This window comes from Passer domesticus, unplaced genomic scaffold (genome assembly GCF_036417665.1).
Source record: "Passer domesticus isolate bPasDom1 unplaced genomic scaffold, bPasDom1.hap1 HAP1_SCAFFOLD_84, whole genome shotgun sequence".
Taxonomy (NCBI): Eukaryota; Metazoa; Chordata; class Aves; order Passeriformes; family Passeridae; genus Passer; species Passer domesticus.
Genome location: NW_026990181.1, coordinates 78,726 through 148,799, shown reverse-complemented (window position 1 = coordinate 148,799; position 70,074 = coordinate 78,726). Strand labels below are relative to the sequence as shown.

The window sequence follows — 70,074 nt, the reverse complement described above, 5'->3', positions numbered from 1 at the left end:
CCATCCTAGGGGTGAATGGTAACACCTGGGACCATTCTGGGATCATTCTGGGAGTGACTGGGATCATACTGGGATTGTAATGAATGCAACTGAAAGTTACTGGGATCATACTGGGTGTGACTGGGAGCCGCAGAGCCCATGCTGGGAGTGACCTGGGCACCCCTGGGGGAACTGGGGCAACTGGCCCAGCTGGGGCTCAGGGTTGTTCTCCCCCAGGGCTGCCCCGGGTCCTGCTGCCACCTCCGACCCCACAGAGCCAAGGGACAGGGGACAGGGACAGGGGAGAGCTGAGGGACAAGGACAGGAGACAGGGACAGGGACAGGAGAGGGACAGGGGACAGGGCAGAGCCAGGGAACACGGCCTGGCCGAGGGACACTGAGCTCCAGCACTTGGGGCTGTTGCCCTTGGGCTCCCAGCACAGCCCAGGGGCAGAATCCCCTCCAGAAACTGTTGTTTGCTTTCAGCTTTGCTCTGGAACATTCCCCAGGAGCCCCTGCAGCGGCTGCAGCCCGGCCGGGTGCCCGGGGCCACCAAAGCTGCTCTGGCAGTGCCCTCCTGCCCCGGGCAGGGCACACAACAGCCAAGGAAAGGCTCCTGCTGGGCTCAGGGCAGGCACAGGGCACTCCCCTGGCGCTGCCACGGGCACAGCAGAGCCGGCCTGGGCACAGCAGAGCCGGCCTGGGCACAGCATTGGCACCCATGTCCCATGCCATCCCAGCAGGGATTATGGCTCATTGTGTTATAAATGAGAAGCTTGACTAGGCCAATGTTCAGGCAGCAATCAATATATTAATTAATATGGTAAAGAATGAGCAATACAGCACTTGGTAACAGTGGGGGAAATTTTCCCTGCAACTGCACACTGATAGTTGAGGCTTACAGTATTTATAGGGGTACTCATAAGTTTTCTCAGCAGTTTCCATTCCCAATTTTTACGTCACAATTCTATACACTATTATGATTTAGTTTTTCTCAGGATGTATCCCAGAAAGGAGTATCCCCAGATGGTGGTGTCTGTCTTCTGAAAGAAGGAAGAAATCTGTCAGCTGGTGAGGTCCAGATTCCAGATGGGTTCACCTTTTAATTGCAAATCTCATAACAGTGATATCCAGCTTCCCTTGGTGGAAACTATCAATCCTTGAGTAGATGTTCATCTTCCTTTGTTAAGCTGCTTTTCACTGTTTTGTTAATGCGTTGAGATAAGCATGTTTCCTTTTGATATATTCTAAAGCTATAGTTTCAAAGATCCTTACTACAAACAATATTCTAAAATGATACTTCAAAAGGTTATTATTGCAAAACTCTTTTTAGCTCAAAGCAGAAAGTTCCTGTCAAACAGCAACATCCTTAAAGCTTTAATTCAAATGCTCCTAAATCAAGATTTATAAAGATTAATTGTGAACAAAGGAGAGGTTCAAAGGCCTTCTTCCATGCTTTCCTTCCTCAGTTATTTATTAGAATTGTCTTTATAACTGTCCCACAGTCAGTTTCCACACATATCACAATCACAGATATACACGTTGCCTGTATGTACCTGACATGAAACTTTGTATTTCACATTAACTACCTTTTTTCTTTTTGTTACTTTTAATAACATTTTCTTTATAACCTTTTAAAATTTTAAGCCTGCTTGACTTTTCTCCTAATCCTATCTCACAACAAAATAAATATATAAATATTCAAGTGACAATAAAACCCACCACACTCATGAATACATTAATTAAGAAATCTCAAAATTAGAAAAATCTTAAATTAACAAACTATAACACTACAATGTCACAATAAACCTTTTGCCAAAATTTCTCTAATTTTCTAAAGTTCCCAGTAAAGGCTGTTTGGAGCCTCTGGGAATCTTTTGTTGGTATTTCTCCAGGGAGGCCAACTCAAAGGACAAAATAATAGTAAGTCCTTCTAAAGGTCTTCTTGAGAGAGTTGTTTGGAGGAAACAGCTGCAAGAGGAAATCTGGGAGAAGGGGAAGGGCATAGATCCAGCTGCTCCAATTGAAGAGATGTCCTTAGACATGGCCATTTAACCAGGAGAGCTGGAAACACCGGAAGGAGGGGTCATGAAATATTAGACTGAATGTTGGTGGCTCAAATAGAGGGGAAGATCAGTATTTCTTCTCCTGACATCAGTAGAAGAATCCATGAGATCCAGGAAATAATTTCCTGTTCCCGATGGGATAACTTTGCCATTTCTTAATGTACTCAAGTGACCCAGGTAATAAAGGTTTGCTTGTATATGATGAAATATGCAAGTATTAAAACCTGTGCCCCTTTCCAGGCAGACATCAGCTGTGTGCCCATGAACAGGCAGTGCCACTTGTGCCCTGAGGTGCCCAGCTGGGATTGGATCTCTCCGAGAGCACCTGAGGGAGAGCAGAGCACCTTGCAAGCTGCAGGTCCCTGACAGCCCCGCAGGGCTCCTGTCCCATCAACATCTGCTCTGCTCCAGTCTGAAACAGGGCCCAGGATGGTGCCGGGATCATCAGAGAGCTGAGGTGTGTGCTGGAATTCAATGCCCTCCCCATCCCGCAGCAGCCCTGCATTTCCCTGCTCCAGCCTTGGTCTCAGCACAGCCATGGAGGCTCTTTGGGCTCCTGACTGTTCCTGCAGCCCCCAAGGGCAGCTGAGCTCTGCCTGTGGCAGTGGGGTTTTTTGAGGTTGTTTGGTCTCCTCTTGCACTGGGTTTGAGTATGTTTGGTCTTTCCCCGTCTGGTTGGGATAGCAATTTGAAGATGTTTAGTCTATGTTTGCCTCCTGTCTAGCCAGGGCACTTGCAGTGGTTTTTTCCCCATGCCTGGTAAGTTCCCTGTCAGTTCCGGGTTTCTCTCTTTGCTACGGGTTTATGCCTTTCCCATCTTAGCTTCTGACCTAACCCCCACCCCCGATTTCCCGCTCTCTCTTACGCAAAAGCCGCTGTTTTCTCTGCCTCCCCGCTCTGTGCCACTGTCTGCCCTTCCAGCTGCACGGCTCCCGCGCTCTGCCGGATCCCGTGCCCCGCCGGCTCCCCCTCCGCAGCCGGCACCCCTCTCTGCCCGGGAAAGGAGGTCACCCCGCGGGGCATCGGCCGCCTGGCTCCTGCCCGCGCCGCCGGCACCGCTGAGCCTCCCGTGAGCCACGGCTCCTGGCGAGAGGGGATCGCCCACACGAGCACCGCTGCTGCCAGCGCCGTGAGGACAGAGACTGTCCCCGCCGTGAGGAGAGAGACTGTCCCCGCCGCCAGGACAGAGACTGTCCCCGCTGCCAGGACAGAGACTGTCCCCGCCGTGAGGAGAGAGACTGTCCCCGCCGCCAGGACAGAGACTGTCACCGCCGTGAGGAGAGAGACTGTCCCCTCCGCCAGGACAGAGACTGTCCCTGCCGTGAGGACAGAGACTGTCCCCGCCGCGCTGCCGCTGCCTGCGAGTGCTGCGCCATCTTCTCACGCCGGCGCTGCTGCCACCGCGGCAAAGAACAGCTCCTGTGCCACGCTGCCGATTCCAAGCAGCGCCATCCTGGCGCGGGACAGAAATAAAGCGGCTCGGAGAAGCCAGCACTGGGTCGTTCCTTATTTCCTTTACAATGAATCTCAGAGGCTGAGCCCGCGTTTCAGCAGCCGAACCGTGACCCTGCCGGCCGGCGGCAGAGGTCGGGCACGGCCGCTCCTGGGCCTGCCCCGATCGCCTGCAGGGATTGGGGCACGCTGGTGCACACCTCAGCTGTCTGCAGGGCGCACGGACGCTGCTGCCAAGTGAAGTTCGTGCTCCGTCAAGCGCTGCCGGTGAATTCGCACACTTTCTGCTTGCTGCAGCTCCCGGGAAAGTCAACCCCCTCCATTCCAGACGTGAGAGGAGTTTTCCCCTGGTTCAAGGACTACCTCCGAGATTTTAGTTTCCAAGAATCTTGGGTTTCATGAGTGTTCCGGTGGCTGGGACGGACCGGACTGGGGTACCTTAAAATTGGGTGGGGGTGACTCCCGGGGATTAGGGGAGGCACAGTGCACAACATTAAAAACTCCTCTGGCTGGTGATTCTTGGGTGTTTTTGTTTGACCTGGGAGATGGATGGAAAAGAACCTAGCAAATAGTCTCAGTCTAAGTTTTCTCGTGGCCAGGACAGACCCGACCGGGGTGCAATGGGGTACAGCGAGACTGTCTGCTAGGGAGAAGGAAGTTTATAACCAAATTGTGGATTCCTTGGTGGGGGAGGGTTTTGTTTATCACAGGTGTTATAAATGCTAAGTTTGACTAGGCCAATATTGAAGCAGCAATCAATTTATTAATGAATATGGTAAGGTATGAGCAATACAGCGCTGGGTAGAGTGGGGGAAATTTTCCCTCCAACTGCGCGCTCATAGTTGGGGCTTACAGATATTTATAGGGGCACTCATAAGCTTTCTCAGCAGTTTCTATTCTCAATTTTTACGTCACAGTTCTGTACACTAGTATGATTTAGTTTTTCTCAGGATGTATCCCAGAAAGGAGTATCCCCAGATAGTGGGGGTGCAGCTTCCGAAAGAAGTCTCCCAGCTGGTGAGGTCCAGATTCCAGATGTGGGTTCACCTTTTAATTGCAAGGACTATAAATCTCATACCAGCGATGTCCAGCTTCCCTTGGTTGAAATGATCAGTCCTTGAGTTGATCCTCCTTTCTCAAGCTGCTTTTCACTGTTTTGTTAAGGCGTCGAGATAAGCATGTTTCCTTTTGATATATTCTAAAGCTATAGTTTCAAAGATCCTTACTATAAGCAATATTCTAAAGTGATACTTCAAAAGGTGATTATTGCAAAACTCTTTTTAGCTCAAAGCAGAAAGTTCCTGTCAACCAGCAACATCCCTAAAGCTTTAATTCAAATGCTCCTAAATCAAGATTTATAAAGGTTAATTGTGAACAAACGAGACGTTCAAAGGCTTCTTCCATGCTTTCCTTCCTCAGTTATTTATTAGAATTGTCTTTATAACTGTCCCACAGTCAGTTTCCACACATATCACAATCACAGATACACACGTTGCTTGTATGTACCTGACACAAAACACAGCTTTGTATTTCTCACTATGATGTAGATAAGTCTTTATTAGACAACTGAGTCTTCTGACCTAAGGAAGGCTGAGATAATTCTGGAAAGATTGTAATATATACCAGTTAAAGTTATAACAGGGAACTTCAAGTGACTTTCAGATTAATTAGTGACAAAGGAAGTTCATATTTTTTCCTTCTGCTGTTAGGAGAAGAAGAGGTTTTGTTCTTGACTGAAACAGTTATGACAGAAGAAAGCCCCGATAATGTCCCTTCCACGGTGACTTGAGCAGCTCAGTTTGCTCCTGGGGAGTGATTATAATATAGTCACTGTTTGTGTGGCTACTTCCAAACAAATATCCTTCTCACCAAGGCATAGTGAAAAACGGAAGGACCAACAGGAAAACCAGAGTGCAAAATCAAAACTACTTTGTGTTACCATACCACATTTTAATTAATCCTTATTCCACCTGGCACCAGAAATGTATATAGTGTATGAAACTGGTTCCATCTCAATTGAAAAATAAATCATTTTGTCTTTAAATTAATGTTCATTTCAACTCCTTTTTAGGAAAAAAAAATACATGTTTTGATGGATTTAAACTGATTTTGAAGTTTGGATTTTCTTTCATTTTTATTGTAATTTTAATATAAAATTCTTTTGTTAAATTAAAGCAAAGCTAAGAGCTTCTATTTAGACTACAAGGTCCTGGTCTAAAGAATCACACAAACCTTAAAAACTTAGATTTCTTCTGTCAACTTCAGAGTTTTGTGCAAGCCTACAGACAAGAAAGGAAATTCTGGGCATGTGATTCATTCTGTTTTTGTGTAATTGCACTGGTGCCATACCTTAAAAGGAAAAAAATAAGGGTTTTTTTCCACAGGGAAAAATAGTTGATTCACAGAAAGGTAGCAAAAGCAGTATTAGGTGAGTTTTGTGCTTTTTACGTGGGAAAATTCCATCTGAAATGAAATTTGGTCCTTGATTTCAATGAGACCTTTAGCTTCAGTGAACCCAGATTTCATTTCAAGCTCCTAAAGCAGTATGTGTTCATTTCAGTATGCTGGATTTGCTCATCTATTGGCCCAGTAGCCCATGAATTGGATCTCCAGCTATGGAATGTGGTCTCAATGGTTTTAATCAGCCAAAGAGGCAATCAGGGTTGATGCATAAGCGACCCATTCTGGAGATGGACAGCCACCATTTATCTCTAGTCAGGGAACCTCCAGGAAGGCCTAGTTTAAATTCCCTGCTCCTTGAGTCCTAATCTTCCTAAATTAGTGCTCCCTGCTGTTAGAGGAGAGGAAGTGGTCCCATTGCTGCTCCTTTGGTCTGAGGTAACCTTGAAAGATCTGTCCAAAAAGGGGGTTACTAATATTGTACTTTATTTTGAGATGATATTTTGCTTGTTAATGTTTGGTGTGAGGTATCCCACAGCTACTGGCCCCAGGATAAGCAACTTGTTCCAGGAATTCCTCTGAAATGTGGATTTACAGGTGATGGACTAATATGGACCTCAATCTGTGCAAAAGGTTAACAGCCCATCACAAAGTCTGATCAGGACCAGAGGTGGCTCTTAGCTTTGTGAAATTAAAGCATGCTGAGATTGCAGTGACTAATAGTTGTGGACATTTATAGCCAGTAAACAGAAGCTCTGAAAAAAACCTGGAGCTGAGCATCAGGCAGCGTCAGCTGTTACAAACACAAATTTCTGTTGCTCATTCTGAAACACAAATTTCTATTGCTCATTCTGAAATAGTAGGTTTCTGCTTCCTCTTCCCATAAGACTTTGACAAAGCAGTTGCCTCTCTATGCAACATAAATCGAGATGGATCTGTAAGGGATCCTAGTTCAATAATGCCAAGGTTCAGCAGTTAAAAGACAGCATAAATCTGATGAAAATTAAGGCAAGAGAGATTGTAGCCTTCACCCACTGTAAAACTCAATTTGATGTGGGTCAGATTGCAGCTGAGTCTTTTCTTCTTCAGTAAACTGGGCATGGTGGGGTGTCTTTTCAGAGCCTTTGAACCCTCTGTGCAAAAGCTATTTCCAGCTGTCTTTCATATTTAAAAAGTATCACTTAGCAAATTGGTCATGGATTATTTAATAATCCTTCTTGGTCAAGCCTTTGGTTGAATAACTTATTCAAAAGTTGGATTAATATAAGCATGCTTTAGTTTTGTCTTTGATATTTTATGAATTGGACTTCCATTCTTGGAGTTCTATTCACCAGTGAGTCTTTGAGAGGATAACTCCTGAGAAGTAGTAGTTTCACTTACTTTCCTTCCATTATTTTATTGATTCCTTATTTGTACATAGGCTTCAAAATGTTACTTCATTACCATACTTCTGGCTTTTCCAGACTAGCTCATGCATGGAGAGACACATTCTGGAATGAAAGCATTTTATCACGTTTTTGAACAGGAAACTACCTTCCAGTTATACAAATTGCCCAAATCAAGTAGATAAATGCAAGTGTTAGCAAGAAGGAAGAATTATTTGGAACTCATTTGTATTCAGGTTATCACATTCATCATCCTCAGTCTTAGTCTGTGATCCATTGGAGCTCCTATTTCCTTCATTTTCTGTTTCCTGTTATTTGACTCATCTTTGTTACTTTCACTCACCCTGACGATAATGTATATAAAATCATTAAACAAACCAATAGTTGTAAGGCCATCTCTTGGCTGATAACTAGCAAAAAGAGGTTGTCTCGTTTTAAAATGTATGGTTTTGCTGAGAGTAAAATTCACTGTAACTGCACAGTTTCCAGCTAGGAGAAAAATTGAGAAAGAATGGCTGAGGCAGGAGAGGGGTTTGTTTATGTCAGACTGGTGGAAGGTTTTTCCTGACTCTTATCAGGGCCATGGCATGCCAGTTTATGCCAGGATTCAGGTATTCCCAGCAGAGCTGTGGGACTGTGGTGTCACGTGTAACTTCAGTAGGGGCCTGGGGCAGCACAATTCTTCATTCTGAAAGTCAAAAATGAGTCTAGAAATATCACAATAGAAGCTGAAATTAGTTCATCACGACCAGCTTCTGTTTGTGTACTCATGTTTTTAAGCAACTGAGAAAAAAATCTATTGGATAATCCTACAGCTGCCACAGTGAAGATGCATATTCCCAGTCAGACACATGCAGCCACTTCAAGGCCCACATGTCCTTCAAACTGAAAGGATTCTTTGGAAAAAGCCACCTGGGCACTGTCACCTTTTTAACAATGTGCAGTGACTCCATAAACTGAGACGTGTTAGCAAACAGAGAGTTCATGCAATGTCTGTAGAAATTACTGCTTTGGATCATTACATCTGTCAAAGATTTTAAGAAACCCCAAATTGCTTTGAAACACAAAATGCAATAAGCTTGCCCAAGGTAACCTCTTAGTGCACTATCATTCACAGAGTTGCATGGGCCAGGTTTGAAAAACAGCAAATGGCTGAAGAATGTGCAATTTGTGCTGAGCAGACACAGAAAGAAGCTGAATAATCACAGCCAGAACGACCCTCAGACTGTGAGCCCTAAAGCACTGTGGCTGCCCGTGCCCACACTTCAAGCTGTGAATGTGTGGGGCTTGAAGGATGCGCATGCATTCACCTCCTGCTGCTGAATTTACCACTGAATTCACGGGAGGATTAGGACACTGTAACTAAAAAACCTCCTCCACCCTCAGAAGTCACCCACATATACCAGGAGAGGAGGCTTTAAGAGACAGTGCACCCAAGTTTTAGGTGACAAAGCTCTCTTTTAGCAGCAGCAGCAAAGGCACCCCTCAGTCAGAGAGGAAATCCCAATTGTGTGGTATTTCCTGCAAGTGTGAGTTACCATGTCCCCAGCCCCTGGGTTCAAGAGCCTCCAGTGTGGAAATGAGTGCACAGGGGAAGGGAGCTGAGGTACAAAGGGGTGTGGGCAGAAATGAGCCTGAGCTTGAGAGCTTAGGAGTCATCTTGGGTCACTTGAGCCTTTTGTAACTGGGGATCCTCTGAGTAAAAACTGACCAAGAGTGTCAGCTGATGTACCAAACCTTCTGTGGAAACCATTCTCTTCACTTCAAGTTCTCATCTTTTCCCTTTATACTGTGTAAATAAAAAAGGGCAAATTTAATCTCCTATTTTAGTAATTCTGCAAGACTTAAGACTTGAACAGACATCCATGCCTGTGAATATGCCATAAACATTCTTCTTAGCTCTCAAAAACCTCTTTTTAGAGGCCAGCGTTGGAAAAAGGCTTTAAAACTGTTGTGTCTCCAGCTGCCTCCAGATCAGATCCATGAAGTCTGATTTCTCTCTGCTTACAGAGGGAGAAAACTTATGTTCAGTTTTAGCAAATTAATTGATCCATGTTTTGGGGTTTTTTTAAGGTTGAATTAAATAAACAATGTATTAAATGTAGGGGGGACATAATTTTTAAAGGGAATTGAGGATCATAGCTGCACAGCAGTGAGCCAGGGATTGTTGCTGTTGTTTTCACCAGGAAACAACTGCATTCAGTGTGTAAGAGTCTAAGCAGATACTGGCTGTAGTGGACTGTAGTTACTGAGGGATAAACCTTGTGGTTACCATAGAGAGCCCTTGGCTGCAGTGAATTAACATTGCCTAAGTCAGGAGTGCATCACAGAGTCTGTTAAGACCAGTGCTGCTATGCTTCCTTTCCTGTGTTATAATTTCTTAGATGAATCAGTGGGCAGGCAAAGTTCAAGGCTCACAGGAGAGCTGAGCAGTTGCACCAAGTCACCACATTAATTCCCAGTATTCTGCTCAGCAGCACTCTCCATGTGTGCTTCAGCCTTTAACTGGTACCTCAGGTGATGCTGGTGCTGGGGTTTTGTTACTCTGGGGTGAGCAGGCAACACAATAAAACCTGCTGGAAGAAACCTGTAAACTGAATTTATGAAATAACAATCCAGCTGCTTCCATGGAATCAGTAAATCAATCTGACAGAAATCACTATGCACAATGCACTCAGAACTAGGGACACCTTCCCACAAAAGTATTTAAGTCTGATTCATGACATTGGTCTTATGAGGGATGGCTTTGGTCTGTAAATTCACCCTATTTGTGCTTGATGCTGTACATGGAGTGAAAAAAACCCAGCAGAGATTTTAGGAACACAGAACTGAGCTTCAGCATTAAAACAATATTAATAAAGCCACGTGCACTTTAAATAATAAATTTTATGAAAAGGAGAAATTAATTTACAATTAAGATTGTCAGAAGATCCTCTCCACCTGAAAAGAAAAACACCCAAAGTGAAAAAAAACACACAAAAGACCCAGAAGAAAATAATACTTTTTTTGGAATAACCCATGTGAGCAACTGGTGCAGTTATTATGTCAGGCCACGTAAAAAAATATTTCAGAGAGTGTAAACATAGGCTCATATGCATCACAGCTCGGGGTTTGTTACTGCAGTGTGTAACATGAAAAGGTGAAACACACACTCAGGAGACAAATGTGATAAGTGTTATGGTTTTCCCAGCATGCAGAGCTGAGAAAATATGTCAAGATTGCTAAATTCTGCACTTTCTGCCTGGCTTCTGTTTTACAATGCCCCCTTACACTGGCTGGGATGGGATAATGAACGCAGTACATTTAGACTACTTTAAAAATTTGGATTTATTTTTTTCTGTTCAGTTTCTTGCACAGGTACAGGTACATGTCTGTTCCTCTTCTGCTGTGAATGCACAATGAACCCCCTGGGAACAGACATGGAGCAGAGTTAGTGTTGAATGTACAAAGTCACCTCCTGTACCAGGAGATCTTTCCTTCAGCATTGTTTGCACCTACCTCACACAGGTGTAAATAGCTACAAAATGCATGGGAACGTTGCAGAACAGCAGAGATCAGAAGGAGGAATAAGTCTGGGGAGGAAAATACTTGGAGAAAAAAAGGAGATGCAGGCAAGCCATGGTATTGGAAGGTGGTGAGGAGATTGAGCTGTGACACTGCACTGTTCTCTACTTTGCTGGCAAGGAACCATTTTTTCTGAGGATGAGGAGTATTTTTTTTGAACCAGGTTTGTTCCCAAGCTGTGGTGACACATTGTCACTTGGTTACTCTGCTGCACTTTCTGTCCAGGAGATACTGGATGTGCACAGCTGCCAGCTTTAGGTAGCAGTAGTGGTTTGTAACCAAAAATACAACAAACACTTGGAAAATTTGAAATAAGAAATAAGAAATAAGAAGGCACTCTGAAAAGTCTGCCCAGGACTGTCTCCTTGGTCCCCAGGCAAGCAGGGAGGCTGGGTGGACTATGGGATCCTCAAGAGTACATGCAAGTAGGGCCATAATTTTATAATCCATGTTTTGAAACTGGGTCCTTTAAAGCAGTGCCTCTGTTGCTATTTTTTTTCTACCATGTACTAAAATTTAAATACTTCAACACTCTTTAACAAAAAAATTTAATATAAAAATAAATATCAATAATATTAATAGAAATGTTTGAATGTTGCAGTGTAGGTCAGAAGAACAAATTGATTCCAGTTCAGAAATAATCTTTGATTTCTTTCCCTCCTTTCAGAAAAAGAGAAATATTTATGTTTCCACTGAATGTGTTCACTAAACAGTTAGATGATAACCATGTAAATCCATTGTGTACTTTAAGAAGGGGGGAATTAATTATTTTGTTGCCTTTTCAACCAGAAGCAGCATTTTTCTGCAATATCTGCCTAAGAGAGCAGTGAATTTGAGTCTGAATTGACACATGTACGTCTTGAAAAAGTTATGGTGGTCTTTAAGTTAAATGATTGCAATGCTTTTGTCCTCAGAAGAAATTCCGTGCCATTGGACTACTGCAAATTTTGTAGTGGCTCCAGAGTTTTTGGTGACTATTTCCTGCTGACAATTTCTGTCTGATTTTACCCTAAGAATGGCTCTTAGTGGCACATACCTGGTCAGCTGCTCTTTCTGTCTGTGTGTAATGCTGGCGCTTGGAAATTCAGGTGCTGCTTTGGAAACACAGCACTTTCAGCATCTGCTCCTCAGGGACTCAGAAAGAGCACTGACAACAGCTGGCCTTGGAGATTTTGCCTTTTTGCTTCAAAGAAAACTGCTGCAGTAGATGCAGCACAAGGAGAAGGAAGAGTTCAGTCTGCCCCTGAGCTTTGCAGCTTTATTTAATCAGGGTATGCCACGCTCTTCAGTTCCTTCCATTGAGAGGGTTGGATGGGGAGACACAGATTAACATGGCTGCTTATTTTAATGTCTATTTACTTGTAGATTTTCCTACAGAGAGGGTAGGGATAGTAGCCTACAGCAAACTCTGTTCTCATGAAACAGATATTATTCAACCTGAGCAGCAGGGGGGCAAATTCCAGCTATCAGTAGCACGGGATTTTTATTTTAGTTTTGTCAGGGAGAATGGGAAATTAAAAACACTTTTTCTTCCTTAGATGCTAATGTATCTTTTACTAGTTTTTCTAGGCTGTAGGATAATGAGAAATGCAGAACAATGTTCTTTTATGGAGCCTTATCTCCTTGTAACATTTCAGTTAAATGCAAGTTGATGTTTGGCTTCTCCTTCTTCAACTTTTTGGCTAAATGTTTCCTAAACCTCCAGTGGCTTTCTCAGCACCACACTGCCTGTATATCTGTAAAACCAGCTCATAAAGAGGAGGAGCATCCCAAAAGAGATTGTTTGGCTCATTTTAGTCTGTTTCTGTTTGGAATACGTAAAGTTCAGTTGTGTAATTCACAGTGATTCAAAAATGAATGAGGGAAATATCATTTGCATTTTCCCCATGTGTATGTCCAGTAGAAAGCAGCCTCTGCAAAAAACACAATACTGCTTTTATTCCTCCACAATGTATCAAAACAAAATTGGTTAAAAGGGGAGATGTGAAAAAGTTAATATTGGCAATGTGCTATTGGTACCTAGTTTGGGTTTTACTTTTTGGTAATTTAAAACCTGATCCTTCACATTCCTACTGGAGACCTTTAAGTTCTAGGCATGGATTAAGTGCTTCTGAAAACCAAAATTTTGATGAAATGTTTACAGCCAGTGAATTGGGTTTTGTAATTGTATTTTCAAAACATGAATATAGAAATAAGCCTGCAAACACCAGCAAAATTAAAAACTACTTGGTTTGGCCAATGAAGCACAAGCAACCAAATGTGTTCAAACTTGTAGAGAATTCTTTGTTTTCATTTTCACAAGTTTCACTTGATTTCATGGAGGATCAAAGTGAACTAACAAAAAATAACTGCTCCCACAATAAACAGGAACAAAAGAAGAACAAATCCTTCCTCAACATAAAACACAGCTCCCCCTCCTCTGTCTATTGACTCTGACACACCTCAATATTTTGTTTCAACCAGTGCATAAAACGCCTTCTGAGTATGTTTGTTGTACTTATATAGAGTGTCTGTGTGTGCAATTATATTTATACAAACACATGTTATTAGTTGTACATGTAGGCATGAGAATGTAGATAAATCTAACAATTTAGCATTACTAACAACCTGACTGGGTGTTAGTTTCAGTAGTAGGCAGCTTAATAGCTGAGAGTGTTGAGAGGTAACGTTTTTCACTTTTTTTCCCTGTCATTATTTTGCCCTGATTTACTGGGCAGGTTGCAAGAGTGGTGAAGTAGGTCATGGGGATTTATTGTTTGAAAATAAAAGTTCAATGGGTCAGAGATTGGATTCAGGCATGGATTGAACCCAAAACATCCTGAAAGGTGATGATTCAGAATTCTGTCCTGGTCTTGATTCCTTCTGTCTGAAACTCAGGAGACAAGTCTGCCTGACCTCTAGCAGCTTCAGCCTCACACATATTTCTCATAACTGTGTTTGTAATGGACCGAAAACTCCTGTGTGGCAAGGGAAAGTTTCCAAAATCCCAGAATAGACAAAACTGTTACTGCAGTGTATCCCATATTTTTATTTCTTTTCCCTTCTGACCTTGCCCACAGCCATGCCTGGCTCCATGCTGTGTGTACCAGTGTTCTTTTCCAGCCAGGCCACCTCTCATCTCCCTCTGCCCTCACGCCTCACCTAGGTCAGCCTAAGCCCAAGTTTTAGGTCAGATCTAAGCCCCGGCTTATCTCTTGCTCCACTGCAAAAACAAGACAAGAACTGTGTGGGAAATGGACTCGTAAAGAATTCTCAAAACCTGGCAGAAAGCTCACACAGTCTTGTACATCTGTGTGCAAACACTGAGTTAAGGTGTGATGACTTAGGAAGCCGTATTTCATCAATTAAAATGCTTATAAACACTTTTCAGCCTATTAGCTTTTACCACACAATGCCACTATTACTTCTAACACCAATCACCTATATTTTTACCCCAGGTGATCCTACTACAATCCATCTTTCACAGTTCTAATTCTCCAGAGTATCTAGTCTTTTCACAAGGGCATATTTTGAAACTTATTAAACATGAAGAAACTGATTTTTAACAAGTACTTCAGGGATTCCAGATGTCACTTGACAAGTTGAGCAAAAGTGCTAGCTCTTCCATCAGTCTGTAACAAGTAATCATCTAACAGTTGCAAGATTACTCAAATGGCTCTAAGATTATTTTTGCAGCAAATTTCAGTCCATGGAATTGTAGAAATAGTCCCCCAGGCATGTGAGAACTTTTGTGGTTGTTATCTATCTAGAGGAATATGTAAAGAAATTACAGCAAATCTATAAGTAGTATTGATTAGAAATATCTCTGTGGGGAAAAAAATAACCGCCACAAAAAAAAAAAAACCACCTCCAAACCAAAACTATTGCATCTAAAAACCTGGCTGGTTTTGGTTTGGTTTGGTTTTTGGGTTTTTTTCCCCACTGTACTTATTTAAATTATGTCAACTTTACTTAGAAGTAAACCTTTGCTCTGTGCAGCCTGCCTTAACACAGCATCAGGCCCTGTCTTCTCATGAATGGATGATAAACGAAAGAAATTGGTGAGAAAGTGTCAAATAGAATCAAAAATATTTCTCACCTACTCCATTTCACTTAGGGGCATAAACTCTTTGGGATAGATTTCTGTGCTCCTCTGCTTCTCTTTTCTATTTCTGAATGCAGAGATTTCAAAATATTTTTTTTTCTCAGAGGAAAAGACTACTAAAATGCTAAGCTGTGTGACCTAAGTGACAGCCTAAACTGTGTGCCATAAAGCATGAAAATGGTGCCTTCCCTGGCATCTCAGGATGTCAAACAACAAATCCCCAGAGCTCCTCTTTTCACACAAAAACAGCGTAGAAAAGACAAAAAACTCCACCTTTTTGTGTCTTCTGATGGTGTCAACTAACAGAGCTACAAAGCCTCCTGCTAGCTGAGGGCCAAGCCCTCTGTGGGCAGGGTGAGAGCAGGAGCTAAGAACAAATATTTGCAGGCAGGAAAAGCCACCAAGGCCTTAAGAAGGGTTGTCTTTTGTTTAAATGGTGGATTTTTTAAGCTGTCCAAAAGTGAAAAAATACACATTTATTGTAAATGCAGGGCCACCGACAAGGGAAGGAATGATGAGGAGGACTCCTTATCAGAAGGCTAATTTATTACTTTGATACTATTTTATATTAAAGAATACCATACCATACTAAAGAGTACAGAAAGGATACTTACTGAATGCTAAAAAGATAATAATGAAAACTCATGGCTCTTTCCAGAGTCCCGACACAGCTTGGCACTGATGGGCCAAAGAGTCAAAACAACTCACACCAGAATCCAGCCAGGCAATCACCTGTGGTAAACAATCTCCAAACACATTCCACACGTGAGTACAGCACAGGAGAAGCCAATGAGATAAGAATTGTTTTTCTTTTTTTCTGAGGCCTCTCGCTGCCTTTCAGCTCCCCAGGAGAAAATCCTGGGCGAAGGAATCCCGTTCAGAGCATGAGAATGGCACAGGCATTCATTCAGGGCACAAGAATATGGACAGAGATGACACAAGTGCCCTTGGAGGGCTGCAGCTGGCTCCTGGGTTTGGGGACACCTGGGTGTGAAGCTCCAGTATGTCCCAGTCTGAAATAAACACAGAGTTTATCAAAAGTCCCACCATTCCACAATGATCGTTTGCAACCTGAAGCCCAAAGACTGCTTCCTAGTTTTTTTCTGACTATTTAAAACATCTTGGAGGGATGGAGGGATGTCAGCCATTAAAATTATTTTCATTTTAGCTTGACTGTCAAATGAACATAGGTCCACTCATGACAGAAAGTGTTTAAGGGTAGAAAAATGAGAATGGAAGGATTGCGTGGTTGCTGAACAAGCTGCTTGGTTTTATTTTTTACGACAGAAACTCTAAAAGTGCTTGAAAACCAAATTTTTCCAAAGTTAGAAGTGTTCACATGTGTAAGAATTGTCATTAATGGAGGGGTCCTTTTAGAAAAAGTTATTGTAGTTCTGAAACTACAACCCTCAGAGCTCAAAATTTCATTAGGTGTCTGAAATCTTATTTCCGTTCTAGAACACACTTAAGCTTGAAAATCAAATTTCTCCTATAATCTAGTTCTCTGTCTTTCCACAGCAATTAAAATAATTACACTCTGTCAAGCTACATCTTTTCATCCTGATTAAAGACAGAGCTGTATTGAGCAAACACATCAACTTGTCTGCTGACAGGTGAAAGAAGAATGCAGAGCTTGTCTGAAACCATACTGATAACTTCACATTGAGTAGCACACAGGCTAAGAATTCATCCTGTATGCTTCTTCTAGAAAATAAACACTTTATTAAGAAAATGATTTATTCTGTATATCCTTAAACCCAGATAGTTTTACTTATAAATCAAAGCTAATGATTTGGATCCTGTCTCAAAATTAATTACTGGTGCATTCTCTTAAACCTGGTTGTATTTGCAAGTAAGTACCTAAAATCAAAGGGAATTAAATTAGATGAAAGAACATCTTTGATCATTAAAAGCATATACAGTTATGTTTAAGTTATTAGTGCAGATGATTTGACTGTTTACAACATAATTACTGATTCGACTATAAAAAAAAAGAATTGCAGATTGTTTCACGTCAATTAACAGTAAATAAATTATTCCAGTGTGCATAAATTTTTTACTGTTGAAAACGAGCACATAACTTTTTATGGTGCTCTTAAAACAGGTCTAATGCAATGCCAATAACACCCAGAAACCCCCCTGCCTGCTGGAGAGGGGGAGGAAGTTATCTTCCACAAGGAGAACAAGAAATGGAATTGCACCAGAACCTGCTCAGAGACTAACAATTGCAAATAATATGAGCAGTGAAACATTGCAAAACTGCACAGTATTACAATGCAGCAACAGAGATAAAAGAGAATGAGAACTATTATACAGTGAAAAAAAACCCCAGAAAATGGTGGCATTTTAAAATTTCTATTAAATTTTAAAATTTTATTTAAATTAAAAACAAAAAAAAAGTAAGAATAATAGTCAAGGAACACTCACTAGCAATAGTTAATTTTTATTATTAAAATATAAGAAATACTATTTTAGAAAGATCAGGAAATATTTAATTGAAGTGTGAAATCAGTGCCATCCAAACAACTCAACTGAGTTTGACCAAGAGCTACCTTTGATTTGCAGGCAATTGGAAAATACATGGGTTTATTTCTCAGTCTCTCTTCAATGACAAGCTGAGACTCACAAGCTGTCATCCCAAACAAGCAACTACTTCTGAAAGAATACTTCCACATATTTTAACCATTTTCATCAGTGACATTAAGTATAAAGGTTGTTCTTTGTTTGCCACATTGATCTTGGAACAGAAAGATCAGGACACTTCCTTAACCTTGATTAAATAATTTTTGCATTCCTGTCATAAATTCAGACCTGGAATTTCAAAATTCAGAACAGCTGTTTAGGAAAAAAAGAAAGAAAAAAAATAAAGCAACACCCTGAATATTGCTCTAAGTGTCAGTGAAAGGGAAGACAAAAATATTAGGATGTAGCAAAAAAGGAACCAGATGTATGTATGATGCCAGTGATGAAGATGGCTGAACTTTTCTTAGGATGACACACAGATTTCTGAGCTACCAGTTTCAAGGACAGGACAGAGGCAGTGAGATTAAAAAAATGATGTTAACAAATACTCAATTCGTGGTGAGTTTGGGGCTATTTTAAGCATAGCAGAAGGGAAATGCTGAGATATATGTAAGAATTGCATATTGTAGAGCATCTATACTTCTATATAAATTTTACTACAACAGAAGAAGAAGAGGGTATTCACAAATATTTAAATACAACAGATTTAAAATGTATGAAGACATTCTTACAAAACTTTTCATTAACCTTTGGAACTTGTTGCCATGTGGTATCGCTGGGTCAAGAGTGCAGCAGGATTTAGAAAGAGAGGACATTTTTATGTACAATCAGAAGTTCCCTCGTTACATTAGAGAGAATAAAGTGCTTTTACAGAGGACACAAAGTGCAATGCTTGGGGCCATGAGGCAGACAGTAACTCAGGGGTGAGGAGGGGTGTTTTCAGCTGGCAGCTTGCTCTGTCCTGGCCCCTGCAGGCTCCTTGGAGCTGCTGCCGTGCTGTGGCTGCAGTCAGGGGCAGGTGAGGCTGCTGCCAGCCCATCGTGGCATCACAGCTCTGCCTGCTTCATCTCTGCTCCTACTGCTGCCCTCGGTTTTGTTCATTTATTCCTTTGCAGTGCTGCTTTGCTAGCTGTTTGTGTTACAGGCAAAGCCAGCCTGGCAATCCTGTGTACGCTTTGCTCAGTAAAGAGAAATGGCTGTGATTTCCTATGCAACACATCTGCTGAATGCTCCTCTTTTTGAGGCAGACAAGCTGCTAATCCAAGGCAGATGTTGCAGCATTTGTTTCACTCTTCGCCAAAGAAGCCAGCAGATCTCCTTTCAGGGAAATGCTTTCAATTCAAGTCACTCTTCTATTAATTCATGGTAACCGATTGTAAGAACTGTGTTAGTAAAATTGATATTTCAGAGCTGCCCTGCAAGGGATATTTTTAACACGCAGCAGCACAGCCCCTGTCTCTCGTCACTCATGTCATGCTGTCACCGTGTGTGCCTTCAGACACAGGCAGACTGCTGCTAATGAGCTCACCACTCCATGTTCCTCTAACATGGAGTTCACTACTAATGAGAAAAATCCCCAGACTGTACTCACACTCTAAATCAACTTGGCAAGATTGATCAAAATATTCATTAAAACAGTTTGTTCTTCAGCTCAGCCTGAGCCCTGCAGGCATAACTCTCCTGCTTCTGGGAGGGTTGGTGTGTGTGCCTGCGTGCACACATGTGAGTGTGTGAAATTAAAACAAGGGGCTTGCTTTTCCTCCTCACAGTGTTCAAGCAGCACTTTCAGAAGGGAAAAAAAGAAATGAAAAAGAATAGCTGAATTGTCATTACTCTTTCCTTCTTGAAAAGTGCCCAGGAGTCCAGAGAGGCTAACAAAAATATTCTGCACTCCTCTTCTCATGTGCCTGTCATCAGGAGGCCTGAGAATGACCAAAATGAAGAAGCAAATTGTCGTCAAAAGGGCATCAAGCAAAATAAGAAATGGAGATCTGTCAGAGAAAGAGAGACATCACTGGCCACACAACCCTGGGAATTTAATGTATCTTCTGCCTGTCATCTGCATGCTAAATTTCCATGTCCTCCTTCAACAGAATTTCCTCTTGCTTTGTCAGCCTTGAGAAGTATAGGTTAGCTCACACTGTCTCCTTTTTCACATGCATTTCAAGATAAAATACAGCCCAGAGAGCCAGGAATGACAGTAACTGACTAATGCTCAGTGAGCTGGACTCTGCTCAGAAGGCTCTAGACAGAAAACCAGAGCAGCACAAATTGCAGGGAGAGATGAGCAGGGGATAGATTTAAAAATCTCAGCTATGATGTTATCTATCCCCCCAAAGGGACAAGAATAATTCTTGTTGGTACCAGTTTGAAAGCCAGACACCTTGACTAGTCATATATTATATACTTCTGGTTCATTTCAGCAATAGAGACGGTTGCTCTTGGTCATCTGACTTCACTATTCATTGCCTAGACATCAGGAGCTTTTTCCAAAGGACTGAGAGAAAACTTAAACCAGACATGGTTTTAAAATCCATCATGTGGTACTGTTCACAACATTGCAAACCCCTTTAGTTTAAAATGTTAATGAATTCCCAACAGCCCATTTCTTAGATCTATTATGTGCTATAAAATGAGCTCCTCTGTTCCAAGAAGACTGCACTGGGGTTCTGAATCCAGTCACTCAGAAACTCCAGAGCCAGCTGCACAGGCAGTGTCCTGCTGAGCTGGAGCAGCAGCTGCTGGTGGGGCTCCTGCAGTGGGGCATCAGGAGGCACTCTGCCTTGGCTCAGAGCACAGAGCCTCAGCAGCTCAAACTGCAGCAGGCAGAAGGATTCCTCCAAAAACTGCCAGTGGCACACAAAGGCTGTGATCCAGATGTCGTTGTTATGTCATTTCCACAGCTTTGTATTCCAAAGGTGCCAAATTGAAAGTGGCTGCACAACTGACTGGGACATGGACAGCTCTTTCACCATGTGCACTGTGGTATGAGATTTTCTTCCCATTTAAACACTGCTGGCTGTTCAGAAACCTTTGCTGTGGCCTGCCTGCATGCTGAGCACCCCGAGTTCCCAGAGCAGTGTACCAGCAGCCAGCGAGGCTCCAGGCAGCAGGTGCCCATCCAGGCTGGTTGAGTCTGCCTGGAGGAGCAAGAGCTCCTGCAGTGCAAACGCTCACAAATGAAACCACTGCTTCAATGCAATGATGCCAGCCTTCTTCACAAGAGCAGTCCAGGCTCTGCCAATGCAGAAAGCTGTTTCTTTTTCGTTTAACACAGAAAATAATGCTACTACAAAGAAAAAAAAAAAAGAAAAAAAAAAAAGAAAAAATAAAAAAACTAAACCTGCAATCATATTGTCCAGACAGGTTCTCTGGAGATCAGGTGCTATTAATAAATGCTCATTTACAAGAATATTATCTGCCATAGAAAGTGAGGACCAGCTCTTATCACTTTCCTTTCACAGTGCAAGATGCTGCTTCTAATGTGCTTCCTGCTTGCCCACTTTTATCTGGCTGGTGAGGTTTATTTCTCTTGACAGAAGCTGTCCCCAGGCATCTATTTCCACAAATGGAGGGAAAAGCAGATACTGGAACTGCTTGACTCTGTTCTGTGGATAGACTCTACTGAAGACCGTTGAAATTTTCATTAAAAGAGAAGTTTTAGGGAGCCCAAATACTAACATACTTTTAAAATATTTTTTGTCTATTTATGCAAGACAATAGCTTTTAGGAATGAGTTAGAATTTTGTTTATTCAGTTATTGAAACTATTTCTGCTATAATTTTAAGTCAAAAGTTTAAAAAAATTTAAAAATTCAAAACACGGTGTTGTCTAATAATAGAATATTGTCTACTAATTCAAAACATAGTGTTTCTAAAGGTGTGTGTCTCAAGTAGGTTTTGTGAAGATTTTGTTTTCTGCACTGGATTAAAAACTGAGTAGATAGCAGAGAAAATTAAGCACACAGTTCCTCCTTTCCCTTCTTTGACCTTAATAGGCTGATTCATTCATTTTAAAATAATGCAGGGAAAATATTAATGAAAGTCATCTATTCAGAAGAGTGAGATCTTTGATTTACAAGAGACTTCTGAATCACTCCATATTCCTTGTATATCTTGTTTTAAATTGTCATGTTTCTTTTTCTGTAGCTTTGAAGCATCTCAGACATTTTCATCATCAGCTGGAGATCACTTTGCTTAGCACAGTTTTTTATTCATACATTTTTTCCCTCAGAATCTTAGGCAGTAGGTAGAGAAGGAGGCAGAGAACTTTGGTTCAGTGGCAGAAAATGCCTTGGCTTACTCTCTTGTGATATTCTCTCTGATTTTGCCCCTCACTTCCCACCAGTGCCAGAGTGTTCAAGGAGAGCTGCCACAGCCCATGGCTGAAGGGAAATGTCTCACCTCCTCCCGAAAGGAAGGAAGGGCGCCCAAGGGCGCTGGGGCGGCATCGCCGGCTTTTGGCTCCGCCTGGCCCGGCCCCGGCCCCGGCCCCGGCTCCTCCCGGGGCCCGCGGAGGACACAGGCGGTGCGGCCGCTCCCGCCGCCTCCGCTGAGGCTTCCCCGGCCCGAGCTCCGCCGCTCGGCAGCGCGGCCCCCGGCCCCGAGCCTCCCGTGTCGCGTTCCAAAGAGCGAACGCCGGGGGATGGCCGGGCCGGGGCGGGTGAGGGGCGCTCGGGGGCCGTTGCTGGCCCCGGGCCGAGCGCTGACAGCCGCGTCCCGCCCGCAGGGAAGGAGCAGGAGGCCCTGCAGGAGCGGTACCGCCTGGGTTCCCTGCTGGGGCGCGGCGGCTTCGGCAGCGTCTGCTCGGGGACACGGCTCTCGGACGGCGCCCCGGTGAGCGGCGGGGCCGGCGGCGGGCGGAGGAGGAGGGGGCGGAGGAGGAGGAGGAGGAGGAGGAGGATGGGGCTGGGCAGGGCAGGCGGCGAGCTCAGCCCGCTGCTCCGCTTGGCTTGCAGGTGGCCATCAAAAGGGTGCCACGGAACCGCATCCCGCACTGGAGCGAGCTGGTGAGTGAGCAGGGACAGCGGGAGAAGCTGGGCCGTGCCGAGCAGGGATGAGCCGAGCCCCGGCTGGGTGGGAGCCGCCAGGACGTCCCGAGGGCGAGCAGGCGTGGGGCCAGCGCAGGGCGCAGAGCATCCCGGGCTGGCTGAGGGGTTGCCCAGCCCTGGCCCGGCATTGGCGCCACTGACGGCATCGTGCTCCTCCCACAGCCCGACGGCACCAGCGCTCCCCTGGAGGTTGTGCTGCAGGACAAGGTGTCCACTGGCTTCCCCGGTGTCATCCAGCTGCTGGAGTGGCTTGAGCTCCCCAGTGACATTGTGATGGTGCTGGAGCGGCCAGAGCAGTCTCAGGACCTCCTGCATTTCATTCAAGCACGGGGGTTCCTGCACGAGGAGGTGGCGCGGCAGCTGTTCCGCCAGGTGCTGGAGGCCGTGCGGCACTGCACCAGCTGCGGGGTCCTGCACCACGATATCAAACCAGAGAACATCCTGGTTGACCTGGCCACCGGGCAGGCCAAATTGATTGACTTTGGCTGTGGCACCTACCTGCAAGACACAGCCTACACTCACTTTGCAGGTGAGCCTACACAGGGCTGTGCTCCCGCTCCTGGCATCTCATGGCCCAACATGTCACAGCCCAAGCTGGGTGTGGCAGGGGGATTCTCCCTTTTGCTGCCACTCAGGGGACTGAATCTGCAGCTGAGTTGCTTTACAGCAGGGCTGGGTGGGGAGCCATCTTCCAGCCCCGCTGGCAGGCTTTGCCCACCACTCTGCCCAGGACTGGGGCTGGGCTAGGGCAGCCAGCCTGACAAAAACAGCCATTGGTGGGGGTAGCAGAGAGGGAGGCCAGAACCTGTGCCCCAGCCAGTTTGGTGTGCAGGCAAGAGGAAGGTTTTGGACTGTTCCACTGGCCCTGTTTGTCTTGGCTTTATAATATGTTTGGGGCAATGCAGGCAGGGAGAATGAGGGCATGGTTTTTCCCCATCACGCAGTGGGTTTTTCCTTTGCGTGTCATGGTCAGGCCTAGCCAGGGCTTCCACTGCCCTCTTCCAACACCAGTGGCTTCTTTTCCAACCCAGAGTTTGTACACCAGTCCCAGGTGCTGGTGAGAGGACAGTGGTCACCCTGTGTGCCACTGATGCAGCCCCTGCATGCCCAGGGATGCTGGGGCCAGGCTCTGGGAGCAGCAGCATCCCCCTGATGAACTCCATCTGTATTCCACAGGAACACCATCATACAGCCCCCCGGAATGGACCCGCTTTGGCTGGTACCATGGCGAGCCAGCTACCATCCGGTCCCTGGGCATCCTGCTGCACCAGATGGTCTGTGGGAAGATGCCTTTCAGGAGGGGCTGGAACTTCAGCTGGGGCCAGCTCTCGCTGCCACAACGGCTCTCTCCAGGTGGATCCTCTTCTCTGGGCCTGGGTGCAATACCAGTGCTGGGAGACAGCAGCGGGTTCGGGAGCATCCCGCTCTGGCAGCTGCTGAGGAGGTGGCACATGTCCTGCTCTCCCCCAAAACCAAGAATTGATGGGAAAGTTCAGGCCCAGCTCTGAGCACATCCAGCATGGCCTGGGCAGGGAATAGTGGAGCAAAGCAGACAGGAGCCTTCTCCAGCTGACGGGCAGTTTCTGGTTTCTCTCCCCAGAGTGCCAAAATCTGATCGGGTGGTGTTTATCTATGCACTCCTTGGACAGACCCTCATTAGAAGAGGTGTTCTGTCATCCTTGGATGCAGGATATTCATCTGCCCTAGAAGAAGAGAGAGAGCCAGAGGCACACTTTGATCCAGGGCCCTGGTAAGTTACAGCTGCACACATGCCTTGGCAATGAGAAGCAAAGGAACCCAGCCCGTGTCACTGCACCAGGGTCATGGGATGGGAACATGCAGCCCTTGTGCTGGAGCTGAGCTGCTCTGCCCAGCCCTGGTGGCTGTCATCCAAGCAGGTTTTGCTTGTCCTGGTTCCCTGACAGCTGGGGCCCTGGGCAGAGCCCTGACAGCCTGGTCTGATCCTAGGGAAGGAGAAGGAGCTCCCAGAGAAGCTGTACCAGGTGGGGCTGCTGCTGCTGGAGACAGCGAGGATGACATCAAGGATGACAACCTCTTCCTCAACCTGGCCACCAGCAGTTGAAGGTGATGCACTTTGATTGTGGCACCTTCTTCAAAGCCAAACTCCACAGGGAATTTGCAGATGAGTCCACACGTGGGGAAATGCTCCCAGATTTGGGCATTGCCCAGCCTGGCTGGGAAGCAAAGGTTCCCCCTTGGCTGGGGCAGATGCAACTAATTCTTCAGTCAGCTTTTTGGCAGGGCTGGTGGAATGGGCTGGGGTGGGTACAAAATGGGAGTGGGCTCCTGGCCCTGACAACAGCCCCCAGCACCCACCGTGCCCTGGGCTGGGGCTGGGGCTGGGGCAGCCAGCCCGACACAAACAAACCCCTGTGGTGGGAGCAGGGGTGGGACTCCAGAACCTGTGCTGGGGCTGCTTTGCTGTGCAGGCAAGGAAGGCCTTGGGCTGCTCCACTGCCCTTGTTTTGCTTTGGGATCACCGTTATTTTGGGGGGACAATGCAGGGGGAAGGGAGAAAGTGTGGACTTCCCTCACCCATGGGTGTGTTTTTCCCTGGCATGCAGGGGTTGGGCCTTCCTCAAGGCCCTGACAGAGCTAAGAGTTTTGACCTTTCTTCTTCTTTTCCCTTTTTGTCTCTAACCTCTTTTCAATAATTTGTTGTTTGTTTTCCTAGAGGAAGCATTCTGGTTAGTCCAGTCTGGATTGGGAAGTGCTTGGAGCAGCTGTGGCATGGATGGGCCGTGCCCTTGGAGCAGGCTGAGGACATCGTTTGGGACCAGCTTTTCTTCCAGCTGTGGATGGCATGAGGTGGGTGCCTGTCTGCTTGGCAGGGTGGGATCAGAGATTTTGGGAGATGGCAGCGAGCACAGGAGCATCCTGCTATGGGCAGGTGCTGAGGGCTGCATGTGCCATGGCTGGCTGCAGGCTGGGCACATGTCCTGCCCTCCTGCCCTGCTCCCAAAGGCAGCACTGATGGGCAGCTCTGGGCACAGCTCTGGGCACAGCCAGCATGGCCTGGGCACCGTGGGCAGCTGGGACAAGGGGACAGGAGCCTTCAGCTGACGAGCAGTTTCTGCTTTCTCTCCTTGCAGCCAGGCTCTGCAGGTGCTGAGGCTGCTCTGGGCTCTGCCAGGGCTCTGTTGCGCTCAGCCCTGGGCACAGCTGGGCTGGCTCTGCCCTCACGTTGCTCTGACAGCTTTGCATCAGATGAGCCTGTTCTGAGCACAGCACCTGAGCTTTCTGATTTGGCAGGTGAGTGAGACTCTCCTGTAAGCCAAGAGATTGCAGTTGGGGACACACATCCAATTGGCAAGGACCCAAACTCTCCACAGTCCCAGCTGAACGCCTGGATGTCCACAGGATGTTTCATCTGTCCCACTCTTCATTCCTTTTTGACTTTTTCCTCATCCTCTAGAAGTGCCACAAGTGGGCCAAACGTGGCAAGTGGGCCGTGTTCCTGAGGCAGTGCAGTCTGGAGCTGCTGGATGGAGAATTGCCCTGCTGCACTTCCAAACCAGAGCAAAGAGCTGTAAGTGGGACTTTGTGTCTTTAAGAAATCCCTGACAGTTTCAAAGGGAATGTGCAGCTCATTAACAGAGGGAGAAGGAAGGTCATCTTCTAAAGGATTTGGGGTGTGACACAGTTTTTATTCCCAGTCCTCCTTGGAGCTGGAAAGGCACACAGCAAATTTCCTCTTGCTTTGACCACAATTTAAAATAACGATATCGGGAACAAAGCCCAAAATCTTTTAAAAGGCTGCTGAGGTCAGTAAGATGGATCCATGCCATCAGCACATTCACAAAGCAAATAACTGAGATCTCTTTTTAAATAGATCCTTTACGTCTTAATGCAAAGTTACAGAAGTTTTTTCACTAACACTTGGATTTTATTTTTATCTTTTAGAATTTTACCAATCTTTTTTTTTTCTTTCTCTTTTTTTTCTTTTAAATAGAAAACATGTCCTGTAAAAGAAGTGTCCTTTTCTCCTGGTTCCCATGTGGAGCACCTCCGTTCCTGCTGGCTGAGCTGCTCAGGCAGAGCCCAGCAGCTCCTGGCCCTGCAGGGCTGAGGCTTTTCCCCGTTGCTGGGCACAGACTGATGGAGCAGCACTGCTGAACATTGGGGCACACCCAGAGGGACCAGGAGCAGCTGCCTTTGGCCACCTGAGGCTCCAAGGCCCAAACTCTGAGCAGCCAGGGCTGGAAGAGACTCGCAGGTTCCCTGGTGGCTGTGCTGCCCCACTTGTGTCCAGCCCAGCTTTGCCTGGGGCAGAGGGAGAACAAGGGGCAGCTCCCTCCCAGCCCAGCCCAGGGACCCCTCCAGCCCCAGGGCTTGGGGCACTGTCAGCACCTGCTGCTCCAGCCACCGCTCCTGCTGGCCCTGACAGCAACACCCAAACTGGGGCTGATCCCGAGGGAGCAGCAGCAGGGCCTGGATCTGATCCCTGACTCTGGGGCCGGGCTGGAAAATGGCCCCACAGCAGCAGCAGCAGCAGCACATGGAGCTGACTTTCATCACAGCCCCTGCCCCTCTTCCCTGGCGTGTGCAGCGGTGTCACAGCAGCCTGAGGCACCTGGGAGCCCCCAGTGCCAGCAGGGACTTGAGATGGCAGCCCTGGGCTCCTGGAGGTCATGCAAGGAACGGAGCTGGAGACTCCCTGTCCATGGGGAGCTTCCAGATGGAAAAGGCTGCTGTGTCCAGGCAGCTCCAAGGCCACAGCAAGGAGGGTCTCAACCACTGGATCAGTGCCAGTCCTACAGTCCTGGGCAGCAGCCACTGAGCCTGGGAGAACAGAGGGCACAGCAAGAGGGACAAAGCCAAGCAAGGTCAGAGACTGGAGAGAGCCAGAGCCGGGAGCAGGAACAGCTGCTCCATTGCACTCTTGGAAAAAGCTCTTGGCTGGTTCAAAGCACTGAAAGGCATGAAGGACAGAGAGGAGGCCACACCAAACAATGCTCCTGTTTCCATACCCTCTCCTCTCTGTCCCAGAAAAAATTGCATGGACTGTACTCATCTCTCCGAGTCATCTCGTTCAGCATGAGCAGCTTAGCACCAGGAGCTGAAGGAGCTGCCACCATAGGCCACAGGAGCTGGGCAAGGGGGAACTTTTGGAGCAAAGTAATGCTGCTCAAATAGACCTAGCTGAATGCAGCAGATATAATAATGGAATCACAGCATCCTTTCTGTTGGAAAAGACCTCTGAGCTCATCCAGTCCAGCCGGTCACCCAGCAGTGCCAAGCCCAGCACTAAACCCTGTCCCTGAAGTGCCAAGGCCTGAACAGCAGGCCCTGAGACAAAGGTGACTTCTGGATGAGCCTTCCAACCAAAGGTTATCTCTGTATGTGCTCACTGATGAAATATGCATGGTCATTAGCACTGTGATAGATGTAGCCACTCCTTAGTGACACATGTATTGATCTTTTTATATTTGCAAGCCAGACAAGGCCATGAAATCTGACATCTGGCCTTGTTTGGGGCTGAAGGATCAAAGTCACCTCCCTTGGTTCCTCCTTGAGCCCTGGCCAGGCTTTGGGAGGGATCCAAGAGGAGGATGAAACCAGATGTTCCCGCACTAGAAGTGCTGTCAGTTTGTTCATCCAGCACTGTCAGAGCTGGGCCCTCTCACAGCGAGGTTGGAGCCTCACCTGTGGCTGGAGGCACCTGCAGGAATTCCCAGTGTCCAGGAGTGGCTCTGCAGCCCTTGGCTGGGACAGCTTCCCCTGCTGCTGTGTGGATCTGGGGGATGGTGAAGTCTGAGGGTAAATGATGCTGGATCTTTCTTATTCACTGCTGCAATCTTTGGTGGTGATGATTGGGTGCATTGCTGAGCTGCACCTTTTGTGATCCTTTGCTGCTTTGAGCTGCAGTAAATGACACTGATTCCTTCAGTTGGAGTCTGTGCCTTTGGTGCTGACCCTGCCCACTGGTAAAACAAAACTGGCAGAGTCTGGCCAGATCACAGCAAAATGTCACTTGTTAAATGTAAATGTGAGGAATCAGTGGCATCAGAAATTCCCAGATGGGAAGCCCTTCCCTGGAGTTGGCTGGCTCTGGAGTGGGCTGAGGTCGCAGCACTGTGTGAGCAGTGGGGCAGTTGGTTAAAAGAAGCTGAACCCCTGGATGTCTTAAAAGTTATCAAAAAATTGCATATGGGAAAGGAAAAGAACTTGTGGGTTTGGGCAGACAAAGATGAATTTGTTAACAGTACATTGGAAATAGCACCTTCAGAAGGAACGATTATTGTTGGAATGCTCCCACATGGAGCAACAGAAGAAGGTTTTAATCTTGAGCTCCCATGCATTTGTGCAAGTGAAATATTAATATCATAAATAACTATGTACATACTTATAGTATAATAAGGCCTTAATATATATATTTATATATATATATTTATATGTATGTCTATACCTATCTAGCTATATCTATATTTCTATATCAATATCTATATCTACGTATAAAATAGTAATAATGTGAAATAGTGCTGACAATACTAATTTGGTAGCTTTGGCTGCTCAGGGATGTAACATCAAACACTCTACAGAAAAGGATTGGCCTGGACCCTAATGTCAGAGGTAAACTTTGTGAGATTGTATACAATGAAAAAAGGAGGAGGGGATAAAATTGTCTATTTTACAGGGTTTGCTGATACTGTGATGCAGAATGCTTTGTCTGTTACTGTGAAAAATACTGTGATGAAGACTGCAGGGTTTTTCATGAACCAGACTATCCACAAGCTGCAGGATTTGTTGAACGGGTGAAGGGGTTGTTAAAAGAGCAGTGGAAAAATTAGGAGATGGGAACCTGTCCCCATGGAGAACCCATCTCCCAGATGTGCTCCATGTCCTTAACAATGGCCCACTAGGGAAATGGAAACCCCTGGCTGTGCATAACTGCACCCAATTTGCAACTACAACCATGGGCAGTGAGACTTGGACTGCCTGGGAAATTGTTGTGGGTGTGATGGCCCCTGGCAGGGCCAGCCCAGAGGCTGCAGGGCTGGACCTTCATGCATTGGAATTAATGAGGATAAATCCAAAGCAAACGAAAGCTGTCAGTACTGAGACAGGAATTCAGATTCCTCCAGGACACTTTGGTTTGGTAACTGCTCGGTGGGGGTTGGCCTTGCAAAATGTTCATGTCATGGCAGGAGGAAAGGAGGAATTGATGCTGAATATAAAGGAGAAATTACAGTAATTCTGTTAAATAATTGTCAGTAAGATTGGGTTATTCAACCCCATGACAGGGTAGCACAATTATTGATATTGCAATTTTAAGCACGATTATGAATAATGGAGATGCACCTCCAGTCATTACCATTTGTGGAGATAAAGGGTTTGGATCCAGCAGTCCTAACAATGGAGCCAGAGTGAGGGCCCGGAGACCAAAAGGGCCTCCTGAGGCAGCTGAAGGAGCAGCTCCTAGGAAAGACAGCATTGAATCCTGAAACCTGGGCAGGAACAATGGGAATATGTCCCTGCAGCCAAGTGTTCTGTTTGAGAACAAGTAGATAATACAGGATGCTGTTTTACACATCCTGCCAGACCAAATCTTGTTTGCCCCAGTGGCCCCTTTGGAAAATGCTCTGATCCACAGGGCTCCCTGTGAAGGCTGCTGTGACACTGAGGGACTTGCACACAAATTCCATCCAGGAGCCTGGGTGCCCCTCAGGGACTGGGCCCCAGCCCCCTTCCAGCCAAAGGGGAAAGGGCCCCACCAAGCCTTGTTAGCCACAGACAACATGGTAAAGCTGAACAGCAAAGGACCTTGGAGGCATTCTTCTGGAATTAAAAAGGCTCCAGCTCCATGGACAACAGAATTATTGTTCCTTACTCAAATGAGATTGAGCGAAAAGAACGAAGAACAGTGTCACTAAAGTACTATTGGTGTCTGTATGTTGTACCTTGATAAGTCAGCCAGAATCTTTGTTTGCCACAAACACCTCCGGTGTTTCACCAAGGGATTAGTCATCAAAATTTAATGATTGGTTCTGAAAATTTCAAGATCAGGGTAGCCGAAGTACTCCATGTCACTAATTTCTGTGTTTGTTCTCAGCTGAAGTTGGGAGGAATGGGGTTCCCTTGGAGGGCCCACCCTGTGGGCTGGCCAGAACTCAGTCCATGGGCTCTGTCTCGTAACTGTCAATGAAGGGACAGTTCAAGAAAACACAGGAATACAATGATCCATTTGACAGGATTCACTAAGATTTCCCTTCAGGAGAAACCGAAGCCTGTTCTAATTACAGAGGCCACAGTGTGAGAGGATTTCTGTGCCTTACCATCACTCCCAATGCCAGTAGAACTTGGGCTGCTGGAGCTTGGTCAGTGTCAGTGTCAGTGTTACCCCACTCCTGGCTGCAGGGCCACCATTTAGGGTCCTTCAGCAACAACCACAAGGAAGACCTGGAGCCCAGAGAACATTTTCCCCCCAAGGAGTGCCTTGGGTTTCAGAAAGCAAAAGATTCTGGTTCATCCTGTGCCCCATGTGTGCTGCCCCGTACCGTGGAGTTGACTGGATGGATTATTAGAAGAAGTAGCAAATGATGCTGTTAAAATGTCCGGTAGCACATCCTATGGGCTCCAACAAACGCAAATGGGGACTCTACAGAACCACATGGCCTTGGATTATCTGCTTGCTGGCCAAGGAGGAGCCTGGGCTGTCATGGGACAGGAATGTTGCACTGCTGTCAGTGATGGGTTTGAAGGCCAACAGTCAGCAATCACCTTGACAGAAAGAGCAGGAGAAGAGTGGCAGAAAGAAGAAAATTATTCTTGGTGGGATTGGCTTCATGGCTGCCAAATTGGAGGCTGCATTTGTGGCAGTGTCTGTCATCATTGCAGTGTGTGCACTTGGTGTGCACGCTAACATTCCATGTTCCAGTTGTTGTGACGCTTTGTGCTGGGAAGTGGAATATTGAGACTTGTCTTAAAAGAGACAGTCTCAAGAAGAGAGAGGCATTTGATAAATAAGAGAGAATAGTAGCAACTCTTTAGGCATGTTTGAAAAGGAATGTGAATAGCTCTGAGTAATGAAATGTAACAGCACTTATTTGAAGCACAAGGGGAGATGCGTTTATGCCTAATATCTAAATCTAAACTGTGTTATTGAAAGAATGGTTATGAAGGTTGTACTTCATTGTAGCTCTCAGGGCCCATCCAAGTAGCAAGGCCTGAACAGGCTGGGATCAAGGCCTGAACAGGCCCTGAGGCAAAGTTCACCTCTAGATGAGCCTTCCAAGCAAATGTTATATTTGTATCCACTCACTAACAAAGCATTATTAACAACATGATCATTGAATGTGTTCCTTGATAAAACATGGATTTCTCTTTCTGTATTCAGAAACCAGACAAACAATCTGGCCAAACAATCTGGCCTTGTCTAGGGGTGAAGGATCAAAGTCAACTCCCTTGATTCCTCCTTGAGCCCTGGCCAGGCTTTGGGAGAAACCAATCAGGAGAATGAAACCAGATGTTCCCACCCTAGCAGTGATGTCAGCTTGTTTGTTTGACGGTACAAAAGCTGTGTCCTCTCACAGCGGGCTTGGAGGCTCCTTGCCTGCAAAGGTGGAGGCACCTGCAGGAATTCCCAGTGTCTGGGAATGGCTCTGCAGTCCTTGTCTGCCCCAGCTGATGTGTGGATCTGGGTGATGGTAAAGTCTGAGGGTAACTGGTGGTGGATCTTTCTTTAATCACTGCAGGCAATCTTTGTTAGTAATGACTGGGTGGATTGCTGAGCTTCTTTTGTAATTCTTTGCTAATGATTATGTGCTTTGCTAAGCTTATCCTTTTGTAATTATTTGCAGCTGTGAATTATATAAATTACAGGATTCCTTAAGTTGGTGTCTGTGTCTTTGGTACTGACCCTGCCCAGTGGTGAAACAGGGCCCCCTCGTGCGTAAGATTTACCTGGCAAGGCAAAAACCCTCACTCCAAAATTCCCCCCTTCCTCCTTGTTCCCTGCACTTCATACACTGAGCATGATGTCCTGTGGTCTGGGGTATCCCCGGGGTCAGTTGGGGTCACCTGTCCTGGCTGTGTCCCCTGCCAAGCTCCCCCACAGACCCAGCCCCTGCCCAGCGTGGCTGGAGGAGGGGCAGGACAGGCCTTGGCTCTGTTGCAGCTCAGCAAGAACAAAACCATCTCTGCGTGCTCAGCCCTGTGCTCAGCACCCGGCCCAGCAGTGTCTCAGTGCCAGTGTCTGTGCCCTCAGTCCTTGCCAGGGCTTTCCATGGCAGCTGCCAGGACAGGTGACCCAGGTGTCACCCCCAGTGAGGGCTGCCATGGAAACAGTGCCAGCACTGTCTGTGGAAGGGGCTAACAGCGGGCCTGTTAGCTAAAGGAGCAAGAAGAAGCTGAGAAGAAAGAAGAAGCTGATAAGGACCTCTCTCCAAAGCTGTAACCAAAGAAACCAAGAGAATTAAGAGACTGAAAAAAAATAAGAACTTCGCAGCTACATGAAGTATATTTAGAAAGTTAGTTAAGTCACTGTAACTTTTCACCAATAGTGTTATGTTGATTTATTGTATCCAATAATTAGAGTAAAAGAAACATAAACAATTAAAAAGTGTATAAAAAGTCAGCCACGTTCGATAATAAACTGTTGCCATCTGAAACTGCTTGTAGTCCCTGCTTTGTGTCGTGACCGCCTCGACAACAACAACTGCCCCTTTCTGTCTGGCTGACCTGGCCTTTGGCCCTGGCAGTGCCCTTTGCGGCTGGTTCCTAGTGCCTGAGCAGCCAGCGCGGCACAGGGCAGGTGGCCATGGCACAAGCCCCCAGCAAGGGATCCCCTCTGGCTCTGGGCAGTGACACCAGCCCTGAGCAAGAGGCCCAGGGCAGGATTCCATGGCCACCAACCATCACAATGGCTCCGGGCATTGGTTGCCATGGCACCAAACTAAGGAATGGGTCCCCATGGCCCTTGCCATGGCACCTGGTGGCACCAACGAGTGTCACTGCAATTGTCCCTGGAACAGCCCCAGCACTGCTTTGTCCTGACGGTTGCCGTGGCAGCCGAGTGCCGGGGTCGGCTGTTACTCGTCTCTGCCCCAGCACGGGAAAAGGTGGTTCTGGGCAGGCCATGCTTTCGAAGAAGGAGTCTGGACTCTTGCTTCTTCGGTCTTCAGTTGAGTTTATTGTTTCTTATCTATGAAGTTTTTTCTGTCTGTCCAGCCGAGGTCTGATCAGCAAGACAGCCAAGGGCACTCTCTCCCGCCCACGGGGCGGTTGTCTCTTTCATAGTGAAAACTACGTATTAGATATGTACCTTCTATTGCCAATACTTTTCACCCTTGTTGGCAAGTGTACCTTCACCATGAACCAATCCACACGTGCCAACATCATCCTGAACATGGATGCCAAGGAGAAGAAAGAAGGACAGGGCACACCCAAATCCCTCCATCTTAGAACCCCTGATCCCCATGTATAGAATTTCAAACCCCCCTGTACAACATACAAAACCCCCCTGTACAGTGCTCTAAAAATTTTTTCCTTCACCCTGTGATTCCTACTACTGTGCCACTTAAACTTTTGTGGCCTGTAATTCTTCATATCAGGTTGGCAATTTGCTCCATGGATTAAGATCTAATTTCCAGGTGTCTTTGGCTTCCTGCCAGGGTCTCCGAGCCCCTGCCAGGGCTTTGAGACATCCAGGGCATCCAGAGAGATGTCCTGGGTTCCGACACCAAGGACAGCAACAGCTCTGCAGGCAAGTGGCCATGGAACCTGGCTGCAGAAATGGCTCCTTGGGGTGGTTTCCAAGGAAACCTGAACTGATGAGGGTTGCCATGGCACCCAAACCCAGCAGTGGGGTCACTGCAGTGTCCATGGCAACAGTCCCTTGCAATGGCCCAGTGCAGGCTGGGATGATGATCCATCCTCACAGCTGGCCCAGGGCAGGTCTGCAGTGGTCTTGGTGGCAGCTTGGGCTGGCACACACTTGAGGAGGATGTCTGTTTTCAATGGGGAAACTCAGGAGTTTTCGATTGCTTCAAAAATTAAAGAAGGCAATATCCTCTTTGGCTGTGTGCAGCCGGGTCTCCAAGAAAAGCAGGTCCCAGGTGAGTGAGGAGAGAAAAATGAGCTTGGGGAATGTGGAGCAAGGTTGTCCACACTGGGTCAGACCTCAAGGCACAGCTTCTCTGAGCAGGCCAGAGCTCCTTAGGAGAGTGCCTGGATCAGTATCAGTCACTGAATGCTGCAATCACCTCTTGTGTAACAAGAACAGCAATAAGAGACACCCTTTAAAGTAGGAACACATATTTCCTAGCAGATCTTTGAAATATTTCTCCATAACTGTAAAAGGAAACCTAATGAACTGCACTAGAGTGGAGGTAAGTCAAGGCAGAGGCATGGTTTGTCAGGACTCCTTGATCATAATGAGCCCTGTGGAGTATTTGGAGCTGAGCGTTGAATCTCAGGGCCTGAGAGAAGATTGCACAAAGCATTCCAAGAGTCAGTATCAGAGGAAATGCCCAAAGTGTCTCAAAGTATTATGGGTCCCACTAAGATCCATCCCCAGCACAGGCTCCTCATGGACTCCTTGGAGGAGGGAACTGGTTGCCAGGATTGCACAAAAAACTTCTCAGAAACTCAGTGTGGAAGAGAAAATCCAAAGTAGCTTAAACACCTTGAGTATCTTAAAGTATTAATGACCCCAATGAGTGTCAGTACAAAGCTCTCAAGGGACTCCTTAAAGCAGATAATTGGGGCCATGATTGCACAAACCTCTCACAGACTCTGTATCAAAAGGGAAACACCAAGTACCCTAAAACAACTGAAGTACCTTGAAGCATTAATGAGCCCCACTGAGTGTTGTTACTGACAAAGCCTTTCTAGGGACTAATTACAGCAGATAATTGGAGGCCATGATTGCACAAACCTCTCAGAGAGTCTAAGCCAAAAGACAAACCCAAAGTCCTTTGAAAAACCTGCAGTCCTGGGAGCATTCAGGAGCCCCCAGGGCCATTGCTGAGCAAGGCTCCCCAGGGACTCCTTCCAGCAGATCCTTGAGGCCACTGGGATGTGAGCTAGGGGGGGATGCTGAGGGCAGGACAAGGGGCTGACAGTGCCCAGCCTGGCTGGGGCTGTGCCAGGAGGCCCCAGGGCCTCAGGACAAGGTGTCTCCTCCCAGCCCTTGGTGGCACAGACCCTGCTGTGCCCCAGGGCACCAAGACTTGGCTTCTCTTTGTCCCCACCTGGCATCAGTGCCTCCAGTTCTCTGCTCTGCCTGGGGCCTGGGGACACTTTCTCAGTGGTGTCCCTCAGTGGGACCCATTAAAAGTCCAAGAAACTTTGGAGTTGGATTCTGACTTGGAGTTCTGGAGAGGTTTCTTCAGCTGCCTCTCAGGAACTGATGTTCAGGGCATGGGCACAAAGCCCCAGAGGGTCATTAAAGTCCTGGTGCTGTGTCTGTGCTGCTGAGCTGGGCTGGGCTCCTGGCACAGAGGCAGCTCCTGGTAAGCAAGAAGAGCTTCAAAAGCACATTTCTCTTGATGGCACTGCCTGCAGCCAGCCCGGGCAGAGCCCAGAGGCACAGAGAGCTTCAATCAGTCAGGGCTGGGAAGGTGCTGAGAAGTGCCTGGGGCAGAATCACTGCCAGCCCTTGGCACAGGAACCTCTGGCTGCAGGACAATGCAGCTGCAGCTCCTGAGTGATCTCCTAAAGCTGGAACATCCCAATGCCTGCAGACCCTGTGAGTACATCTCTTGAGTATTTCTGCTGCAGGGGAGGTGAAATGTTCATGAAGCTCTGACATGCTGAAGGGTTCTGAGCAGTTGTATAACATTTCCAAGACAAGAATTTTGATAAAAATGAGGAAATTTCCTAATGTTTCTATTCAGTTTCCTACTCTTGGAGAATGTCTGGGATTGGGACCAAAATATTAAGGCTTGATTATGAATTTTGACATGTTCCTGAGACATCTGAACTGTTACTTTTAGTGATGAGTATGTTCACAAGAGATTCCTAATGTGCTTTCAGCCACTCTGCCCATGGACAGCACCAGCATCACCTTTGCTGGACCCATCAGGCTCAGTCTGAGCTGTCCTTTCTCCAAGCTGCAAACAGAACCTGCCTTAGCCAGTGCCATGCAAACAGGCAGGGTTCTGTAGGGGCATGGAGAGTGCACAAAGATTTGGGGTCTGAGAGTGCTGGCAGGGAGAGATCAGGTGCAGGGAAACAGCTGCAGGAGGAAAGTCTCTAGGATGCAGAAACAATATCAGGGAAGGAGAGAAAACAAAATCCAGAAATGCTGTGGCAGGGAGAGTTTAGAGATGTCCACAGGATCCGTTCCAGTGCAGCCCCTCCCTCTGAACAAGCCCCCTCCCTCCTGTCCCCCAGCCAAGCCTCTGCCCTCAAGGCCGGGGCTCCAAGGCGTGAAGCCCCTCCTGTGCAGGCAGAGCTGCAGCAGAGCTGTGGGGCACCTCTGCAGCCCTGGGCCCAGTTCCCTCTGCAGAGCACAGGGCTGGGAGCAGCTGCCCGGCCCTGGGGGCTCTGGGAGGGGGCACAGCTGGCTCAGGGTGACGCTGTGCCCAGTGCCCGGCTCTGGGCAATGCTGTCAGTGCAGCCAGGGAAGGAGCTGCATCTCCCTTCATCCAATGCCAGCATAAGGACACTTGGAATTCGCTCTGAGATTTGAGTCCAAGATGGGAGCTTCAATGCAGGATTCAAACCTGTCCTAGAGCATCTCTAAGATTGATGGGGAAGCACAGAAGTTTTCTGACATTGAAAATGCTGTTGGGTTGGTGAAATGAGAAATGTGAGTCCTTGGCTGCAAATGTGGAGCTGGGCTGTGGGGGATTCATCTGCTCTCAGCAATATCTGGTGACCATTAAGGAAAACTTAGGAGTGTGAACAATCCCCATTTGGGAAAAGTGAAAGCCCAGAGAAACTCCAAGCACAATGAAGTGACAGACCATCTTCCTCAGTCTCCACTCATCATCTTCCCTGAGGGAACACACTCTGTCCTACCAGAAGGCAGTAGAAATGCTGAGGGTTTTGATATCCAAGAATATCAGGAGAGACATGGGGGGAGCTTAAAAGAAAACCTCAGAACTCTCAAACAGAGAAGCCTGTCCTTGTGTGTTACAGAGGAGGGTGTATGGGAAATGGCTTTGATTTTGGTTACATACATCTCCTCTAACTGTTCACTGTCCTTTACCCATGAACAGGTCCCCATGTGCAGCCCCAACAAATGTCCAACAGCAGCTCCATCAGCCACTTCCTCCTGCTGGCATTGGCAGAAACACGGCAGCTGCAGCTCCTGCACTTCTGCCCCTTGCTGGGCATCTCCCTGGCTGCCCTCCTCATCATCAGCGCCGTAGCCTGTGGCCACCACCTGCACACACCCATGTTCTTCTTCCTGCTCAACCTCTCTATTCTTGACATGGGCTTCATAAGCACCACTGTCCCCAAAGCCATGCACAATTCCCTCTGGGTCACCACAACCATCTCCTATGCATGATGTGCTGCTCAGGTTTTTCTGATTTTTTTTCCTTTGGATCAGAGCTTGCCCTTCTCACCGTCATGTTGTATGACCGCTACGTGTCCATCTGCAAACCCCTGCACTATGGGACCCTCCTGGGCAGCAGAGCTTGTGCCCACATGGCAGCAGCTGCTTGGGCCAGTGGCTTTCTCTACGCTGTCGTGCACACAGCCAATACATTTTCCCTGCCCCTTTGCCATGGCAATGCCCTGGACCAATTCTTCTGTGAAGTGCCACAGATCCTCAAGCTCTCCTGCTCCAAATCCTACCTTAGGGAGCTTGGGCTTCTCATAGTTTGTGCTTTTCTCTTATTTGCTTGTTTTGTGTTCATTATTTTCTCCTATGTGCAGATCTTCAGGGCCGTGCTGAGGATCCCCTCTGAGCAGGGCCGGCACAAAGCCTTTTCCACTTGCCTCCCTCACCTGGCTGTGGTCTCTCTGTTTCTCAGCACTGGCTTTTTTGCCTACCTGAAGCCCCCCTCCATGTCTTCCCCATCCCTGGATCTGGCCCTGTCAGTTCTGTACTCAGTGTTTCCTCCAGTCCTGAACCCCCTCATCTACAGCCTGAGGAACCAGGAGCTTAAGGATGCCCTGAGGAAAAAGGTGACTGGATACTTTTCAGAAGCAAAAAAGTGTTTGTTTTCTGCTGCATAGTTTTCGGAATGGAACTCATGACTGGCCCAGTCTGCCTTCTCAGGTCTTTGGTGATGCCTATAGGTTCTTCTTGCCATAATGTTGTGCTCCATTAAATGTTTTTATTCATTCCTTGCTTAATTCCCTATCTGCCTCTTGAATTTGATCCAGAAACTCTGTCAACCAGGATTTGCACCATTGCTTTCTTTGAACAAAATAAATGACCTTGCAGTGCCTTCTTTTTCTGGGATCCCAACTCTGAGACCTGCATGACGTTATGGGGGAGAAAGGGAAGAGTCCCAGGACAGCAGCACTCCCAGGGAGCATCAGCAATTGGTCCTGTCAGAGCTGCTGAATGGACCTCCCTTTCCAGAGGCCCACACTCTCTTTCCCAGCCCTGCTGTGGGTGCAAGGCCGGAGTGCTCTGGCAGCTTGGTCACTGTCCTGCTGCATGTCCGTGCTGTGCCCTCAGGCAGGGACAGGCCATGGGCACTGCTGGGACACAGCTGGGTTCCAGCACAGCAGCTCCACCAGCAAAGGGCACCTCTTGAGTGCAGGGCAGGATGGCTTTGCTCTCTTCCAAAGTCACTCTCAGGCCACTCAAGAAGCTCCTTGTGTTTCTTGTTCTCCCAGGACTCAGTGGGATGAGATCAGGGTCCTGCTGTGTCCTTCAGGGGACTCAGGTCTGGGTCAGGTTTTGCTTGGGGGTAACCAGTGCCCATCAGATGGGGAATGGTCTGTGCTGAGCCTTCCAGGGGCTCTGCAGCTTGTGCCAGGGCTGATGGCAGGGGAAGGTTTGTCTGGAGGACCTTGGGAGCTGCCAGGAGAACACAGGGGACCTGCAGGGACAGGGTGTGCCAGGGACCAGCAGGGAGTGGAGCTCACTGGGCACAGGCCTGGCAGGCTGGAGTCACCCCGAGATCCAGGACTGAACGTCTGCTGTGAGCCAGGAGAGCTCTGCAGCCCAGGGACACAGCAGGCCCAGGGAAAGGAGTCTGGGCACTGACTCCTCTGACCCTCAGGGAACTCCCCCAGGAGGATTCAGGGCAGCCCCAAGCCCCTCTGGCAGCCCTGGCACAAGGCAGGCACCTCTGAGCCCCCTCCATGCCCTGCAGGAGCCTGTGTGGGAGGGGGTCAGTGCAGGGAGCACCAGCAGCTGCCTCTGTGTGCCAGGCTGAGCAGCAGAGCCCAGCAGAGGCAGCCCAGGGCCCCGGGCAGCACAGCCCCCGTGCTCTGCAGAGCAGCAGCCCCAGCTCGGGGCTCTGGGCAGCAGGGCAGGGGCTGCAGCAATGGCTGCTGGGGCCAGCACAGACGTGTTCCCCTGGGAAAGGCTCTGGGGGCAGCTGGCATGGGCCAGGAGCAGAGCAGGAGCCCGTGGGTGTGCAGAGGAGCCCTGGCAAGAGGCTGGCCTGTCCCTGGGCCAGCAGGAGCTGCCTGAGGAGCCCCAGGGCCAACTCTGCTGTTGGACTGGGTAGCAGGGCTGGCCCTGGGGCTCCAGGAGCTGCCCGAGCTTAGCATCTGCTGAGCATTCCAGACCCAGAGTGGCTGTCCCTGACCTCCAGTGCCTGCAGTTCCTGCTGCAGGGCCAGACCTGACTCTGCTGCTCTGCTGGGCTGGGGCAGGGGCAGGGAGAGGAAAATGATGGACCCTTGTCTATATGAGTCCCCACAGTGTCTTGGTTCCATTAAGCCCCACAGGGTCACCATGGTCCCCAGGTCAGACAAGGCCCTGCAGTGTCACAAGAGCCCCTTGGTTCTGTGGAGCCCACAGGCTCAGTTTTGCCAGTGGGCAGGGTCAGTGCCAAAGACATAGACACCAACTGAAGGAATTGTGTAATTTATATAATGTCTATGTGCAAAAAATTACAAAAGGAGAAGCTCAACAGAGCACATCATCATTAGAAAATAATTACAAAACCAGAAGCTCAGCAATGCATCCAACCATCACCACCAAGGATTGCAGTAGTGATTAAGAAACATCCAGCACCAGTCCCCCTCAGGCTTTACCATCCCCCAGATCCACACAGCAGCAGGGGAAGCTGTCACAGCCAAGGGCTGCAGAGCCACTCCTGGACACTGGGAATTCCTGCAGGTGCCTCCAGCCACAGGTGAGGCTCCAATCTCGCTGTGAGAGGGCCCAGCTCTGATAGTGCTGAATGAACAAACTGACAGCACTTCCAGTGCGGGAATATCTGGTTTCATCCTCCTCTTGGATCCCTCCCAAAGCCTGGCCAGGGCCCAAGGAGGAACCAAGGGAGCTGACTTTGACCATTCATCCCCAAACAAGGCCAGATGGGGCCTTGTCTGAGTTTTAAATACAGAAAGGTAAATCCATGTTTCACCAATGAACACATACAGAGATCATATTCCTCACAGTTATTCATTAATGAGTAGATACAAATATAACATTTGGTGGCAAAGTTTATCTAGAGCTGATCTTTGGCTCAGGGCCTGTTGTTCAGGCCTCAGTCAGGGCCTGGTGCTGAGGCCTCAGGACTTCAATTGGTCCTTTAACCTGTAGAGGAACTACAATTCATAACAATTCTTCCAATAACACAGTTTAGATTTAGGTATTAGTCATAAAGGCATTGCCTCTTGTTCTTTATTTAAGTGCTGTTCATTACTCAGAGCTATAATTCACATTCCTTTTAAAACAGTCCTAATTAATTGCTATTCCCTGTTATTTTATCAAATGTCCATTTTTCTTGAGACTGAGACTATTTTTAGACAAGTCTCAGTACGCCATTTCCAGCACAGTGTCACAACAACATGGAATCATAACACACCAAGTCCTCACACTGCAATGATGACAGTGATGCCACAAGTTCATTTCACAGCAGCCTCCAATTTGGCAGCCATAAATCCAATGCCACCAAGAAAAATTTTCTTCTTGCTGCCACTCTTCTACTGCTTTTCCTGTCAAGGTGATTCCTGACTGCTGGCCTTCAAACCCCTCAGATAGCAGTGCAACATTCATGTCCCATGATAGCCCAGGATCCTCCCTGGCCAGCAAGCAGATAATCCCAGACCATGCGGTTCTGTAGAGCCCCATTTGTGTTTGTTGGAGCTCCTGGGATGTGCGATTGGACATTTTAAGAGTATAATTTGCTATTTCTTCTAATAGTCTAATATTTCTTCTAATAATCATTACTGTAATATCCACAGGACAGGGCAGTGGACGTGGGGCACAGTGTGAACTAGAATCTTTGGTTTTCTGAGGTCAAAGGCACTTCTTGGGTGGAAAATGTTCTCTTGGTCCCAATTCTTCCTTGTGATTGTTGCTGAAGGACACTCAAGGGAGGCATCAACATTGCCTGGAAACAGGACACAAACCAATCCTTTAGGAAGCTGTTTATGGGCAGCGTCCACACACCCAGCAGCTCTCATTCCCAGTACCAAAGGTCTGATTTCCTGTTTCCCACTGTGGGCTGCTGATGGATCCAGGGCTCCTCCCTGGACTATCCAAGTGAACCCCATTCCTCCCAACATCAGCTGAGAACATTTCCAGCAATTAGTTACATTGAGTATTTTGGCTATTTTGGTCTTTACATTCTCATCAGAATTTAATGACTAATCCTTGGTGAAACTCTAGAGGTGTTTGTGGCAAACACAGATTCTGGCTGACTCTCAAGATACAACTTGCAGACGTCAGCAGTACTTCAGTGACATGGTTGATCATTCTTTTTCCTCAGTCTCATTTGGATTAGGAACAATAATTCTGTTGTCCATGGAGCTGGCAACCTTTTAATTCCAAAATAATGCCCCCAAGTCCTTTGCTGTTCAGCTTTAGCACAGTGTCTGTGGATAACAAATCTTGGTGGGGCCCTTTCCCCTTTGGCTGGAAGGGGGCCGGGTCCCAGTCCCTGAGGGCACCCAGGCTCCTGGATGGAATTTGTGTGCAAGTCCCTCAGTGTCACAGCAGCCTTCACATGGAACCCGGATCAGAGCATTTTCCAAAGGGGCCACTGGGACAAACAAGGAGATTTGGTCTGACAGGATGTGTAAAAAATCTCCTGCAATGTCTACTTGTTCTCACACAGAACACTTGGCTGCAGGGACACATTCTCATCATTCCTGCCCAGGTTTCAGGATTCAAACAGTGCTGTCTTTCCCAGGAGCTGCTGCTTGAGCTGCCTCTGGAGGCCCTTTAGGCCTCTGGAGCCACACTCTGGCTCCATTATTAGGACTGCTGCATCCAAACCCTTTATTTCCACCAACAACAGTGATTGAAGGTGGATGTCCTTTTTCACAATTGTTTTAAAAAATAACAATATCAATAATTGTGCTGCTCTGCCATGGGATTGAATAATCCAATCTTTTCACTGTTGTTTAATACAATTACTTTAGTTTCTTCTTGATAATTTGCATCAGTTCTTCATCCTATGACATGAACACTTTGCAAGCTCAAGTGAGCATTTATTAAACCAGTGTCCTGGAGGAATCTGAATTCCTGTATTGATAACTCTTATTTGCTTCTGATTTATCCTAATTAATTCCAGTGCATGAAGGTCCAGCCCTGCAGCCTCTGGGCTGGCCCTGCCAGGGGCCATCACACCCAGAACAATTTTCCAGGCAGTCCAAGACTCACTGCCCATGGTTGTAGTTGCAAATTGGGTGCAGCTGTGCACAGCCAGGGGTTTCCATTTCCCCAGTGGGCCATTGTTAAGGGTATGGAGCACATCTGGGAGACGGGTTCTCCATGGGGACAGGTTCCCATCTCCTCATTTTTTCAACTGCTCTTTTAACAACCCCTTCACCTGTTCAACAAATCCTGCAGCTTGTAGATTTTCTGGCACATGAAAAAACCCAGAAGTCTTAATCACTTCATTTCCCACAGTAATAGATAAAGCCTTCCACATGACAGTATCAGCAAATCCTGTAAAAATTGCCAATTTCATCCCTTCTTCCTTTATTTCTTGTATACAATCTCACAAAGTTTACCACTGACACCTGGGTCTTGGCCAGTTCTTTTCTATAGGGCATTTAGTATCACAGTGAGCAGCCAAAGCAGACATATTGCCATTGTCACCCTTATTTCATGTTACCAATGTTTAATCACATAGATATAAATTTGATTATTTTATTATATTATATATATGTTCTGGTTTGAAAGCAAAACCAGTGAGAGACTCCAAGTCAGAAATACAATTTATTATGAAAAAAGGAAAATAAACCCAAATACATGCAATAATGCAAAAGAAAAAAACACTGATAGAAACAGAATACAAACTGACACAATGGTAGTTAGAATGGTGGTGGCAGTCCAGATGAAATGGTCTTGTTGAAGTGGTGATCCTCTAGAAAAGATCTAGTAGCTCTTGGCCTCTGGAAACCAGTGGGTAAGAACAGCTTGTTCTGTCCCAAATCCCAGATTATATCCAGGTGGGGATGCTTAGCTCCTCTCCTACTTGGGCGGAGCATCTCACAATGGGCTGATATGGTTCTGAGTCATGGGGTCGGTCCTTAATTACCCTTTAAACAGAAATGGCTCCTGGAGGGAGTTATCTCTGAGTCATGTGGCAAGGCATTGATGGGCCCATTAACAGGAGATAAGGAACAAACAGTATCCCTCCTGGTTTCAACAGCTCTTGAGGATGGGAATAGAATACATCTTTATATTGTAACCTAGGAGACCACTTTATTCCTCTTAACTCCCTCTAGCCTCTGTTCCAGCTCCTTAAGGCATCACAACAGTCCAGGAGCCGGAACGTAGAGGAGTGAGTGCAGTTTCTGAAAACAAACTGCACAATTCTTCTTCCCCCACCTTCGCTCTCAGAACCAGCCTTAGAGGCGTAGAACTCATTTCTGGGCTAAACAGACAAAAGGGGTACAAGCATCATGAAGTCACCCCAGGACGCGCCCTTGTCAGGGTCAGGGGGTCCCATCCCCGCCTCATCTCTGGGCTGCCGGGGGTCCCCTGGCTCCATTATCACCCCTTCCCCTCTCCCCGCCCCGGGGCTCCCACGTTCCACAGCCCCAGCTCTCATGGGGATCCCAAAAACCAATGGCCTGCCCTGTCGGTACCGGGCCATCCCCACGTGGACCCCCCAGGACCCTCCCGAGGGGCGATTGCAGCTCCTTTCCCCCCAAAAAAGCTCCTCTAGGGAGCCCGGAGATATCCGGGGCTTGAGTCCGGGATCTGCCAGCTCTGAACACTCTCCAAAAAAATCCTCCTGGAGACCCCTTGGTAGAGCTGGGGCGAGCTCGGCCTCCCCCCTCACCTGCGGCTCGGGGCTGGGGGCGATGCTTCCAGGGCAGGGGGTGCTGCAAGCTCAGTGTGCGGGCGCTGCGAGTGGCAAGATTCTCCCGCTCCTGCTCCTGCTCTGGGAACCCACAGAGCTGCTGGACCTTGTCCCCTGGCCCTGCACAGCTCGTTGGGAGGCACAGCAGGAGCAGCACCCTGGCAGCCTCGGGAATGCCCCTCTGGGATCCATGGCACACACTCCCAGGGCCTGGAATTCCAGTTCCCAGCCAGGAAAAGATGTTTCTGCCTTTGAAGGCAAAGATCTTAAGAAGGAACTGAAAGCCAAGTGGAGCAAGATCTTACAGTGACATTTCACTGCCAGCCTTCATAACTTCACCCATGGTTGTTGTAACTTGTGTATTGAGAATTCAATCAGGGCAGGGTCTTTGGTGGAACTGCCCTGGGTCTCGGGAGACACAGAGAGAGAAACAGAGCAGGCAAAGAAAGGCAGGAGAGATAGGAGGACACAAACACAATCAGCTGAGAAGGTGGCACTCAGAAAACAGAACTACAATTGACTGAAAATGAATGGGACAGAAATAAATAATTTTGTGTCTTTATTTCCTATCAAAACAATTTCCTCCCTTTCTCACAAACCTCCTCCCTGTGTCATTAGGCAGGGCTGTCAGAAAGTTCTTCATTCTGATTGGACGTTCCAGGCTGCAACCACAAGGAAACAGGGAATGGGGATTTTCCTGCTCCTGGGGAGTCTGACATCCTCAGCTGAGGAGAGGAGGAGGCACCAGAAGAAAAGGGCAGCTGGGCTTCACCCTTCTGCAGGGAAGGGGGGGGAAAGAATCTCATCCTGTCTGCAGCTGCTCCCACAGGGATGTGAGGGCTGATCCCAGAGCCCCAAGGGCCACATTCAGGGCTGCACTCAGGGAATGCTCGCCTGGTATTCAGGGGCAGCTTGGGAGCACCTGGATCTTGGAGCACCCAGCTGCCCCCCATGTTTGGAGGTGCCTGAGGAGGGCTGGGACGATGCCAGGGATATCCTGCAGTGACATCCCCCCTGTCCTGCTCTGGGTGAGCTCAGTCCCAAACCTGACCCTGATCCTGGTCTCAATCTCACTCCACATTTAGACACACTCACAGTTCTGTATTTAATCTCATCGCAGTCCCAGACTCATCTAGCCCCAGACCCAATCTAGGGCCAGCCCTAAAGCCAATTCTATGTCTAGCCTTAACCCCAATCTCAGCTCTAATCCAAATCTCAGCCCTAACTCCAACCCCAGCCGTGACTCCAGCTCCTTCCTAAATCCTCAGCCCAAACCAAATCCCAGGTCCAGCCCTTCTGGGGGTTTGGGGGTGACTCTGTCCCTCTGAGCCCCGTGATGTTTGGGTGGGGTCACACCAGGGCTGAGAGGGACAGAGACCCCCCCGGCCTCCCCAGGGATGAGAAGGTCGGAGAGCCCCCCCAACCCTGAGCACCCTTAGCGGTGAGAGGGACACAGAGCCCCTGGTCCTCAGCCCTGGACAAGCATTCCCTGAGGCCAGAGGGATGGAGACTCCCTCTAGCATCCCCCAGGGCGAGGGGACAGAGACCCCAGAGCATCCCCTGGGCTGAGAGGGACAGAGACTGGGCCGCCACCCCCTTGGCATGGGGGTGAGAGGGAGGGAGAATCCCAGGCATTCCCTGGGGTGAGAATGATGGAGATTCACTGGGGAATGGCCTGGGGTGACAGGGACAGGGACAACTCCCACAAGCCCCTCCCAAGCATCCCCCAGGGCAAAAGGCACAGAGACCCCTTGAGCACTGGACAAAATAAACTTGGCAGAAATCAAATTTAACTCTGCATTAATCACTTTGATGAATGTTTGATTTTCCCACAAGTCACATGTGATGAAAACGCAAACAAATCCAACACATGAATAAACCGATAATAGAAGCAATTCTGTGGCAATTCCAAGTTCCATCAGTTCCTGCACAGTTCCAGCTCAGCTGCTGGCAGGTTCCCATAAAAAAAAAAAAAAGTGGAAATTGGGCCCAATACAGATTACTAAATGGGAAGAAGAAGCACTGTGGGGCTGTCACAAAGGTGACTGGGACGAAGAGAATAACGATTCTCACATTTGGCAAAGCCCCTAAGCCTGTGAATTTGGCATTTATTCAGGAATTTAGCTCCTTGCACTGGGCTCATGAGGGGACTTTTAGCAGCCCTGTGTTCCTTACTTTGGGGTGAATGAACCTTGTCAGACTTGCTGGTATCATTTGCTCCCTTTTCTTCCAGTGTTTTTAAGAAACTTTTCAAGGAAGGACAACAAAATATTTTCTTTCCACTGGTCACCCAGCCACCAACAGCCTTTTTCCTCATCGGTTTTCCCATAAGTTGCTCAGAGGAAGCTGCATCCAAGTTTCCAAGAGTTTCTCCAGAGAGAACCACAACCTCCTCAGAGGAGGGAACCATGCTGTTGTCAAAGGCACTTGGGGGCAAAGAACAGTGTCTAAACTGACTGTGCCAAAATAATGTTGCAGTTTGGTTAAGAAAATTGTCAGAGAGACGCTTCTGCCCCAATTAAGGTGCTAAGGAAACCAAATCCAAAGTGGATTTTATTGAACAGGAAACGTGAGGTAGAGAGAGACATGGAAAGAAAGAGAAAAAGAGAGAAGAGGGGGAAGGGCAAGGTAGTGAAGGGGACAGAGACCTACCCTGGCAGGGCAAGTGTGACATTGTCCCCTGTGTGTGTGGCTTTCCTGGGGTGAGGGTTTTACACCTGAGCCAGTTTGGGTAAGGGGGGTGGTGTTCACTCCCCCAGCAGGGATTACCCCACTGTTTCAGGTTACAGTGCAAGATGTAACCAAATGCATGTTTTCAGTCACCATCTTCACAAACTGTTATAAACAGGCGGGGCAGTGTTCTTTATCTCTTCCATGACTCAGCCCTGATAACGCCCTGCAGGGGCTATCTTCTGCTAATGGGCCATTGAGTGTCCCTGCAGGACTGATAAAATGACATCATCCCATTGTGGGATGCTCCGCCCAGGGGGAGGAGCCAAGCATTCCTACCTGGATATAAGCTGAGGCTTGCAGCCCCAGGAGCACCTTGGCTACTGGATTCCCAGAGGACAAGAGCTCCATCACCACCACTGGACTTCAGAGGAAGACCAGACTCTTCTACAGGATCACTGCTTCGACAGAATCACGTTCATCACTGCTACAGGACTGCAGCCACCATTTAATGAGACTGCTACCAGCACCCTGACTAACAGGGTGCCAGGTTATATCCTCATTCTGTCAGTTTAAGGCAGCATTTCTGTATCATTGCCTCAATCTTAATTTTCTTGTTAAATTGTAATTCTGGCTTAGGCTCTCCTCCTGGTTTGCCTTTAAACTAGTACAAAACTCAATGCACTCATCTCTTGTTTTCCTCCCAAAACAGAATTTCACATCCCAAAACCTTTGCCAGATGGAGGAGGATGTTGTGAGGAAGACAAAGATGCCCTGGGACATGCAGGCAGGTGAGGAGGAAGTCAGTGCCCCTTTCCCCCTTTTCTTTGCTCCATCTCCTAGACCAGCATGGCCCCTGGCTGCAGGACAACACCACGGGCAATGCTGTCCTGCCACGGATGAACTGGGGGAATTTCCTTCCCCTTCCCTCTGGCACAGAGCCAATTCCCATCCTCTTTCTGTCCTTCCTCCCCCCAACAAGGATCTGGGGATGGAGACCAGCGAGGACAAAGCCCCATGGCACAACCTTGTAGCAGAGGCCATTTTGAGTGGCTCCACAGCACAGGAATACAACGGGGAAGAAAAGCCCCAGAGATCCCACAGGAGGAGGGGCTGCAAACCCAGCCCAGGCTACTCTGAAAAGGAAAGACCCACCCTGAGCCAGGAAGGTGGACAGTGCTTCAGCCAGAACTCAGAGCTGGTGATCCATGAGCAGCTTCATGATGGGGATAAGCCCCACAAGTGCTTGGAGTGTGGGAAGAGCTTCAGGCAGAGCTCCCACCTAATCCGCCACCAGATGATCCACACCGGGGAATGGCCGCACAAATGTGGGGAGCGTGGGAAGGGCTTCAGCTGCAGATCCACCCTGGCGACCCACCAACGCATCCACACCGGGGAGAGGCCCTATGAGTGTCCTGAGTGTCAGAAGAGATTTCAGAGCAGCTCCAGTCTCCTCCTGCACCAGCGGATTCACACCGATGAGAGGCCCTTCTGCTGCCCTGATTGTGGGAAGGGCTTCAAGCGCAACTCCAACCTTGTCACGCACCGGCTCATCCACACCAGGGAGAGGCCCTACGAGTGCCCCACGTGTGGGAAGAGGTTTCAGACCAGCTCCAACCTCCACCTGCATGAGCGGATTCACACAGATGAGAGGCCCTTCCGCTGCCCCGACTGTGGGAAGGGCTTCAAGCAAAACTCCCACCTCGTCAGGCACCGGCGCATCCACACTGGGGAGAGGCCCTACAAGTACCCCACATGTGGGAAGAGCTTCACCCAGAGCTCTGACTTGGCCAGCCAGGAGTCACCGGTAAGGGATGTCCTGCCAGTGCCCCAACTGCAGGAAGAGATTGATGAACTGCTCCAGCTTCTTCCCCCATTGGAGGACCCATTTTGGAAAGAGCCCTGTGACCCATGGTGGGAAGACATCTGTTAATTTTCCTGCCCCTGCCAATGACATGTTGTGGGATTGAAGAACATGAGGGTCTGGCCATGGCCCTGTCATCACATTCACTTCCACCTCAGGTCATTGCCAGGGGCAGGAAAGGGACTCTCTCTCTCTCTCTCTCCCTGAGTGTGGTATTCACATGCCTTCTGAACATGTGAATGTTCAAAGCTGTGACACAAGCAGAGAAGAAGGAAAACATAATTCTTACCTCTCTTGCTGTGCCTGTGTTGTGCTAAAGTAGAATGCAATATGGAGATTGTTTACTGTTTTGTTGTGTTTTTCAGGTTCTTAGTTATGTTAAGTTGTATATTGTAAGTTGGTTTGTTTCACTCGCCCCTGTGGTTGTGTAATGGTTCTACCCAGGTTGTCTCCTACCCCGCAATTGTTGTCAGTCTCCCTGAGTTCATCGCTGGACCCTGTGGAAAGTGGACTCTGGGCTCCTGCAGATCTGCATCTGGACCTGCTGTGGGAGTTACCTCTTGAGACCACCTGTCTGTGAAACTTCCTCCAGTAGGAGCAGACCCGTCTGGTGGGTGTCACTCCTGGAGGCTCGGGGAGGCAGCTCCTGCACCCGAGGAGTCTTCCCCTGACAGGACACATTTGGTCTTTTGTTCACCTAACACCGCATTTTTACTGAGAGGGGGTCTGAGTCAAAACAACGTTGAATTCTGCGCCTGAGACTGTAAGTGGTCTCCTCTCCCTTTCTCTCCTTCTTGTTCCCCTGTCTCTCTACCCCAGATCCTTTCAATTGTTGAAGGGTCGGGGCGTTCTGAGCCCCTTTCGTTTACTTTGAGCCAGGTCTTTTTAACTTAGCACCTTTGCCTCTTTTCTGTGCTGCACAGCCACTGTCTTTTTTGATAGGGGCAAGTGTGGATCTTTCTGCCTTTTCCTTTTCATTTTCCCGAGGGTGGTGGGTGTTGGTTCCCTCTCTTAACATCGTAAGCCATCAGTGTGAGGCTTTCTGAGTTCCAGAAAACAACGTTTATCCAAGTTGCGGGAATCCTTGCAGGTGGCGATGTTCATGTTAAAAAGTGAGAATTAAGAAAGTTAATTGTTTGGTTGTTTTCTCACTTCCTGGAGGTTACCACTGGCCAATTGTATGAGGTCAATTTTTGGGATGTAGTCATTGCAAAGTTGGCAGAATTAGGACAGTCAGGGGACTCCTCCCTTTCTAAGATCTTTCTCTGTGTCCGTCAAGTTAGAGCCATTTTAAATTTAAGGTGGGAACGGAGAAAACAACCATCAGTTAACACTTCAATCCCCAGTTCATGCGGTTCTCTCCGTCCTACCCCTCTTCCCTCTCCCGTGGGCCCAAAAGGTGGAATCTTGAAGGGAGCTTCCACAGTTGTCACAAATCGGGGTCCCCATCTCCCCAGCTCTCTCCAAGGTTCTTGCCCCTGCCGCCCGAGAAGTCCTGGCCAAACTTCTTGGGACCTTCCCCTTCCTGAGCCTTTTCCAGTTTGCAAATCTCCATCCCGAGTTTGCTTTAATCTCCCAGATCCTTATCCCTCACAAAATGGCTTCTGTGAAGCCCAATATGGCGGAAGTCTCGTGGCTTTTCCCGCCAACCCAGTCTCCTCTCTCTATAAACCCTTTCGTATGTTGAACAACCCCTTTCTTATTTAGACTCCTCCCATTCCCCTGCTCCTTCCCTTGTCCCTCTGCCAGTCCCTCCTCCGAAATCCCTGCTCCATGTTACATCCCTGAGGTGGAAACTGGAACATCAGGCATCAGGTCTCCCCGCCTAGTCCCTTAGCTCCTCCCCTCGCCCTCCTCTTTCTGGTTCCCATGCTTTGGCTTGTGGGGGGCAAGAGGTGGGACACCGGAAACTGGAGCCAATGCCCACAATATCAGCGGCTCCAGTCTCATACCATCTGGAGAGGGAGGGCAGGACACGAGCCCAGTGGACCCCAGTTTCTGCACCACGTAATTAAAGAACTTTGCAAGGCCCAAAAAGATTTTGGTAGAGATAGTGAACATTTCTGGGGAATCTTAAGGGCCACTCTCACGGAGTCAGAGGTAACCCCAGCCAATCTCAAACATTTGTTTTCCTCCCTCCTCAATCCCACCAAGTACACCATGTTGGAGGGAGTATGGAAAAAGGCAGCTCGGGAAATCCTCCCGACTCTGTGGAAGAATTCCCAGACTGGTGCAGACTTGAAAGGAGAGCCCATCTCTATTGATCATCTTTGTGGCCTGACAAACTGGGCACAAGGGCAGGTTCAAGCCGAAGTACAACCTCGAGAGGCTTTAAAAGAAGCCGTGTAGTTGGCTGAAAAGGCATTCCTCGCTTTGCAAGTTGAGGCTCCCTTGTTAACATACTCTAAAATTTTTCAGTCTCCATCTGAGCCTTTTACAACCTTTGTATAATGCCTCTGGAAGGCAGTGGAGTTGCAGGTTTGGGGTGAGGAGGCTTGTCAAGAGATTTTATCTGAGATGGCATCAGCTAACACCAATCCCAGGTGTAAGGTGGCCATCCTCAGCCTCCCATTAGAACGCCTCCCCCACCTTGCAACTCATGCTTGAAGTTTGTGCAAAAAAGTTTTCTGTGCTTCCCGAGGAACCTACTCAAAAAGATCATACACCAAGAACTGCTCTCAAAGTTGCTTTTGCCAAACCTCCCATTGATGTTTATCCTACTTTGTCTCCAGGCACGCAAACCATGCCAAGACCTGCTGGCCCGCCACCGCCCGAGGATTGCCTGTGTCATCTCTGTGTTAAGCCATGCCACTGGGCCCTGGCTTGCCCACTGCAGCAACAATTTCTTTAATTTAGATAGAGCCAGTCGCTTTTTGAGGAGGGGTCAAAAAAAAATATTTCTAAGTGCAGCCCCTCCCTTTGTGACAACAAAATTAAGGCAGAACAATTAAGTGTCCTGTGGGGAGGGCAGGGGAGGAGACCCCTTCAGACACATCCCACTTGTTGCTGACATAATTGACATGACTTTACCTGATGTGATTTCCAATATTTCACCGGACATGACTTTTAAAGATTCAACATCTGCAACACCTATATACTTAAACCAAAAACCCATTCTGACAACATTATCTAAACTTTCTCCCTTCAGACTCCAGTTGACAAAGCCCGTCCATCTCCGAAACTCTAATTTCCATGCAGTAACGGTTTCGCCCAAGACCCCAGGTACTTGGCACTGGATCCGTTGCAGGTATGTAATCATTGGGGATTCAAATTTGTGCACTCAGCAACGACATACTTAGCCATGCGCTTGAACTGGCAGCATCTTCATTAATTGCTGCAGGGCTCGAGCTGCAAAGTGACAAAATTCAGAGGATGCCACCTTGGAAGTACCTCGACCTCGAAATTTCGAATGGATAATGGGCCGAGGCACAAATCCAAGGAATGTAAAGCTTTCCTGCAACAACGGGGAATAAGACATACCGGCATCCCTTATTCCCTGACAGGTCAAACCATGGTGGAAGAGGTCTCAGCAGAGTCTCAACACTCGAACATCAGCGAGAGACAGTGAACATGGACCCTCCCCAGATGGGGTTGTCCAAAGCGATTTTCAGATTAAACTTCTTAAACTGCAGTTTTGAAAATTTGAATCCACCCATGACTCGGTGTTACCACGCAAACCCTCTACTGGAGCTGAAGGACAGGTCCTGGGTCATGGTAAGAGACCCGGAGACCTGGAAAGTGGAGGGCCCCTTCGATCTTGTCACCTGGGGGAGGGGATATGCTTGCGTATCCACTCCCTCTGGGCCTAAGTGGGTACCCTCCAAATGGGTCAAGCCATTTCTACCAAAAAAACGTTTGGCTTGTCAGGTAGTGCAAGTAGAAGATGTTTGTTGGAGGAGGAAGAAGAGACCTTTTTCAGATGATCTCATCATCCTGGAGTAGAACCACCCCCCTTTTTTTGCATTGTACTCACTGATTCTGCTTATTTTCCAGTAAACCCAAACCTAATGGCCCTCATCTGGCTTTGGATCACCGTCATCCTGGTTTTCATCTGGTCCACCATACCACCTGTTGATATGTGGATCATCCCCCAGCCAAAAGTTCACATCTGGAAAGCGCTCATCAAGGTCCTTGGCCAGGATCTTCTTTGTTTGACCACCGTTTCAGCAGCAGACCCCTTGTCGACCTGCCTTGTGGGGATCCCTTCAAACCTAGATGAGTTTCCTCCCCCTCTCAACAGTTCCCTGAAACTCCTTGCGCATTAGAAAGTTACTTCTCCCCTGGAATTAACCCTAACCTTGTCTGGAGAAATCTCCTCCCCAAATTAAATCATTCAGATTCTGAACCCCTTGAGTTTACCTTGCTTGGCTCCATGCCAGCCTCAGTTTGTGTCCAATTTCTGTTTTCCCCAGACGCCCTTGATAAATCCTACCTCCCAGTCCTTCAACACAATCAAGATTACACTGCTGGAAACTGGTGCAACGCCATTTCCCAAATTTCCATGGCTTCGACTTATGACCACAAATCCCGATCCCTTCCCCGGGGAATTTTCTTAATTTGTGGAGACCCAGCTTGGGCAGGCATCCCCTCTCGCCTGATAGGAGGCCCTTGTTCCTTTGGGAGGCTGACGCTGTTTGCACCCAACAATACCCAAATTTCAAATTGGAAATCTAGAAACGTCACACACAATTCAGCCCATTCCTGGAGAAACCTTCAAGAATTAGATTCTAAATGTGACTTGGAAATTGTTGATTGGTCCAAACCTAAAGGTTTTGCAATCACAGTCCTTTTACCTTGGATGGCTGCGACAAAAGCTGCAGGTGAATTAGCTCACCTAGAGTTTTGGGTAGCCAAACAAGCAAACTTAATCTCAGCAGTCCTGAGCGACCTCCTATCAGATGAAGAAATAACAAGGCAGGCAACCCTTCAGAACAGGGCAGCAACTGATTTCCTGATCCTGCTCCATTACCATCAATGTGAAGAGTTTGAGGGGCTCTCCTGTCTGAACTTGACATCTAAGGCCAAGGATGTCAGGAATACAATTGCACAACTGAAGGACATGGTGCATCAGATTAAGAAAGAGTGCAGACTGGCTGGGGGACATTTTCTCCAGATGGGGCCTTTCAGGCTGGGTGGGCTCTGTTTTAATAACCATTCTTTTGTTCTGTTTAGTCATTTTAATTGTCTGTGTTGCTGCCAGCATCATATGGCAGCTAATACTAAAATTTCTTTAAAATACTAAAAGATGACATCTTCCCCAAGCATTAACTGAGTGCAAATTCCAACATCAGACCCGGAGGAAGAAGATCAAGACTCCACCAAAGACCATCTGGCTCCTGAGGAGGGCTGGTGGGCTTCTGCCCCACTAAGCTCAACCTTGGTTTGGGGACATTTACTTGGAATTTAACAATCAAACTGAATTTACTTCATTTTAAGGACTTGTTTTCTCCCCTTGTGATTAATTTTAAACAAAAAAGGGAGAGATGTTGTGTTGTGGTTTTTTGGGTTTTTAGTTATGCTAAGTTGTATATTGTAAGTTGGTTTGTTCCACTCACCCCTTTAGTTATACAATGGTTCTACCCAGGTTGCCTCCTCCCCCGCAATCCTTGTCAGTCTCTCTGTCTCCTCCCCTGTTGCCCCAGTTACAAATGCATCTTTTGTTTTGACTGAGCCTGGTGCCCTGTCCATCACTTGGCGACACATCCTCTCCATCTAGAAGCTTCTCTTCTGGGCATCAAGTGATTGGTTTAGGGGGTGGGGCCACTTCCCTAGTTACTCTCCATTGGTCCCACAGCAGTGTCCTTCTTTCCTTTTCCACTCCTTCCTGCTCCTCTCTTGGTTGGAGGGCTGACTCCACCCCTGTTGCCACCCCCCTTTATAAGTTGCTGTAAGCCTTTTCCCACTGTCTTCAGCTTATAGACCTCCTAGACTTTTCATCTCCCTGCTCCTCCCAATAGACCCTGTTTCACCAGAAGTCAAAGCCCGCTTTCTTCACTCCCCTCGGCATTGGCCCAGACTCCTTCAAGGCATTAGTGCGTAAGGCTTTCTCCTTGCAAGCGGAAGCGTGGAGAGTGCCCCGCCTCACTGTGGCTCGTGTGCCAAAGAGCTAGCCTGGGGCAGCCCTCAAGGTGGGCTTTTGGACTCATGTGGCCACATGTCACAATGATCCCTTTGGTTCCACAAGTTCCTACAGTGTAACAATGCCCTTTGGCTCCACAACGCACCGCATTGTCGCAGTGGTCTCCACAGGAAGGAAACAACTGTGCCCCAGTGGTGCAGTGGCAGATGAGAGGCAGTCACCAGAGGCCAAGGCTAGCCAGACTTGACTGTATTGGCAGATTTGGTCTGGGAGTAAGCATGGGATATAGGGAATTTTAGAGGCAGAATTCCAATTTTGGCCATGGCCACCTAGACAAGAAAAACAGTTCTTTTCCATAGGAATGAAAGCACAGAGCCCTAGTGCTTCACAGTCAGATGGGAAGTGGCCCTTGACATGCCAAATTCAGTGGGACCTGTCAGACAGCCCCCAGGAGGCTAAACCAGGTAGACTTGTTCTATGTTCCCTTGATTTCATGAGTCTCCACAATGTCACAATGTTCTCATGGATTCCATGAGGTCTTGCAATGTCACAATGGCTTTGTGGTTTAATGAGCCCCAGCAGAGTCACAGTGGTCACTTGGCTCCATGTGGCCCTGCTGTGTCACAATGGCTCCTTGTTTCTATGGGCCCCATAGTTTGATCATTGACCCTTGCTTCCACAGGGCCCCTGAGCTGCACAACGGTCTCCTTGATTCTATCAAGTTCCCCAGTCCCACCATAGTTTCCTTGGATCTCCATTGTTACAACTCACTCATGGTACCATGAGGTTCTGTAGTGTCACCATGGTGTCCTTGGACCCACACTGTCACAACTGACCCTTGGTTCCATGAGGTTCTGTAGTGTCACCGTGGTCACTGTCAGAGGCTGGATGAGATCAATGTCCCGAGACACCTTGGGATGCTCGGAATGCGCGTGTGGGGCCAGGGCCAGGTCAGGCCTTGGTTTGTGGTGGGACAGAGCCCCACCCCACCCTGGCAGAGCTGTCAATCACACAGCAGGGGCTGTGCTAACCCAGCTCTGATTGGCTGAGCTGCCAATCAATCACACACTAGCAGCTGATGCCTTCCCTGACTCTGATTGGGCAAGCCACTGGCAGTCCCACCCTAGGGGCGGGCCAATGAAGGTCCAGGGGATTAAAGGCTGGAGCACGAGGCCAGCCCATGGTCTGGATCCTGCCTTCTGCTGAGGTTCTTCTGTTAGTAACAATGGAAACAGAACTGTTGATACTTACATGCATATCTATCGATTGTATTTCTGTCTTTCTGTTGTTCTCTATTTCTTCTCTTTGTAATCCTACTTACGTGGAACGTTTTTGGATAACTGAGATAGTGGGTTCAATCCTTGTGTGGGCCATTCACTTCAGAGCTGGACTTGATGATCCTTGTGGGTCCTGTCCTACCAAGAATATTCTTTGCATCTGCCCGTGTTGAGAATATCTGGTTGTTGTTTCTCCTGTGCACCAAACTCAAGGAAAGGAGCCTTTGGTTCCCCCCAGCATTTCAGTGTTCTGGGGTGTTACAAGACCTGCAGGCTCACAATGGCCTCTTGTTTCCAAGAAGCCCCTAAGTGTCACACTGGCCCCTTGGTTCCATGGGCCCCAACAGTGCCACAATTATCACCTTGGTTCCACAACTTCCCACAGTGTCGCACTGGCCCCTTGGTTCCTTGAGGATCTGGAGTGTCACACAGGTTTATGGCATTTGTCCTTGCTGCCCCACACATCCCCCTGCCCCACAAACAGCCCCGAGCCACCCGTGAGGGACAGGCCCTGCTGGCCCAGGCTGGGCTCAGGGCTTGGCCTTTCTGCTTCCTGCAGCCAGCCCAGGCCTTGCTCAGCATTGCAGTTCCCTGCCCAGAGCCTTGGGCTCCCTGCACTCCTGGCCTCAAGGATCTGCTCTCAGCAGTCCCTGGGGAGCCTTTGGCACTCCCTGCCCTCACTGGGGCCCAGCCATGCTCCAGGGGACTTGGAGTTTTGCTTCTGACTTCTTGAGCAGCTTCTTCATCCTTCTCTCAGTGCCTGAGGGTCCTAGATTCAGCCACAAATCCACTGTGGGGATCATTAACATACAGAAAGTCCTCGAGGGTTCTTTCTCTTCCTTCAATTGTCTTCCAATTGTCCAGGGCTTGTGCAGCTGATTGGAGTCAGTTTGAAGTTCTGTTAAAGAGGAAGATTTCAAAGTGCACCTCATGACTTTTCTTGTTTACTCAATGCAGTATTTTTTATGTTCCAGTTCAGAGAAGAGCTGATAGAAGCATTCCCCAGGTGATCTTGATGCTGAATGTCTCCTTAGGAGGTCTTGGCACAGAGAAGAACGAGCCCCCTTTGGGCTGACCCTGTTTGGACAAGCTGCTCCTCACCCCCAGCCTCACCATGTCTGACATGGCCCACCTGGCACTGACATCCCTGTGCCCTGCAGCAGAACCTTGTCCCCTGAGCTCTGCAGCTCCATGTCCCAGCCCATTGCACCATGTTCCATCTGCTCTCCTCAGGGCTCTGCCTACACAGAGGTCCAGGAGAAGTTTTCCTGTTGGGAAGGAAAGAATGGAAAAGCCTGAAGAGGTTTCCTAAACAACAAAACCCACTCAGGAACCACCTGCTCAGTCCAGGCTGCCTGGAATGGTGTCACCTTTCTACAAGGGACAGTGTAAGCAGAAATGATCTCTGGAAGCAGAATTCTCTGAGTCTTGCAGCTGAATTCACTGTCCCTGTCCTTTCCTTGGATCTCTGTTGCAGATGGAAGCTGCTGGTGCCATCATCACCTTTAACCTCTCTTTTGAATGCAAACAGATGTTCCCAGGTGTGCTAAGCAGGATTTGCTCAATGTTTCTACAAAACTTTTGTGTTCTTCTTGGAATGAAGGGGCCATTTTGTAGGGGGTATGTGAAAGCAAGGAGTCAATTGTGACACTGGGGTCTCATGGAACCAAGGGGCCATGGTGACACAGCAGGGCCACGTGGATCCAGTGGTCCATTGTGACACTGTGGATCCATGGAGACACCCCCAGAACCTCATGGAACCAAGGAGTCCATGGTGACCCAGCGGGGCTGCATGGAGCCAATGGTCCCTGGTGACACTGCCCATCCAAGGAGGCCACTGTGACACTGCAGGAGCTCATGGAGCGAGGTAGGCCAGTGTGACACTGAAGAACTTCATGGCACCAAATATCGATGGTGACACAGCAGGGCATCATGGGAACCAAGGAGGCGCTGCTGGCAGTACAGAAACTCATGGAACCAGGGGCCATTGAGGCACTGCAGAACCAACAGAGCTGCTGGACCTTGTCCCCTGGCCCTGCACAGCTCGTTGGGAGGCACAGCAGGAGCAGCACCCTGGCAGCCTCGGGAATGCCCCTCTGGGATCCATGGCACACACTCCCAGGGCCTGGAATTCCAGTTCCCAGCCAGGAAAAGATGTTCCTGCCCTCAAAGGCAAAACTCTTAAGAAGGTGCCAAAAGCCAAGTGGAGCAAGATCCTACAGTGACATTTCACTGCCAGCCTTCATAACTTCACCCATGGTTGTTGTAGCTTGTGTATGAGGAATTAAATCAGGGCAGGGTCTTTGTGGGAGCTGCCCTGGGTCAAGGGGGACACTGAGAGAGAAACAGAGCAGGAAAAGAGAGGCAGGAGAGAAAGGAGGCCACAAACACAATCAACTGAGAATGTGGCACTCTGAAAACAGAAATGGAACTGACGGAAAATGAATGGGACAGAAATCAATAATTCTGGAAGTTTTATTTACTATCAAAATACATCCCACACAATCCCGAAGCCATACCCTCAAATCTGGATGTCCCAATCTCATTCCAACCCCATCTCACCCTGGAGGCTGTGGAACTGAGTAAGTTTTACAGGGGACTGAGTATTTTTGAGGAGGGAACAAGGCAATTTGAGGTGGGATTGAGCCCTTTTGGGGTACAATTGTGTTTTTGGTATTTTTAGTGGTATTCAGTCATTTTGAGGTGACAGATCAATCCATCTTGACTTTTGGATTGCAAAGATATGGAGAACACTTTCTGAAATCCCTCATGAATGCAGAAATCCCCCAGAATATGTCTCCAAACCATAAATTGCACCTGAAACACCTGTTGAATGATGGGACTTTAGACATTTTGATTATTTACTTTCTTTTTAGTCTTATTTCAGATGTTTTTAGGCAACAAAGACAAATCAGAAGAAAATTAGGGCCAAACCAAAAGGATAACCATCCAGGTGTCTTCCCAACATGGATCTCAGGGAATGTAGGTCACCAGGGCTCTGTGCAACATGGGTTCTCCTGTGAGGGATGGAGTTGGAGCAGTGCAGGGAGCTCTTCCTAGAGTCAGAACACATGCAGAACTTCCCTTACCGGTGGCTGCATTGGTGTCTGGTCATAGAGCCTCTCCCCAGTGTGGATGTGCTGGTGGGTGACGAGGGTGGAGCTGTGCTTGAAGCCCTTCCTGCAGTCGGGGCAGCGTAAGGGCCTCTCATCAGTGTGAATCCACTGGTGCTGGAGGAGATGGGATCTGGTGTGAAACCTCTTCCCACTCTCAGGACACTCGTAGGGCCTCTCCCCAGTGTGGATCATTTGGTGGATGATCAGCTGGGGCCTCTGGCTGAAGGTCATCCTACAATCCTCACATTTGTATGGCTGTTCCCCAGTGTGGATCCTCCAGTGGCAGATCAAGTGGGACCTGCAGCTGAAGCTCTTCCCACATTCCCCACACTCGTAAGGCCATTCCTCAGTGTGGGGGTCCCAGTTGTTGGTTTCTCTGTGTCTGGATTGAAAGCACTTGAGACAGTAGTTCATGTTCAGACTCAAGTGTTTATTATTTCTTATCTGTAAAACAGTCTCACTACTGTGAGTTCAGCAGCTTTTCATTAGAAGGCAAAAAATAGCCAACAATCTCTTGTTACAAGGTCTTTTAAGATGAAACTATTCAATTAAGAACTGACACCTAGATTATGTTCCCTTTTAACCCAATAACTGCTCCCAAAGGGCCTGCAACGCAGTCTTTTCTGCCCAATTACAAAATGCCACCCAAACCCATGAAGAAGAAGGAAGAAGAAGCATGAAGAAGAAACCCAGGACAACACCCTGTGCCCTCCATCTTGCTTCCACCCACAACATACTAAAAATCCCAAAACCTAAATTTCTCAGCAAGTGATGCACCTACACTACTCTCTATAATCTATTTCACACTTTTGTAGACTCTAATCTATCTTGAATTCTAGAAAACTTTCTCCATGAATCAGGGTCAAAGTCAGTGCTCCCCTGGGGATCAGGACATGGCAGAGCAGAGAGAGAAATATTCCTGGTGCCCTGGGCTTCCACAGGGCAGCTAATGAGCATGGGAGGGACTCACCTTATTTTAACAGCCTAATGAGGGCCAATGTTTACAGCACATGTCTTAACCCCCTACGATTTAAAATATATTATGGCTATGTTGTTGTCACCTACAGAATATACCGTGTGGGAAGGGAGATGGAAGTGTTTACTAAATCAATTTGTAGCAGACTATGCTTATAATGAGGCAAGGGTGGAATTGACAATCAACCGTCTAGCTGGAAAATAACACCACAGCCTGCCAGATGATCAAGCAGCAGGTATCCCCAGAGAAGTATTGGATGATACAAAAGAGATGGCTTTGAAAGCTTTAATCCAGGTACCGGATGGTAGCACCCCCAGTTTGGACTATGTAAACATAAGTCAAGAACCTGGAGACCCTCACATGAAATTTATTGATCACCTTAAACAGGCACTAGAGAAACAAGTCTGGGATGAAAAGACTCAAAATTAATTACTAAACTCATTAGGGGTAGCCAATGCCAACCCGGAATGTAAGAAAGGGCTGCATGCCCTTCCACTAGAGCCAGAACCCACAATCTTGCCGATGATTGAGGCTGTAATTGCCTCAGGACAACAGAACATGTAGCGGCCGTATAAGCCCAGGCCATTGGGCAAGGAGTTACAGAGGCCCTAGTGGCCATGCAATTCCCCCTTTAAGGGACCCCAGCAACATCTACAGGGCCCAAAATATGCTTCCAGTATGGTCAACAAAGACATTTTAGAAAAGATTGTCACCAGGGGAGGGGGGTATCCACTCCCTAATGGAAATCAACATCAAATTAAGCGGAATTTCTAAAAAGGTAACTACACCAAGCAGCCATCAAAAAAATACCACCTGAGTGCAAGGTGGCCTCACGCTATGACACAAATGTTGAAGGTGATGATGCCTACAATCACCGAGGGTCAAATAACACAAACATCCCTGACAGATCCCCTACACCCCGACGATGCTCCGCGTTTTGCTTTTTCGGTTCCTACCATCAACCGAGAAGCCCCTAGGAGGCGCTACCACTGGAAAATTTTACCCCAGGGCGTGAAGAACAGTCCAGTAATATGCCAGTGGTATGTCTCTTCCTTGCTTTCACCAGTCAGGGCAAAGGCAACCAACGCTACAATTTTCCATTACATGGATGACATTCTCGTCTGTGCTCCAACTGATGACGAACTTGCTCACAGTCTTGACCTAACAATCAGTGCATTGGTTGCTGCAGGGTTCGAGTTGCAGCAGGACAAAATTCAAAGAATGCCACCCTGGAAGTATCTAGGTCTTACAATTAGCAAAACAACTATTACACCACAAAAAATTAAAATTCGGAATTCCATTCGAACGCTTTCTGATGCCCAGCAGCTGTGCGGGTCTCTGAATTGGGTAAGGCCTTGGCTAGGCATTCCCACCGAAGACCTGGCCCCCCTTTTCAATTTATTGAAAGGGGGAGAGGAGCTTAGTTCTCCTAGGTCGCTCACCCAAGAGGCGCGAGCTGCGTTGGAAAAGATCCAAAAGTCCATCTCAGAGAGGCAAGCCCATCGTTACCAGCCGGGTCTGCCCTTCAAATTCATTATTCTTGGGAAATTGCCACACCTCCATGGAATGATCTTCCAGTGGGAGGACATCAAGAACACCAAAAAAGATCAAGGGGCTAGGGACCCTCTCTTGATTATAGAGTGGGTGTTCCTTAGTCACGAAAGGTCCAAAAGAATGACGAGGCCACAGGAGCTGGTGGCGGAGCTGATCCGTAAGGCTCGCCTTCGGATCAGGGAGTTGGCAGGTGTGGATTTCACATGTATTCACATACCACTCAAATTAGATTCGGCCCACTTTACAAAAGCTATGTTGGAACACCTTCTCCAAGAGAATGAGGCCCTGCAGTTCGCTCTGGACAGCTACACCGGTCAAATTTCTATTCATCGGCCGGCTCACAAAATTTTTAATTCGGAAGTCCAGTTTAAATTATCTCTTCAGCAGATTCAGAGTAGGACTCCTCTGAAGGCTCTGACCGTTTTCACTGACGCATCCGGCGCCTCCCACAAGTCAGTTATGACTTGGCGGGATCCGCAGACTCAGCAGTGGGAAGCTGACATCAAGGAGGTGGAAGGATCACCTCAAGTAGCTGAGTTAGATGCTGTTGTCAGGGCTTTCGAGAAGTTCCCTGGACCATTCAATCTGGTCACCGATTCCGCTTATGTAGCGGGCGTAGTTGCCCGTTCAGAACAAGCGATTCTGCAGGAAGTGTCCAACGTAGCCCTCTATCAATTGCTCACCAAACTAGTAAATTTAGTTTCTCACCGAGAGCAACCATTTTATGTGATGCATGTGCGGTCCCACACTAACCTGCCAGGGTTCATCGCCGAGGGGAACAGGAGAGCGGATGCCCTCGCTGCCCCTGTGCAGGTGGCCCCGCTCCCAGACGTGTTCCGCCAGGCTAAGATCAGCCACCAGCTCTATCATCAGAATGCGCCGGGTCTGGTCAGGCAGTTCCAACTTAGCCGTGACCAGGCCAAGGCCATTGTGGCCACATGCCCCCACTGTCAATCCTTCCAGCTTCCAGCTGTCAACGCAGGGGCTAACCCCCGAGGATTGGCGAGTTGCGAAGTGTGGCAATCCGATGTTACACACGTCCCTGAGTTTGGCAGACTGAAATTCGTTCACGTATCAGTAGATACCTTTTCCGGCGCAGTTTTTGCCTCCGCCCACGCAGGGGAGAAGGCAAATGACACCAAGAAACACCTTCTTTTAGCCTTCTCCACGCTGGGCATTCCAAAAACATTAAAAACTGACAACGGCCCAGCATATAAGTCCAGGGAACTGCGCAACTTCCTGCAGCAATGGGGAATAGAACATAAGACCGGCATCCCCTATTCCCCAACAGGTCAAGCTGTAGTGGAGCGGACCCATCAGAGCCTCAAAAGGGTCCTTCAACAACAACGTGAGGCAATGAAGATGGAGTCCCCCCAGGTCCGCCTTGCCAGGGCCCTTTTCACAATCAATTTCTTAAACTGCTCTTTTGAGAATCTCAATCCACCAATTGTTCGGCACTTTGGGCAACACCAACAACTGCAGCCGAAAGAGAAGCCTCCAGTTCTCGTAAAGGACCCCGAGACCTGGAGGACGGAGGGACCTTTTGACCTTGTCACCTGGGGGAGGGGATACGCCTGCGTTTCCACTCCCTCAGGTCCAAAATGGGTCCCTTCAAAATGGGTCAAGCCATACACCGCCTCCAGTAAAGTTTCAACTAAGAAAGTGGCACAGGTCGAAGAGGCCTGCTGGAGGAGAAAAAAGAGGCCTTCTGAAGGAGGTTTAGACCTCCCGGAGCAGAACCATTCCTGATGTTTTACCTTTATGACCTTTTGTCTTGTTCTTTTCAGAAAGCCCGAGAAAGCCCATCCCCATGACCCACATCGAGCTGATCATTCTCTGGAACCTTTTGGCCATCGCGAGCTCATGGATTGTTCCTCAACCTAAGCAAAATGTTTGGAAGATGCTCGCTGGCGCCCTCGGCAGAGATCATTTGTGCCTCACCGCCACTTCGGCAGCAGACCCCTTGTCGACCTGCCTTGTGGGGATCCCACTTCCTCCAAAGGAGTTTCCCGAGCCCCTTTACTCCCTCCTTAAACCCCTTTCCCAAAATAAAGTTTTCCGTCCCTCTAGTCCCAATCCCAATTTAATCTGGAGGAGGCTAATGTCCAAATTGAACATATCTAAATCTGACCCCACCGAATTTAAATTGCTCGGCTCCGCATCAGCAAATTTGTGTGTTCAATTTCTCCCTTTCCATGACCGAGACGAAAATTCTTTTACACCGATCATAGAACCAAATCAAAACTACGCGGCAGGAAATTGGTGTTCTGTTACCTCCCATATTACCATCGCCCTCTCCTTTGAAGATAAACCCAGATCCCTTCCCAAGGGTATATTTTTCATTTGCGGAGACCGAGCATGGGCAGGCATCCCCCCTCGCCTTCTAGGAGGCCCGTGTACATTTGGACGGCTGACGCTGTTTGCTCCCAACAATTCCCAAATTAAAGATTGGAAACAGAAAATTGTCGCACACAATTCGGCCCGTGTAGCAAGAGATCTTAAAGATTTAAATGAACAGTGCGACTCCAATATTGTTCATTGGTCAAAGCCAGAAGGTGTCGCATGGACAGTGTTTCTCCCATGGGTGTCTATTGCGAAGTCTCTAGGTGAATTAGCCCACCTAGAGTGTTGGGTAGCCAAACAAGCCAATTTTACCTCAGCCGCTCTAAGTAACCTCCTAGCAGACGAGGAAATAACAAGGCAGGCGACTCTCCAAAACCGGGCAGCAATAGATTTTCTATTGCTGCTCCATGATCACCGGTGTGAAGAGTTCGAAGGGCTCTGCTGCCTCAATTTATCATCCAAAGCCGGGGACGCCAGAAGATCTATTGACCAAATGAGGGGAATGATCAGCGACATTAAGGAGAAAACATCAGACTGGCTGGGAGACATCTTTACGGGATGGGGTCTCTCGGGTTGGGTAGTCTCTATTTTGAAAACTGTTGTTTTAGTCCTTTTCATTTTACTGGTCATTTCAATTGCAATTTCTGTCGTTTGGAGAATTCTTAAAGGGCTTATCGTTAAGTCGATGTCTGCTGTGGAAGTGAATCGAGTGGTAGTCGAAGAACAGGTTATGGACGGAAGTCAAGAAGAAGAAGGCACCGAAGAAGACGAGCAATTAAAAGACAACCCCTGGTCAGATGAATCCTCAGAAGATGGTTTTTAAGTTACCCCACTCCTCCTTTTTTTTTAAACAAAGAAGGGGGAGATGTTGGGGTGCATTAGTTTTAAGTTGGTTTATTCCTGTACCCCCCATTCCTGTTTATGGTTCTGCCCGGGCTTTCTCTCTCTCCCTCTTCTGAATTGTCCCGTCAGCTACACTTTATCTTTCCTAAATTCCTCCCTAACTGCCTGTCTGTTATTCAGGGTCCTTGCCCACTCATCCAGAACATTCTGGCCTGGACATTGAATGATTGGTTTAGAGGTCAGGGTTCAACCCCTAATTTATTTACACTGGACATCTGAGCTGTTTGTTATGCGTTATTCCCTCCTCTCAAAATTTTAGATTGGTCGCTGTGTTCTAGTTATAAGACCTTGCCGAGCAAGCTTTTTTGTCCGCGCCCGATGCACCATCAATAAACACCTCCTTTTTCCCTGTCGGCGCGGTCCAAAGCCTTTTCTCCTGCGGGACGCAGCCCAGCTTCTCTCCTCACGGCTCTGGGGGTTTCTCGCCCTTCTGAAGGCATTCCGCCTTAAATACCTCACTGCTGCCGGCGGTGCTGGCCTGTGCAGCCGGGCGAGTCAGAGACCAAGAGGTCAGCAGTAGCCGCTGCAAGATCCCATAGCACTGAAGTCCAGCACCTCATCTCCCAGTTGCCAAACACCTTATCACCAGGCACAAAATAGGAGTTGGTGAGTGCAAAGTCTGCTTTGCTTGTAATAGTTTTAACTGACTATTTTGTCCATGCAATATCCACAGGACAGATGGGGCCCGAAGATTGGTGAACTATTAATCTTTGGAAACTGCTGATCAAGGACTGATGGATTTTTCACACTGTCATCTGTACTCTCAGTCGCCTCACAAAAAGAAATTACAGTGTTGGACCTGTCTCCTGACCCACCTTGTTTTACACCCCAATGACTAACAATTGCCCAAGCCATATTACTCCTTGAACAGGATGCTGGTGACGCTTCACTAGTGATGTGGACCCAGGTGATAAGTCATGATCAACCAAAAATCGCCTGCACTCTGGAACTTACCAATGAACATATTATTTTGATAGGGCTTGTGGACATGGGAGCAGATGCGACAAGTATCTCACGTTCCAAGTGGCCTCCTAACTGGGTGCTCAGAGCTAATGCGGGATTGTCCAGGATCAGAGGTGACAGTGATAGTCTCCAAAGTGCAGAACTCTTCAACATCAAAGGACCTGAAGACCAAACTGCTACAACAAGACCATTCGTGGTAAAGGACCTTCGTGTGTCCCAGCTAAGAACATCAAGCCCTACCTGCAGCCACAGAGCGTGGATTCACCAAAGGAACCCCCAAGTCCACCCCAGGACAAAAACCACCAGACAGCGACTCTAGTACCTGGACTAGACAATTCTTTTGAAGATGACATATAAGAAGCTTCTACTCACCTTCCTCAGCCTGTTTGCAACCATGCTCCTCACGAGTGGATGGGTAGCTCCACAACCAAAGCACAACATATGGATACCTCCAGCAAAAGCCATGAAACAAGACACCCTGTGCCTGTTGTCAGCTCTGACGACCCCTTCTGCACCTTCCTAGTGGGGTTGCCTACAGATGTCTGGCCACTAACTGACAATTCCACCCCCAGTGTGAGAGATGACAATCCTAAAGGCAAATGCAAGTGCAACCTGTCGATGCTTGGGACTAATGGAAGCTTCTGCATGCAGCACTTGAACTCCAGGAGGTAAAAATTCTCAACTCTGTAAAAATGGACTTTTGTGTAAGGTTTTATTACCGTCTGAAATGGGAAGAAGGTGAAAGACCCAAAATTACAAGAGAAAAAGAAACTATCAGGAGAGACATCTCCCCATATCATCCCACTTACAAAAAACAGAACCAATGGTGTAATTGCACCTCTTCCATAATTTCTTGGTCCGGTAGCTACCCACTTCAGTTGCCACTGGATGTGTTTCTTATTTGCAGGGATGTAGCGTGGCCTGGTATCCCTTCACACATCAAAGGCAGACCTTGTAGCTTGGGGAGGCTTACCTTGCTGGCACTCAACATCTCACTTGATTAAAAGAAAAAAGTCATGAGGTGTAGTTTGAAATCTTCCTCCTTAATATAACTCCAAACTGACTCCAGTCAGCTGCACAAGCCCTGAAGACTTGAAGAGCACTGAAGGAAGAGAAAGAGCCCCAAGGGCTTTCTGTATTTTAATGATTCCCATGGTGGATTTGGGGCTGAGTCCATGACCCTCAGGCACTGAGAGAAAGATGAAGAAGCTGCTCAAGAAGTCAGAAGCAAAACTCCAAGTCCCCTGGAGCATGGCTGGGCCCCAGTGAGGGCAGGGAGTGCCAAAGGCTCCCCAGGGACTGCTGAGAGCAGATCCTTGAGGCCAGGAGTGCAGGGAGCCCAAGGCTCTGGGCAGGGAACTGCAATGCTGAGCAAGGCCTGGGCTGGCTGCAGGAAGCAGAAAGGCCAAGCCCTGAGCCCAGCCTGGGCCAGCAGGGCCTGTCCCTCACGGGTGGCTCGGGGCTGTTTGTGGGGCAGGGGGATGTGTGGGGCAGCAAGGACAAATGCCATAAACCTGTGTGACACTCCAGATCCTCAAGGAACCAAGGGGCCAGTGCGACACTTAGGGGCCTCATGGAAACAGGAGGCCGTTGTGAGCCTGCAGGGCTGGAACCCCCCAGAACACTGAAATGCTGGGGGAAATCAAAGGGTTCCTTTCCTTGAGTTTGGTGCACAGGAGAAACAGCAACCAGATATACTCAACATGGCCAGATGCAAAGAATATTCTTGGCAGGAAGGACCTCCAAGAATCATCAAGTCCAGCTCTTCAGTGAATGGCCCACACAGGGATTGAACCCACAACCTCGGTGATACCAGCACCATGCTCTAACCAACTGAGCTAAGAGGTGAAAATGACAGAAATTTTTACTGGCAAAATATAGACAATCAAGGAACTTTGGCAAAGGGTTTAACATAACATCCGCTTCAACATAAAACTCTTCTCATAGCATTAACTTCATTCGCTTAGCCCACTTGACCTAAAAACCTTTAACTCTTAAGATGCTAAACTACCCCAAAATTTTCCAGCTAAGTAGGATTTGAAGAAAAATATATAGAGAACAACAGAAAGGCAGAAGATCTATAGAAAGACACACACATAGGAACCAACCACTCAGGTTCCAGCACCACTGACAGAGGAAGTCCAGGAGAAGGCAGGATCCAGATCATGGGCTGGCCTCGTGCTCTCGCTTTTGAGACCTTTGGCCTTCATGGTCTCGCTCCTGGGGTGGGCTGCCAGTTGCTTGTCCAATCAGAGTCAGGGTAGCACCAGCTGCTAGTGTGTGATTGATTGATTGACAGCTGAGCCAATCAGAGCTGGGTTAGCACAGCCCCTTCTGTGTGATTGACAGCTCTGCCAGGCCAGGGCTGGGGGCACCAGAGACCAAGGCTGTGCCCCACCACAGACCAAGGCTGACCCGGCCCTGGCCCCACACGGGCTTTCCGAGCATCCCAAAGTGTCTGGGTACATCAATCTCATCCTGCCTCTGACAGCAACCACGGTAACATTACGGAACTTCATGGAAAGAAAGAAACAATTGTGACACTGTAGTGCCTCATGGAATCAAGGAGACCGTTGTGAAACGCGGGACCCCCAAGGAACCAAGGGTCCATGGTGACTTTGTGGAGCCCATAGTGTCACGGAGGAGCAATTGTGACACAGCGAGGGGGAATGGAGCCGAGGGGCCATGGTGACACATCAGGGCTTTGTGGGAGCATGAGGCCATTGTGACATTGCAAATCCTCATAGAAGCATAGGCCCATTGTGACACTGCAGAAGCAAGGGGAACATTGTGACACTCAAGGGCCTCATGGAACCAAGGAGACCATTGGGACACTGTGGGGTCCCACAAAACCAAGGGAACATGGAACAGGGCTGGCTGGCTGGGCCTCCTGGGGACAACCTGACAGGTCCAGCTGACCTTGGCATGTTGAGGGCTGCTTCTCATCTGCCCCTGAAGCACTGGGGCTCTGGGCTTTCCTTCCTGTGAGAGAGAAGTGTCCTTCTCCTCCAGGGCCCCATGGCCAAAACTGGGGTTCCTTCTCCAAATTTCCTTATATGCAAAGATTGTTTCTAGATGAAATCTGCCAGGACAGACAGATCTGGCTGCCTTGGCCACCTGGGGGCCACCTCTCATCTGACTTTCAAACACTGGGACCATGTGCTTTTCTTTCTTATGAGGCAAAACCATTCATCTCGACCAGCCATCAAATTGGCAAAAATTGGGCATCTGCCTCCAGCATTCCCTATATCCAAGGATAGCTCCCAGACAAAAGCTGTTGAGAGTTATAAGTCTGGCTGGCCTTGGCTTCCTGAGGGCTGGCACTCATGTGCCTCTGAAACAGTGGGGAGATGTTGAGGTGTGATGTCATGGCTTGCCTCAGTTCTCTGGGTTTCTCCCTGAAACTTCTTTTCCCAAGTGGGCTGTCAATCACCCTTCCTTTCCCCACCCT

General features: G+C 48.1%; 3 protein-coding genes and 1 long non-coding RNA gene across 6 annotated transcripts in view; 3 read left to right on the top strand and 1 right to left on the bottom strand.

Annotated features, from left to right (window-relative positions):
- The first annotated feature begins 21,833 nt into the window (after positions 1 to 21,833).
- Positions 21,834 to 26,732, top strand: LOC135293168 (serine/threonine-protein kinase pim-1-like). The gene is made up of 10 exons (XM_064407161.1): positions 21,834 to 22,066; positions 22,165 to 22,288; positions 22,411 to 22,461; positions 22,666 to 23,032; positions 23,680 to 23,856; positions 24,104 to 24,253; positions 24,472 to 24,588; positions 25,199 to 25,332; positions 25,940 to 26,053; positions 26,477 to 26,732. The coding sequence occupies exons 1-6, from the start codon at positions 21,834 to 21,836 to the stop codon at positions 24,208 to 24,210; spliced, it is 1,059 nt and encodes a 352-aa protein (XP_064263231.1). The 3' UTR covers positions 24,211 to 24,253; positions 24,472 to 24,588; positions 25,199 to 25,332; positions 25,940 to 26,053; positions 26,477 to 26,732.
- Positions 26,733 to 38,046: 11,314 nt separating this feature from the next.
- Positions 38,047 to 38,776, top strand: LOC135293166 (olfactory receptor 14J1-like). Its single transcript, XM_064407160.1, has one exon. The coding sequence runs from the start codon at positions 38,047 to 38,049 to the stop codon at positions 38,656 to 38,658; it is 612 nt and encodes a 203-aa protein (XP_064263230.1). The 3' UTR covers positions 38,659 to 38,776.
- Positions 38,777 to 40,368: 1,592 nt separating this feature from the next.
- LOC135293176 (zinc finger protein 239-like) lies at positions 40,369 to 49,842 on the top strand. Of its 3 annotated transcripts, XM_064407167.1 has the most exons (3): positions 40,369 to 40,744; positions 48,261 to 48,339; positions 48,531 to 49,842. In XM_064407167.1, exon 3 carries the CDS (start codon positions 48,540 to 48,542, stop codon positions 49,479 to 49,481), a length of 942 nt encoding a protein of 313 aa, XP_064263237.1. In that variant the 5' UTR covers positions 40,369 to 40,744; positions 48,261 to 48,339; positions 48,531 to 48,539; the 3' UTR covers positions 49,482 to 49,842. The 3 variants fall into 3 exon arrangements, 2 of the variants coding, with proteins under 2 accessions (XP_064263237.1, XP_064263236.1); XR_010355298.1 differs by lacking the exons at positions 48,261 to 48,339; positions 48,531 to 49,842 and adding an exon at positions 45,497 to 46,274; XM_064407166.1 differs by having other exon boundaries at positions 48,261 to 49,842.
- Positions 49,843 to 64,764: 14,922 nt separating this feature from the next.
- The window catches only part of LOC135293175 (uncharacterized), a 6,860-nt gene continuing 1,550 nt past the window's right edge, over positions 64,765 to 70,074 (bottom strand). Inside the window, exon 2 of the long non-coding RNA XR_010355297.1 lies at positions 64,765 to 67,725. This is a non-coding gene — a long non-coding RNA (uncharacterized LOC135293175). The remainder of the gene's footprint in view (positions 67,726 to 70,074) is intronic.

Bases quoted from the DNA above. Each gene is read 5' to 3' on its own strand.
- LOC135293166 (XM_064407160.1), top strand. From the start codon at position 38,047: ATGTTGTATGACCGCTACGTGTCCATCTGCAAACCCCTGCACTATGGG.
- LOC135293168 (XM_064407161.1), top strand. From the start codon at position 21,834: ATGGCTGAAGGGAAATGTCTCACCTCCTCCCGAAAGGAAGGAAGGGCG. The intron at 22,289-22,410 runs GTGAGCGGCGGG...CTTGGCTTGCAG, and splicing joins GGCTCTCGGACGGCGCCCCG to GTGGCCATCAAAAGGGTGCC. The intron at 23,857-24,103 runs GTGGATCCTCTT...TTCTCTCCCCAG, and splicing joins GCCACAACGGCTCTCTCCAG to AGTGCCAAAATCTGATCGGG.
- LOC135293176 (XM_064407166.1), top strand. From the start codon at position 48,288: ATGGAGGAGGATGTTGTGAGGAAGACAAAGATGCCCTGGGACATGCAG.